The sequence below is a fragment of the Lactuca serriola genome, chromosome 4 (assembly GCF_051521515.1).
Source record: "Lactuca serriola cultivar US96UC23 chromosome 4, Lser_US96UC23_V15, whole genome shotgun sequence".
In the NCBI taxonomy this organism is placed as follows: domain Eukaryota; kingdom Viridiplantae; phylum Streptophyta; class Magnoliopsida; order Asterales; family Asteraceae; genus Lactuca; species Lactuca serriola.
In genome coordinates this window covers 159,613,525-159,685,613 of record NC_136411.1, presented here as the reverse complement: position 1 = coordinate 159,685,613, position 72,089 = coordinate 159,613,525, and positions in this window count along the sequence as shown.

Genomic DNA, 72,089 nt, shown 5'->3' with positions numbered 1-72,089 from the left:
CTTTGTGATCCTCGGCATCCCAGTCACAAACTAAAGGGGCATATCGAGATTTAAACATGCCATTGAAAATTTCAATGAATCTCAAAGAAATCTAGGAATTCTCAATACATTTAAAACTTTATGTTTTTCATGGTGAAGAATTAGTGAATCGTCATTCACTTACCTCCAAATTATTTGTATGTTGGATTACGGCATCCCTTTTCTAATGTGTGAATAATGTTGTTGGGGCCTAGCCCTAATTTTTCATTTTAGGTGTTTAATTAGGGATTTAATTCTAATCAAACTTTGTTCGATCCTTTCTATTTGTAGATGTTTAACGCGAACAACGTTGCTGCTAGCTCATTCAAACTAATGGCCTTTGTCAAAAAGTGACTTTTGACGGATCAAACTTTAGCGAATGGATAAGATACATTCGCACGATTGCGCGCTATGAGGACAAAGAGTATGTCCTCGACAAGAAGCTCGAAAAGATCAATCCAGAAATCGCTACTCCCGAAGAAATGGTTGTCTTTGAGACCCATGAGCATGATGCAACGAAAGTCCATTGCATTATGCTAGCCACAATGAACCCCGAATTCCAAAAGTCTTATGAGGACATGTATCCGTACGAAATGCATCAAGAATTAATGGAGAGATACCACCAAAGCGCGAGGCAAGAGCTCTATGAGATCATCACGAACATGATCAGTTCTAAGATCGAAAGTGGAGAGTCTCTAACCGTGCACTTGCAAAAGATGCAATGATATGTTGATCGTCTTCACAAGTTGAATGTTAACTTTGGGGAAGATTTGGCTATCGACATCGTTCTTCACTCCTTGCCCTCGCGCTACAACCAATTTAGGATGACCTACCACATGAACAAGGAAGAGGTCACCCTAATCAAACTCCAAGGGCTCCTAAGGACTGCTAAGAGCAACCTCAAGGACAAGTCTGTTGCATTAACTCCCAATCCACCCGCTGCTCCTGTTTTGGCTATTGGGCAAGGAAGGGGCAAGAAGAGGAAGGCTCCTTCAAAGAGCCACCACAAGGGAAAGTCCCAAGATGGTTCCTCTTCTAGTGGGACCAAGGTTGGCCCTGCTAAGCCCAACCCAAACCCAAAGGAGGCAGAGTGTCACCATTGCCACAAAATAAGGCATTGGAAGAGAAGTTGCCCAAAATATCTGCAATCCATCAAGGATGGGAAGATCAAGCCATCTTTCGCAGGTATTTACACAATTAAATCTAGTGATTCATCTCATGCTATTTGTTGGGTTCTTGATACATGATGTGGTTATCACATTTGTTCTGATTTGCAGGGACTAAGAAGAAATAGGGATGCGGAGCGTGGAAGAATAAATCTAATCATGGGGAACATAAGATCGTCGCCTGTCACCAAGATTGGAGTGTATTCTCTAGTGCTTAGTAATGGATTAGGTTTAGATTTAAATAATTGTTGTTACTCGCCAGATATGGCAAGAAACATCATTTCATTTCATGGTTTATTTAGACAAGGATTTAGATATTCGTTTAATAATGAGAATGGTTCGATTTATGCTTATCTAAATGGTGTTTTATATTTTGAAGCAATGCCTTGTAATGGAATTTATGAAACTGTTATGGTTGTGGATAACCTAGGAAATGATGTGTTGTGTATAGATTCTTCCAATAGTATGGATAAAGCATGCTTGTGGCATTGTCGTCTTGGACATGTCAACAAGAAGCGCATAGCCCAACTCCAAAAGGATGGAGTGTTGGAGTCATTCGACCTTAGGGAAGATGACACGTGCGAATCTTCTTTACTTGGAAAGATGAACAAGTCACCCTTCACTGACACTTGTAAGAGGGGTGAGGGTTTATTGTATCTCATACACACCGAAATGTGTAGGCCCTTTAGATCCACCACAAAGGATGTGAACAGCTTCTACGTGACTTTCACCGATGATTATAGTAGATATGGGTATATTTACTTAATCAAGAACAAGTCTGAAACGTTTGAAAAGTTCAAAGAATTCAAACATGAAGTGGAGAATCAATTGGGTAGGAAAATCAAGATGCTTTGATCCGATCGAGGAAGAGAGTATCTAAGTCTTGAATTCCACGACTATCTCAAGGAATGCGGAATAGTTTCGCAATTGACGCCACCTAGGACACTGCAGCTGAATAGTGTGGCAGAAAGGCGTAATCGAACCCTGTTAGACATGGTTTGTTCTATGATGAGTCGTGCTTCACTACCTATCTCATTCTGGGGGTATGCCTTAGAGACTGCAACCCATATCCTTAACCGAGTCCCTAAAAAGAAGGTGGCCAAAACACCTCACGAGATGTGTACAGGGAAAGCTCCCTCGTTGGCACATATCAAGGTTTGGGGCTGTGAGGTTTTCTTAAGACGAGAAACTCACGACAAGCTCGAACCTCGTAGTGAGCGGTGTATTTTCATCGGCTACGCGCAGAAATCATTTGGATATCTCTTCTATAGACCGAGTGACAATGTTGTCTTCGTTGCGAGGAGAGGGGTTTTCCGAGAGCGAGAACTCATGAGCCAAAGGGACAGTGGGAGGAAAATCGATCTTGAAGAGATTCAAGAGTCGAGCGATGAAGGAACCTCTATCGCTGGCGCTCAACCCGAGGAGGAAACTCCGGTTCAACCGATTGACGAGTCCTTTCCTCTTAGATGTTCCGAAAGAGTTAGAGTTCAACCCCAGTTTTATGGATTTCATATTACTATTGAAGGGGACACGTATATTAGTGATGGTACACTAATAAATCTAGATGAACCTAATAACTATAAGGAAGCCATGGCGGGCCTAGAGTCTGCAAAATGGAAAGAGGCGATGGACAGCGAGATCCAGTCCATGTATGGGAACCAAGTTTGGAATTTGGTTGACAATGTGCTCGGACGTAAGACGGTTGGGTGCAAATGGATATTCAAGAAGAAGACCAACGTGGATGGGAATGTGCACACGTATAAGGCGCGATTGGTTGTGAAGGGCTTTACTCAAACTCCTAGAGTTGACTATGATGAGACCTTCTCGCCAGTTGCTAAAATAAAGTCTATTAGGGTGATGCTAGCCATTGCTGCATTTCATGATTATGAGATCTGGCAGATGGATGTCAAGACCGCTTTCCTTAATGGGAAGTTGGCTGAGGATGTTTACATGGCTCACCAGAGGGTTTTATCGATGCAAAGCATCCCAATAGAGTGTGCAAGCTTGAGAAGTCAATTTATGGACTTAAGCAAGCATCTCGCAGATGGAATCTTTGCTTTGATGAGAAAGTCAAAGAGTTTGGATTTGTACGAAATGAAGATGAATCATGTGTATATGTCAAATCTAGTGGGAGTATAGTTAGGTTCCTCGTTTTGTATGTCAATGACATACTACTCATAGGAAACGATATCTCGACTCTACAGGAGGTTAAGTCCTGGCTCGGGAAGTGCTTCGCTATGAAGGACCTCGGAGAGGCTTCCTATATTTTGGGAATAAGGATAGTGAGAGAACGAAGTAAGAGACTAATAGGACTTAGTCAGAATACTTACTTGGATAAGGTACTAAAACGTTTTAGTATGGAAAACTCAAAGAAGGGAGAACTACTGATACAAAGTAATGCCAAATTGAGTAAGACTCAAAGTCCGAGTACAGAAGCCTAGATAGCTGAGATGAACCGAGTACCTTACGCTTCCGCAGTTGACTCAATCATGTATGCTATGAATTGTGCTCGCCCTGATGTGGCCTTTGCTTTGAGCATGGTCAGTAGATATCAAGGGAACCCTGGCAGAGCTCATTAGATCGCATTCAAGAATATCCTTAAGTACCTTCGGAGGACCAAGGAATGGTTTTTGGTCCTCAGAGGGAGTGATGACTTAAAGGTGCGAGGGTATACCGTTCGCAGTCGGGCTGAGTTTTTACCCTTAATGGAGGAGCAGTGACTTGGAAAAGTTCCAAGCAAGAAACCGTAGCTGGTTCAACGTGCGGATCCGAGTATATTGCAGCGAGCGAAGCGTCAAAGGAGGCGATATGGTTGAAGAACTTCATTGGTGACCTTGAAGTTGTGCCTGCCATAAAGGAGCCTATGGAAATTTTCTGTGATAATGAAGGAGCGGTTGCCTTGACCAAGGAACCGAGGGATCATGATAGATCTCGTCATATTGACAGAAAATATCACTTTATTCGACATTGGGTAGAAGAAGGACACCTCGTAGTAAAGAGGGTATCGTCAGAGGATAACCCAGCAGATCCGCTTACGAAGGGACTGAGTAGGGTTAAGCACTTACAGCACGCTAGGAGCATTGGGCTGAAAGATGATATTAGTTTAGATTAGATAGTTTAGAAACATGTAATAGATAAATGTAATTGACATTTGATGATTAAATAAAGGAGTATTATTTATAAGTAAAGCTACTGTCTTATGTTAATTGTTTAACTATTGTTTCACTTTCCATGTTTTGACTTCCTGAATAATTGAGTTATTAAGAATAATCGAATTATTCGAATGGTCCACAATCGTTCATATGTTGGAAGTAGGTATGAATAAAGATTGTCATGAATTGGTGTGTAGATTGTCTAAAAGGTATTAGACATAGCAAAGGTTTGCTGCAACGTTCATGAGTGCTTATGAACAAGTTTTGAGCATTGGAATAAACCCACGCTTGCTAGAATCACTTTATGGAATGTACCGCAAGTGATCGCAAGACGATAATATCATATGGTCTTACAACCAAGATATATGGTTTATTGTTTACTAATTGGTTGTGATGGGTATTCGAAGCTTCTCGGGTTTGTCGAATATTCATTTGCAGATTTGAAGACCGGTGTTACTTCGAGGGGGAGTTTGGTCTTGATCGCGCTAGCTCGTTGGAGATTAAAGCCGGACATCCAATCCTAACTTTGAGGGGGAGAATGTTAGGGTGCAAAGTCATGCTTGGATGTAATGTTTAGGCTTTCCTCTTTGTATGTGTAAATGGGTTGAGTCTTTTCCTATAAATAGGAAGTGAGTGACTCCCATTATGTAAGAGTCCATTTGGAGTGTTAGACTAGAGAGAGAAACTTATACAAACCCATTTGTATAATCTTTCTAGATCTAATATGAGCTTACAAAGAATTATTTACTCCTTGTGTTCTTGAATTTGTATGATGAATCACTAGATCTTTTCTAATTCCGCACATGCCATCAGAATCAACACCACTACAATTTGTGTTCTTGAATTGTTTATGTCTTCGCATCTACAAACTATCTATTGTCGACCCTTCAAATCCAAAATCATCAACCTCTTTAACAACCCATTCCAAACAATCGAAACCATCAATTCATCACAAATCGTCGATTATCTAAACCATCGAAATCAAAATTGATCTTTAACTTGATTCACCAAATGCGAATCCAATGAAGATGCGAACTCAAGATTTTTCATTTCTTCCTCAAATACCCAATCGATCCTCAATCCTCGACTCCGAATCTCAGAAATCGATCAGATCGATGACTTCAAGCATTACACATTGAATCCAAGTCGTTTGACTCCAACTTAGAAGTTAATCGACACCAACAAATTCCAAGAAATTGATTTGGTACCAAAATCAGTCGATATCAAATTACCAACACAAAAATCATTTCGTTTTCCAGTTCTTCCAAAAAAAAAACTTCAATCATAGTGTCGACATTCATCTATTACGATTATCGATTCCAAGTGAGGAGCATTCTAAGTCGAAATCAAAATTAATACCAACTGAACTTTCACATTCAATTTTCAGTAAACAAGCGTTTGATGAAGGGAAATCGGAACTCAAGAACACAAAATTGAAAAACAATCGATGAAAGAACTTGTAACCTAATCAAAATCTGTCAAAGAGTGAAATCGAAAAGTGAAATCATCAATCTACTTCAAACATTTTTCAATAATCGACCTATTGAATCAAGATCATAGGTTCGATTCACAGTGAGAACTCAAAATCGAGACACAAGAACTCGATCTAGAAGAAAGCAACGAAGTTACAAGTCCTTAAAGCGTATGATAAAGTGTACTCAATCAGTGAATTTTAGAAGTTTGATGAAATCACTTCCTGGGCTAAATCACGAAATGAACAGTGAGTGGATCTAATATTTTCTTTGATTTGGGCTCAATCATCGGATCAATGAACAGTAACAAGTTCTTTTGATTTGGGCTCAAACAATCGAATAAGAATAACAATCTGTTGGGCTTAAACATCAATTCAAGAAATCTGTGATGAACAGTACATTTCGGAAAAATTTGAGAATTAGATTTTGAAGTTTTGAAGTTTTGATCAAAAAAAAAAATTAATTGGATCAATCAACGGAGTTTGAAACGAATTTGATCCAACGAAGCAAATCGATCAAAAATTGAAAAACGCAAAGCACGAATCGAAATCATGGATGTTTTGGAATCCATTTGAGAATTTGTGATACATTTTTGACGAATCGAGATCCATTTTCAACGAACGAATCAAATTTGGAAGATCTTGGTTCTTTTGTCGGAATGAGAAAATCTCCAAATCGAACATTGTACCACCCATCATGCGAGATGTACAACTCGTTCTTCGTGTTCTTCGTGTTCTTCAACGATCCAAGAACATCTTCAAAAGAACCACCAACACTTTTGGGTTTTGACTTCAAATTCAATTCAACACTTGGAGATTGTTGCTCTGGAACCCAAATTTGTTTCATGGATTTTGGCTTCACAACATATGACGATTTTTGTGAGTAAACCCGCTTGTTCTTCCGATTCATCTTCTTGTTCTTTTTCTTTCTCATCTTTTTGCATCTTGAAGACTTGACTTCATGAACAAACCCACTTTCAACAACATGAACATTTTGAGTTTGAATCAAATCTTTTGGAGTTTGATACTTGTGATTTTCTTGGATCACCGGCTTCCGATAAGGAATCATTCCTTCAAACGAATCACAAGAACACAAAATATCATCGGTTTGAACTCCAATTGAGCAAAAAAAAATTTCATCATGAAAATCAACTTGAAATCCTTTTTCTTGAACATCAAGAACATGATGATCATCAAGAACATCTTCAACAAACATAAGAGCATGAAGATCACTTGGGTTTTCAACAAGAGAAATGAAATACTCATCAAACAATTCTTTTTCCTTTCTTTCCTTTTTATCTCTCTCATTCTTCAGGTTATGGAAAACTTTAATCAAGCATTCAATCTTTGAAAGTGGTTGAAAAATCAATCCTCCATGATCATCCTTCAAACCTCCATAAGAAATCAAAGTATCCTATGAAATCATTAAGCCTTTCAATATTAATCCAATGAATTGTTCTAAACCGATTTTGTATTTGACATCTTTAATGATCACAATCCAAGAAGCATGCTCCAAGTAAACCGTCATTTTTGATCACTAGAACTTGAAGATTTCTAGAGAGAGAAAGTGATTATGAATGGGTTTTCTAGAGAGATAAAGTGATACAAACAAGTATTCTAGAGAGAGAAAGTCGAATTATGGATCAAATCAAAGAAAAATTCGACTTCTAGAACACAAAACACTCTCTAAACAAGAAGATCAATGAACAAAAAGAATCACCAAATCAAAATAGCCATCAAGGATCAATTCTTGATGAGATTCAAGAACACCCGCTCTGATACCAATTGTAGTGGTGTTGATTATGATGGCATGTGCGGAATTAGAAAGATCTAGTGATTCATCATACAAATTCAAGAACACAAGGAGTAAATAATTCTTCGTAAGCTCTTATTAGATCTAGAAAGATTATACAAATGGGTTTGTACAAGTTTCTCTCTCTAGTCTAACACTCCAAATGGACTCTTACATAATGGGAGTCACTCACTTCCTATTTATAGGAAAAGACTCAACCCATTTACACATACAAAGAGGAAAGCCTAAACATTACATCCAAGCATGACTTTGCACCCTAATAGGTTGTGCATTGATAATGCGAAACCGCATCAGTAAATTGATGTCATAAAACGCATTGTTGTGTATAGTTGATTAGTAAATAGTAAATGCATATAAGTCGAAGTTTATCTGTTACTTTTATCCTAAGAGAGTAAAAGAGATATCAGGGCCCCTCGATGATTTAATTTGACTTATGTGTCGGGCCCGGTCAGGACTGAATTGATGTGTTCAATTAATTTCTACATCAAATGAATCTGAGATCGAGAAACCAATTGCTGGACAATAAGTATGACAATGTTCCATGTAATTTTTCTCACGATATCTAGAACAGAGGATTATACGATCCCTTATCTAAAGGACAGGATACTGATAAGATCAGAGTTTGACAACGTCTTTAACAGCTACGATTGCTAATCGGATTGTGTTTGCATTTATAGTTACTGGACTTATCCAAGTGGGAGACTGTTGGATTAGTGTCTAAGCCTGTAACTATATTTGGTAAGTACTTGACCCGGTTGTGCATGGTCCTTTTGGGTTGCCTTCATCATAGCAACAGGGTGATTTATAAAGAGAGAAAAGATATTATTATTAATATATTATGAGAGTAATATATTAAAGGAATAATAATATTATTTGATTGATGTAAGTCATAAATTAATTAAGAATTAATTTGGTGACTTAAAGAGGTTAATTGAATAAAGGGGCATAAACTGTCAAGTTTTTAGGCTATGTATCTTTATGGACATTAGGGTGGACGATTTTTAGGGATTGGATATCTTAAAAATCGTTCAAGCCTTATATCTAGAAGGATCTTTGGATTTCTTAGGGCATAAGTTATTCAATTAGGGTTAAGGGTGTAACCCTAGTAGCTCATAGTATAAATAGACCCCATGGATGAGGGAAATCGGCCACTCTTACAAGAAAGAAACCCTAGAGCCAATTTCCTCACCTCTCCTCTCTCTCAAAATCATCCTCTTGCTAGTTGGTGTTTGTAAGCCATTAGAGGAGTGACAATTGTGACTCTAAGCTCCAAGAACAAGAAGATTCAAGCAAGTAACTTAAGGTATTCTTCTAGATCTGATTTCATATGTTATGATTCAATTGTTTACATTAGATCTAGAATTGTAAGCCTTGGATACATTGCATGTTCAATTAGAGAAACCTAGATCCAAGCATTAGGGTTTGCATGTGCACATAGGAAAGTTCTTATGGCACAAACCCATCATATAGAAGGATCAAGATTACATTTTTATGGATCTTAAAAGCTCCAAAATGGATAAAGTTTCCAACTTTATCCATTAGAATGGTCCAAACCACCAAGATCTAGCCTTTAAGCATCAAATGGGACCAAAAGTTCATCTTTTTCAACTTAATCCATTAAGTTCAAGTCTCCAACCTTCAGATTTGAATCAAAATGATGTTTAGATGGATAAAGTTTCTAACTTTATCCATAACAAGGTCAAAAACTTTCAAGATCTAAACTTTATGCAATAAATGACCAAAAGCTCATAACATCGAAAACTAGCTAGATCTAACAAATGCATCATCAAGATTTAATCTTTATACCTCTAGAATATAGATCAAGGTGAACAAAGTCCAGATCTACAAGCTCCAATGCAACTAACACTTCTACAAGAAGTTATTCTTCTCCAAGGTGCAACATGCATACTCCAAAGCACTCAAAATCACCTTCTTTTAGCTCACAAGGCTCATCTAAGGTTAGGGTTTCATGAAAGGGGTGTTGGAGGGGTGGAGGCTGAGAATGGAGGGGATTTGGGGGCGTTATGGAGCTTAAATAGGGATTAAAACATTAAAATAGGGTTTGGGAACTGATTGTGTATGCCCAGCATACTTAGGATTCCATTAGTACGCCCAACATACACCTTTTTGTACGCCCATCGTACTCAGCTTGGCCCAAAACCACCCGAACTTCAAACGATCATAACTTCTTCGTTCTAACTCCGTTTTCGACGTTCTTTATATCCACGGAAAGGTATTGAGGAGATCTGACACCCTATATAATTACTTTTGACTTTAAAAACATCGAACTAAAATCCATAATTCATAAAATAAGTCTGAAAGTGCAAACCGAATTATTGGGTCACATATCTACATTACCCACATCCAAATGGGCCTACATCTTACCATTCCAAAGGCCCTAAATCATTATTATGACCGCTCTTTGGGCCACAACCTGGAATTAGGAATTGATTCGGAACAGGGCGTTACATATCTACTTTGAATCTCCGACACGATGTCACCAAATGAATACTAACCTAAAGTTACAATCGAGTCAAAAACATATGAGAATCAAGTCTAAGTTTTTTCGTATAAAAAATTAGGATCTAACATGTATTTGGCATGGAAAATAAAAAGAGGGATGCAATCACCCACAAGGCATTCAAACTCAGCAATGTAGCCTCCTTTAGAATAATTAGTAAAGGAAAATAGTAGTTTAAACGTTTTTTTATTTCATTTTCAATCGTTAATTTCTTTTATATCTTAACAAAAAAGTAAAAGAACCTTTAGTAAAAACCTCATAAACCCATTTATTGACATTTTTTTATCCAAATACCCCTGTTGTCGAAAATGAAGCCATTTAAGAAGAGCAAATTGATGTTAATACCCTTTCTGTTATCAAACTATTTGTAGGACCTGATCTCCTTTTGATGTTATTATTCCTTTGCAGCCAAAAGAAAGCAAGAGATAGTAACCAAACACCTAATTTCAATATAATGTGAAAAGTCAATATCATAAACAAATATATAAAGCAAACATAAATAAAAAAAGGGGGAAAAATGGTCATTTGGTCCAACGACTTCGTATAGTGCAAAGAAGAAACACATATTGCCTTTATAAATTGTCAAAATTTTAACTTTTATGTAACCTTTAACTTAAATCTGATATGATTATGAAAACTTTAAGCTTTAGCAAAAAAAGGAACATATTGGAGGTTTAACTACCTGGATAGCAGTTGCTAGTTACTTCTACGGAAGTAAATGTGTGTATAATATTTCCTCCGAGACCACCTGAAGACATTTGCATTTACTGCAGAAGATCCAAAACAACTGATGTCAACATCAACCACAAAAGTAATGTAGGAAACTATCTATTTGATAGTGAATATGCACTTGAAATTTAGAAAAAGAACCATCTAATTGATAGTAAATTTGTTATCATGTCATCTACAACCTTTAGGCCAGGAATGGATCTTCTAGGAAGCTATATTCTCCTCTTTAAACAGAACTCCTCGATAGATAAGTTACTCCTTGGACTTGGTTATTTTCTGTATTTGTAGTCACAAGAAGATCCGAAAATGACAATGATGGGGCAAAATCTACAACAAAGGTAGAAAAATATATACCTATAGAAAATATATAAAAAATGTAATTTCTATGAAATCAGATAAGCTTCAAATACAAACTTAAGTTTTACTAGAAATTTACTGCTTGTTACCTCTAAAGATGTGGCTGCAGCTTTAGCTGCACTAACTCCTATGATGAAATCGAAACCAACAGTAGCAGTGACAGACACTACAAATCAAAATCACTTGGGAGAATCAGATAAATAGAAAATCGAAATCAGACTTACAACAAATGGAAACAAAATAAATCAAAATCAAAGCCAGATTTTCTCATAAATTGAAATTATTGTACAGTGCAAATGATGAACTTACTTGGGATTTGCTAACTTCCGAAATGAAACCCACGAAATAAGAGAATCAGATTTTAGGGGTCGAATAGCTAAGGCGAAGAAATGGAAGGGCCTTGAGGGAAGATACAGAGGATATGAGAGCGGTTTCAGAGATGGATGTGTTTACGGCGGATTGAGCATAGGGTTCTCGATGAGAAAAACTGTTTCCATGATTGACAAATGGATTTAAGTTGCTCGTAAGGAGAGAATAGAAGAAAATCAAGAATCAAGGCTGCTAAATCGTCTGAGAGTCCTGGAATTAGGGTTAAGGTTGGATTTTCTGTATGAAATTCTGCAACGCTAGTGAATGAAGTGTTGGATTAGGTATCTAAGCCCATAACTATAATTGGTATGTACTTGACTCGAGTGTAGCATGGTCCATTTGGGTTGCCTTCACCAGAACAATCTGACAAGATGGATATAGGAGAAAAAGGCTATTTATGATTTACTAATATATTATAAGTATAATATATTAATAGAGAAATCATAATATTTAATTAGTATTGATCAAGAATTAATTTGAAATTGATTTAGTGATCAAAAGAGAATAATTAAATTAGTGACATATATATATATATATATATATATATATATATATATATATATATATATATATTGTTTGGGCTATTGATCCATGATGGGCTAAGTTTGTGTAAGTATCCATAAGAGTTAGCCCACATGAGATATGGATCATAACCCAAGTGTATGGATTAGGGTTTACCTATGACAATTGGAATCCAACACTATATAAATGTTACCCCTTAGCCAAAATCAACACCTATGCATTCTAAGAGAATCATAACCGATTTGAGTGTGTCTAGCCTCTCTCTCAAAGTCTTCCTTTGTTCATGGTGTTTGTGAACCATTTGAGGTATCAAACTTGAGGTTCTAAGATCTTGAAAGGCCATATAAGCTACAATAAAGATGTATTATTCTAACTAGTTTTATGATTCATGTACCAAAATTATATGCTAGTTGTAGGCTTCATGCTTTGGAAATTTTATTGCATGTATAGCTAGAGAAAACTTAGATCCAAAGCTATTAGGGTTGTATGTGCACCATAGGAGTGTTATTGTACTCAAAACCCAACATGAAGAAGATGTCAATAGAGGAGGCATCACAAATGATAGAAACAGTCTCTATGAAAATATCCACGATGTACATCGATTATTAACAGTAAAGAATCTAAAAAATAATCGAATGTCTGGTCAAAGGTGTATATACAGGTGAAAGAAATTAACATTCAGATAAGGAATCGAAGCTAGAGATGCAACCTTAAAAAATACGAAAGACAATTTGCATACATGCATAAAGAGGGTCGGCCGAAGGTGGCTGACGGGAGGCGGTGGCGTAAATCTTGGCCAATAATAATATTGCTTCGCACAAAGTTCAACGGCTAGTATTTACCATCTCCCCTCTGTCTTCATTATTGGAACTTCTAGAACCTGAAAGGAGGTTTCTTTGTGATGTTCAATGAAGAAAGAAACTGAAAAAAGAATGGAATGTAGAATATGTTCTGCACCTGTGTTCATGTCTGCAGAGAAAATGGAAGCAATTGGAAGTGGGATAGCTTCATGTTGAAGAGTCACCGGTTTTCGTTAAATTTCAGGTCAAATCATATTGACAAAATGGGTTATTAGGCGGTGGTAATAACCTAGGCATTGGCGGATGGAATCGGCGATGATTTTAACGGTCGTCGCAGTAGACAATCGAAGGACAAGCGAAGGTGGTTGGAACCGGATTGAAAATCAAGAGTGGTGAGAGTGATGATCATTTGACAGAAGACTGTGAAAGGATAGGAAAGTGATTGGATGAGGGAGGCGGTGAGGAACGATCCTATTTTAGTTTCAATCGATGGAAAAAGGAACACGTGTATAGACACTAAGCCTATTTTTATTGGACTATATAGGCGGTGCCCTTTCAGTGCAGAAAATATTAAATATACATTAAAAAATAAATAAAGCTTGTGGACCATAACCCACAAACGAAAAAGAAAAAACAAAAAACCCACCAATCCCAGTGAAGTACTATTCACAAAGGGGGTTCTCTTTTAATATGTTATACTCCTTCCGTCCCAAAATTATAGTCCATCTTTCCTTTTTGGTTTGTCCCAAAATAATAGTCAACTTCTAAAAACAAATAATATTTTTACCAAAATACCCCCCCCCCCCCCTCATTATTACTTAACCAACTAAGCATTTAATTGTACATCAAATGTAAAGTAAAGACAAAATTGTCATTTTATTATATAAAGTTAGTGGTAATTAATGATTTGTTAATCTATGTGTTTTTTGTTTGTGGACAATAATATTGGGACGGAGGGAGTATAATATATGATTATAATAGCAATAAAGCATATTTATACATAACATTTAGAGTTTAAATGTAAAAAACTTGAATTTGTATAAAAATATGTTTTTTAAATATAAAAATGTAATTATATTTTTTCAAATGAAGAAAATAATTGATTATTTATACGGTTTCAAATAGAAATGGTCAACATCAAACGCAATTTGAAAACTGATATTCGATTTGGAACAAAAAAACTGAGTGTTAAAATTTTAAAAAAAATTAATTTCAAAATTGAAAATAAATGAAAACTTAGTGTCTTTTGTGACATTTTTTTTCAATTTTGAACGTCATTATGTCATGTTTGCGCATTGCAGGGGCGGGTCCATTGTAAAGCCGGAGATACCCCTTAATGTTTTTCAGTAGTGTAATTTTATTTAGGAAAATTTCTTTTTATGTAGTGTATATATACATAATATAAATCTATTTAGCGAAATAATAACAAAAGTATTAGTTGGTTTAGGTTGTTATGGCGTTAGGGCATTTTTCTGGAGGTTTAAAGTTCGAATCTTCTTTCTAACATTTCTTTTATTTTCACAGCTATATAAAAGGATTTATATAGCATTATACATATTTTATACCTATTATATTAAGATGTTGTGAAAATTAAACATAAGTATCGAGTTGTCTAAGTGGTAAAGCACTGAACTTTTAACTTGGATGTCCCTATTTAAATCTCGGCCTTGATACATGTGTATTTTATTTTGTTTATCAGTTTCTATCCTATATCCTTTCAACTTGTTTCTTATAATTCTAAAATTATCCTACATCAACAATAAGATGAAACATAGCTCATATATATATATATATATATATATATATATATATATATATATATATATATATATATATATATATATATATATATATATATATGTGTGTGTGTGTGTGTGTGTGTGTGTGTGTGTGTGTGTGTTGTATCAGCAACACAAGCTTCTGAATTCTCGGCAACTTAAACTTTCGAATGGGTTTGGGATTAAACCTAAAACCGAGTTTGAAAAACCGAGAAACCGAACCCATCGATTTTGGATACCCCTTTACTTTGACCTTGGCTCCTCCACTGTGTTAGCACCACATAACCAAATAGTTTCATGTCAGCATGTTACGTCCCCATAGAATAGCATGTTGAAATTTCACGTCAATAGGTAATTAGTATTCGGGTTGTTAGGTTACAGTTAATTTGTACGTGTGGAATTTCACTTAGCTTCTAAGGGTACATGCAACCTAAATTGGACCTATGTCTTTTCTTAATTTATAGCAACACACCTATAAAACAAAAACTATAAACTGTATGAGATCAAATTCCTGAATAGAACCGCATGCCTTATAGATTAAGTCAAATTAAGCTAATAAAAAACTCTTGATAATCTCCTTGAAAAACTAGTTCCAAAAGTATGGTTGGATCTAATGTGTCACGCCTAAAACTGAAATAACTCTAGGATTGAAGGATAGATGGAGAGAGATGATGTAACATCCAAATTCTTGGAGGTACTTAATTATAATGTTTTTAGTATTTTGGGAGTGAGCAAGACCTGGTGAAAGTATCACACAACATGGCAATGCTGGAAATTTCGCGGATCATTTAATGATCCCCATAATGTGGCATTTATTGACCATGACGTGGTAACCCTCTAACGTGAAAACCCTAATTTTTCGAGTATTTAAAGGAAAGTGGGGAATCTAGGGTTGCCTATCTTTAGCCTCCATCACTCTTAAGCCCAAGAAACCTAACCCTAACCCACATTGAAGCTTTTTAGCTCATTTCAATCCTTTTTGGTGATTTTGAAGGAAGTGGAAGAAAATTAAGTGCAAGAAGCAAACAAACAACACTTTCTAATCTCTAGAATCATCTTAATGGATCATTTGTAAGGATCTTTAATCTACCTTTTCATATTTTCTCTATGTATCTAGAGTTATCTTGCATGATTGAACTCTTTGATGGATTTTGAGTTAAGCAAAGAGATAAAGTTTGCAACTTTATGGCTTATAGGAGTCCTATGGACACTATACTTTGTAGATCTGAGAAATGATTGTGGTTTAGAATCCTTGCAAGAGTTTAGATCCTTTTTCTACTCTTTTGACCTAGATTTGATGGAGGACATGCATGTGCCGTGCATGTCCATAAAGTTTACATTTTTAGGGATCAGTAGGACCCTAGATGATTTTTGGAAAGTTTGGGAAAAAGGCTTTTTGGATTAAGGACCTAAGAAAGATTTATGCCTTCAGACGCTTTCCCATGACGTGGCAGTAGGGTGCCACGATGTGGTGATGGGGTTTTTCGCAACTGTGTTGAGGTTGTTTCTGCCACGGTGTGGTGCTTTGGGGCCATGGCATGGCTATGTATTTTGGTATGTATTCTGATCAAGTTGAACTCATTAGCTAAGATGTGGCCAAAAGGATAGCCAACATATAAGTCCCTAATTTGCCTGTGTATCAATCAAATCCGTTTGATGGTGCGGAATCCCAATCAAACGGATGATGTCAGATCAAATAGAAGAGAAGGAGAAGAAGAATAATATGAATCTTGTATGTATGGATATGAATTATGATCCGGATACAAGAGATTCACACACACTAACACACACTCTTCTCTCTAGACCGTGTACTCTCTTCTGTTCATCAATCTCTACTCCTCACCCTAACACCTATATTTATACTTGGAGAACATGGGCCGGATAACATGGGCCGTAAATGGGTTTACGGCCATAAACTCAACCGTAAACTCCAAAAATATTACAGAAAAATACAATTGCCCAGAAAAGTAAAGTATAAACCATATTTTTGACCCAACAATCTCCCCCTTGGTTTATAACTTTCTTTTCTTAATTGACCCAACAAGCTCCCCCTAAAAAGTAGCTGGCTCTTCTTGTCAATCTTCAATGAGAGCTTGGCTTCAGCTTTAACCTTCGATTTCTTCACAGCATCAGGATGAACATATGAACCTTCAATGAATGACTTCATCTTGAGCACTTGAGGTTTTCTTCAGAATTTGGCATTGAACGCACATTGGGAGAGGAGGCTTAATGCACTGATTCTTGAAAGATAGTGCTTTCAGCTTGAGAATCTTCAGAGAGAACATCAGAGAGAACAAATCTTCTGGATCACTTCAGCAGGTTTAAGATAGCAGCAAACTGATTGAGGAGGCTTCAATGCAATCCGTCACATATTCTTCAATTTCAGCTTCACCTTGCTTCTGTGGTTGAAAGATTTAATGTTGAAAGAATAATCTTCATTTCTTGCTCCTTCGAATGAGAATTCTTCGATGCTCACGGACGAAGCCTTTGGCTCAGAAATCTTCAACACAAACTCCATGAGTTTCATCTTCACCTGAACTCACTTTTCAAGACAAAACAAAACTAAAAGAAAACTTAGAACAAAAATAAAACCGAAATAACACTATTTTTTTTATTTTGATTTTTTTTTAATTTTTGTTTGTTTTTTTAATTTTTAATTCTCCCCTTTTATTTAAATTAGAAGAACACTATGAACAAACTTAACAAAAACAAAAATAATAGCTAACTTTAAGAGTGATTTGGGATCAAAGTTGTTGGACAATCTTATTCCACTTTTCGGTACCCTTATCTTCACATCTTCGTCTGATCGATCGCCAGTATTGTGGTCCACTTAAACACGAAAAATTTGTGACAATTTTGGACAATTTACCAATGACATGATACATGCATATATCTAATCGTAACTTTATTATCATGATTGGCTCTAATTCTTAAATAAAATTTTCTTATGACCATTTAACTGACTACAACCAGGGATATTGTTGTCCACCTAAATCGAGCAGCGAGATCTACAGACAATTTGTATGTGTTCAATTTTAAATGTACTAGAACATGTTTCCCGCTTCCTGATATGCCCCAGCCATCAAGAACTTCCAGAGTACTCCTTACACCGGGTGAGCAGACAATCATTCAGAGAGAGGATAGATTCAAAATTCTATTACTTATTGTTTCAGAGGGGTTGAGAAGTAGAAGGTTGCATATGCTGTATACCAGGTCGGATTAGAAGTCACGCAAAGGAGACAATATATGGCTAACAGATGAGAGGAATTTCATATATATAGCTTGTAGAGAAATAGAGTTGCATATGTTGTGTACTAGGTCGGATTGGAAGTCACGCAAAGGAGACAACATATGACTAACAGACGGAAAGAAAGAAAATGATATTCTACAGTCCTAATTTATCGGAATTTACCAGTCGCCCCATCCAACCGGAATTAAGGACAGAATCCGCACATCGAGGAAAAGTGAATGTACAGTTCTAGATACGGGTTATTTAATGTGACCGGTAGATTCCCATGTATATCTTCCATGCTCAACCTATCCGAGCGTCGTGACATCAGGTTAAACGGATCTAACTAGGTCAAAGTTTGTCAAGTCCTTAAATTCATTAGGTTCAACTTTCCCTAGTCAAGTCCATTTAAAATCTTTCGTGCCTACCAGCGCATCGAGCACAGAGCGTAGACGATTCAACTTAGGTACGTTATGCCGATTCAGATTGCCCGTTATCACTTGCTAATTTCATTTCCCAAAACATCTCCTGCAAGCACATTCCATTAACATTATATTTTTGATTTTTTGATTCTCTAATGTTTTTGGATTTTTTTTTTAAAATTTTTGTTTTGTTTTTATTTCTTCCCCTAAATTTGTGCATAGGAGAGAAACAAAAGTAAATGCGCAAATTTAGACAATCCTAAAACAAAAATTAGTCTTTAAAGCGAATCAGCTTAAGAAAAACTGAGGAGAATAGAGAAGAAAATGCAAACCATAATTCACCGATTGAATATGCATTCAGAAGGTCTGAGAACAGCACGCGTAATCTCAGAACAGATCCGAAAATTCTTCATATTATTAAGCACTAACCCCATGAGTGATCTCTTCCTTTCTTCCCTTCCCGCAAAGGACACATACTCTCAAATAATGTTCTGAGTGTTGTACAGTTGAGAGATGTCCCCAATCATATGCTAGGAGCAGCCACTACCAACAAACTGAAGTCTGATGATATGCCTCCATAGCTGCTCCGACACAGAGCGGGATCAGTTGGTCTTTGGAACCCAGTCCATTTTGAAACTGGGTCGACCTTTGTCATCAACGCACGATACTCTCTCCCATGACATATCCTGCTTATCACAAACAGAAGATGTAGAAATATTATAATCATTAATTGATTTGGGAGTTTTCACCTTTGGTACCCATCTATATTCGGGTTTAACCCATTTCTTGTTCGATCCGATGGGTGCCTCAACACTAGATTTGCAACTTGAAGCCGGCTGCCTAGATGACTTTGACCTAACCGGTCTTGGCTTCACAGGAGCATCTCTTGAACTAGACTTCTGGGCCATCATTTCCTTCTTGTTCTTGGGAGTTGGATGCTTGACCTTGGGAGTTGGATGCTTGGCCTTGGGAGTTGAATTATTGGCCTTCATGGCATTCCATTCGGCATTGTCTGAACGTGACTTTGAGGGGTTTCTTTTGAAAAATCTCCCTCTTGGCGCGTTCTGCCAGCCTTGTGCATAGTAGGGAACATATGCGCGATTAGGACAATTTCTGACAATGTGTCCAGGTGTTCCACAGTGAAAACAAGTCTTTTTCTTCACTGTGAAGTTATCTCTTCCTGCCCCTGGTGGCGTATCCTTGCCTTGTCTCTTGCTTTTCCCACACACAGTTGCAATAGGCACTTTGTTTAGCTTGAAACGGTGGCCTGTATTTACCAACGGCAGGTTGATTAGAAGCAACAGATTTAGAGTTCAAGGGGTCGTTTGTTTGTTCAGAAGAACTCTCCTTGTTCTCATCCTCTGTTACTTTGCCTGCACAAGAAGTAGCATCATTAGTATCTTCAATATTAATAACTCCTCCTGACATAAATCCAGCTCGTTTGCCATATCGAAGATGTGCCTCCCTGTCAATTTCTTCCTGTGTCATTGGGATGGATGTGTAGTTATGATTGAAAGGTGGAGGAACACTATCATACCCTAGACCCTTGTTTTGATTATCTTTGAATTTTAATTGGGTTTCATATAAGGACTCGACTGTCTGACTTGACGTAGTATAATTTTGGAAACTGACATCGGTTTTTCCACACTTAATTTTTAAAGCGTCAAGATCTTCAATTACAACATCAAGTTATCTCTTAATATAATCATAATTTTCACACTTGTTGCTATACTCTTCCTGAAGTTTCCTAAAGTCCTTGGTTTTTGCTTCTAATTCAGCCTTTAGGGGTTTCTGTCCTTTCTTGAGTTGATATCCTTTATATCTCAGGTCCTCAACTTCCCTTTTTAATAAACGAATTTGTTCCCGAAGAAATTTAATCGTATCTTCACATGATTGAGAACATGAAACTTCACATGAATGAGAACACGCCACTTCATTGACCGGAAGGTTTGTTGAACTCATTGTTTTTCGACAATTCAAAGCGTTAAGTTCTTCAATTATATCAGCCAGACTAAGACGATTGAGATCTTTTGTCTTCTTGATGTCAGCCACGTCCATATCCTACGATTTCGGAAGTGCATTCAGCAGCTTTTTGTTTATCTCAGATTTGGTCAAAAAGATCTCAGCTATATTCATCTCAGTAGTGAGTGTGGTAAATCGCTGCAACTGAGCCTCCAGGGTTTCTCCAGGGACATAATCGAACATGTTGAAATTTTGTCTTAACATCTCCTGACGACTCTCTTTCATGTTTTTAATTCCCTCGTAAACTTCAAAAACTATTAAAAGCACAACTAGAACTTAAAAGTCAAACTTAAATTTAAAAATGCCCTTTGATTATAAACCTCAAAAATCAACCTTAAAAGTCAAATTTAAAAAGTAAAACTCAAAAGTAAAACTTAAAAAGTCAAACCTAAAAACTAAATTTGAAAATTTAAAAGTTAAACGAAAAAGTCAAAGTTTAAAATCAAAGATCAAACTTGGAAGTCAAAGTCAAAATAAAAAATCAAAAATAAAAGTCAAAAATTTTTTTATTGTATTATTATTAATTTTAATTTTGGATGAAAAAGGATTTTAAAAATAAAAGAAATTGAGTTTTTGGGTTAAACGTGTCAAAATTCGAAATTTGGTGCGAAAAGTAGTCTTTATGAATTAAATTCGGAAGGGAAGTCACAAGGGATCATCTAGCCGAGTTGGATAAGGCGCGAGGTTCTTGATCTGGATGTCGCGAGTTCGAACCTTGGCACCTGCACCTTCGCTTCCTTTTTATTTGACGCTGCAATGCTGCGAGCTGCTGAGTGCGAGGCTGCTGAGCAGTAAACTCCGAGCCGCAAGCTCGGGCCGTAAACGTGCGAGGCCTCGGACCGTAACCTCTGACCGCGAATCCTCGGACTGCAAACACCGGCCGCAAACACTTGGGAAACCCTAGCTGATGGCCGCCACCCCCTCGCTGATTACGACCAAAAACACCGATTTTTCGACTTTGAATCTCCAAAACTCTAAACCCCCCTTATTTTTGCGAGATCTATCCAAAAGCGCAAAAATCTCTTAAAAATATGATCAAATAAGCTCCAGATCTGAAAAAATTGATTGATACAACCAAGCTCTGATACCAATTGTAAGTCCCTAATTTGCTTGTGTATCAATCAAATCGGTTTGATGGTGCGGAATCCCAATCAAACGGATGATGTCAGATCAAATAGAAGAGAAGGAGAAGAAGAATAATATGAATCTTGTATGTATTGATATGAATTATGATCCGGATACAAGAGATTCACACACTAACACACACTCTTCTCTCTAGATCGTGTACTCTCTTCTGTTCATCAATCTCTACTCCTCACCCTAACACCTATATTTATACTTGGAGAACATGGGCTGGATAACATGGGCCGTAAATGGGTTTACGGCCGTAAGGTGTTTACGGCCGTAAACTCAACCGTAAACTCCAAAAATATTACAGAAAAATACAATTGCCTAGAAAAGTAAAGTATAAACCATATTTTTGACCTAACACAACACATGGAGGTCAACTGAGGTTTAGTTTGAGTTTAGATGTAGACTTTGACTTGTCTTGACTTTTAGTTAAAACCCTAGTTTTTTGAGTGTAATCTAAGAGTGTACTTTGTATAGCCGTATAGGTGGTGTATAGCATATGTACTCTCAGTAGTAGGAGCGGTAGGAGTTGATCGTTGTCTGATAGGTGAGTCCCTTCACTATACACATGGTTCGAAGGCACCAATGCCAGCCCACTAGATTATGTTGATTGATGCTAGTTGTCTGTATGATACTTGCATGTTTTGTATGTTAGGCGAGGCCTATTATGCGAGTTAGGGTGAGGCCCGTTTTACTCATTGGGTGGGGCAGGTTGCTTGTATGATATGTGGTATTTTGGGGAAACTCTCTAAGCTTTTTGCTTATGGTTTAAGTTCATGTTTCAGGTACTTTCAGTTCGAAAGGAAAGGGCCCAGCCTAATCGTAGTGCATCCACCCGTGTCTAGTATTTAATGATTTTAGGATTGTACTCTGATAACTATTTACACATTGACACTGATATGGAAATTTGATGATTTTCGCTGACTTTAAAGCAAAATGTTTACCTATGATTTTTGGGTTGTTACAAGTTGGTATTAGAGTCTTGGTTTGAGGGTTTCAGACACACTCTTGGGTATGTTTGAACTCAAAAAGAGGATTTGGTAACATTTTCATAAAAGAAATGATTTCTAAAAAGATTTCTACTTGAAAGATTGGGTGTGATGCATGCAATTGGCTAAGCTCCAGTTAGTATTCCTAATATACCCATACATGTTTGTTTGATTCAATATGAGAATATGTGAATAGCATGCTAGATTAGGGCTAAGGATATGCTCAGGATTGTATGACAAGAGAGATGCCTTATAAGCTTACTGTGTGAGCCTCTAGGACTGCATGCTCCATTGGATTACAAATGATATTTTTGGATGGCATGTTAATCAATGCTCTGGTTAGAACTTGATGCTTGAATTCTGCTTGCTTTTTGCTTTTAGGAACCACTGCTAATACTAGTTAATTATCAAGCGGATATGCTAGGTTACATGTTGCAGCAATTAGATAATTTTAGAAGGTTAGATTTAACTCTATTGCACAACTCTTGTTTGAGTCCAACCGTTATAGTGCGAGACCATGCAGTCAAAGAATTATCTACTGTCTGGCGCATGTAGTTATATTCGTAAGGTAGTTAGCATGTATTAGTGGGGTTTTTACTGCAGCTGATGGCGGGAGAGTGACGGAAGGGAATCCTAGGAGAACCTAGGAAACATGTTAGCATTAGCAGATGTGTTGTTTAATGGGTCACTTAGGGGAATCGAGACGAATATTGAGGAAAGTAAGGGTATGTGTGGAAGGTAGTATTGGGCCTGTACTACTGGAAGCACATGATTCATACTTGAGTCAAGGGAGTCATGAGGATACTAAGGAACCCACTCGGTGTGAGATTCCTCCACTACTAGAAAACAACCCTTTAATGACATGCAAACAATGACACATGTTGATTTACGATATGCATTTCTTGTGTGCCCTAAAAATAATGTCAACTTTCCAAAATTTGAAGGATAGAGGACACGTATTTATGCATGCCCTAAAATAGTGTCCAACAAAAAAAAATTACAAACACGGAGGGCGATTATCTTAAACACATGTCCTCTACAAATGTCGCTTTATATTTTTACTCAAACGCACGTCTCATATCATAAAATCGCAGGGACTATTAATTCTATGGCTTTTTGAAGAACACTCAAAACACTCACTCACTTGGTATGTACTCTATACAATCGATCTGTTCGGGGACCTCGCTTCGCCTTGCCGACAACCTTAGGCTCTCGTCTCCTTTTCAACGACCTTGGGCTCACCTGACCTTGTTGGAAGGAAGCACACTGGACAAGGTTCAACAATTCTTACAATGAACCATACAACTGCACAAACTCTAGATACCCCTAACACTCAAAAAATGAATGATGCGATAACCCCTAATACTTAAAAAATGAACTCCAACGATTCTACTCCGAAGCTTTCTTCTAAATACGAAAAAATGAAGAGAGCAAAGAACGATGTAGTAACCCCTATAAAACCCGTAATCGTTGTGTTTCCCCTTTTCCCTCTTTCGTCCCCTCTCGTCGATCCTCTAGGTTTACTTCCTTTTCTATAATTTTATTACTTATATTTTTGGCTAATTTGCATTTTTAAGTGAAAATTTTGTTTTTGATTTGTTTGTAGGGTTTATGAGTTTTTTGTTCGATCTTTGATTCATGGATTTGGTTTTATCAAAATCTTGCCTTCTAGGTGTTCGATAAAATGCCATCTTCCATTCAGAGTATAAGGTATGATTCATATTCTTGTTGTTATGTAGTCTTGATGTCTACTAATTACAATTGGTTTTTCAATATCTTTTCCATGTTTCCATGAAACAGAAACAAGATGATGAAAGTGACAGCTTGATTGCTGATGATCCATCTGTTTCAGAACCAAGGAATGATGGGAGTGAAGCCTCAAGTAGTGGTAGTGGCTCCCCATGTCATCTTTCAGGCTCTGAAAATTGTTTTGGAAAAGGACTTTGGTTCATGATGCCACCAGAGAGAATTCAGGTAGTGAGTTTTGCAGGCCTTGTTGGCGATGGAGCTGCATTGACAAGTCAAACTGGAAGTTCTTTTATTCTTTTCTCTCTCTGACCAACTTTATTATTACATTTTTTTTGTTTGTTTGTTACCAATACCAATGCCATTTGTTGCTTTTATTTTGTTTGGTTACATTAGTACATGATGGTTCTTGTACATTGAAGGATTCACATGGGTTCTTATTGGGAATGTTTATTTGAGAGTCTATAATGATCAGCCTAATTTTGAAATCAGTGAACCGGGATCTTTTAGTATTGCTCGAGTTGAATTTATATCAAGAATTATACACAATGAGATTGCCAATGTGCCCGAGTCAACCAATGAGCTTGAAGCCAACAGCTTGGGCTCACTTCTCTCCAGTTTTTTATTAGATAAAACTTAAATGTTTTTGTTTTATTAAATTAGAAAGGGTAGGGTACTTACCTTTTTATTTCATCTTTTTGTTTTTTGTTTATTAACACATAATTTGTTAACAAGCGACCCTAATTTGGCGTCTGTATTTTCATCCAAAGAGAAGCTATTGCGTAGTTTCGCAAGTTATTCTTTTTGGAACATAATATTAATAAATGGTCTATTTTTTATTTTATTTTATTGCATAACTTAATGTTTTTAAAAAATTATTCAAGGCATTGCGTGAAGTTTGGCCAAACTCTCTTGAAAGAGTTAATATAGTTGAGCCATCAGAGTCTATGCAACAAGTAGGTTTAAGCCTTATAAAAGGTATATATTCTAATAATCTTCATTCTCTTTACACACTAAATTATCAATGACTTAAACTCTCATTTCCTTTAAAAATAAAAATAGTTTCTTATGCACTTCAGATTTGAAGAATTTGACACTCATACAAAGCTATGGTAGTATACAATCACTAAGTCAAAAGATAAGCAAGTCTGAAAAAAAGCATGACATGTCATTGTTGTAAGCACATGTTAGTTCTATGTATCTTATTTTTATAAAATATGTTTAAACCATATGTTAAATGTTTTTCCTTTTGTTATATTTCATATAGTCTTATGTACTTGGGGCAATACTGTAATTAAAGGATAGAATTACCATTGTACGCCAACTTTGGGACCTTACAGAAGATGTTCTGGTAAATTTTATCCACTTGAATAACTTCTCACTTCTAACAATCTAACTAATTTTCTTCGATGTTTTGTAACATTCTTTACTTGTTTATATAACATGCTACATAGTAAAGTAAAAAACAATAACTTTGTTACATTTAATGGTTGAATATTACAAAGTTATTTGCAACCGATACACACTTATGCAAATATTTTCAAAGCAGAGCAGATTTTAATGGAACCCAAATCACCACATGGATCAAGTATCATATCTCAAGTGCGATCCCACATTCTTTGGATGGAGAAAATGATAATTTAGTCTTTTAGAAAAGTTATATAAACTCATAGACTAAACCATTCATTAACCTTTCATAAAACCCGAAAATTAGCAAAGGCATCTAATCAAGAATCTAAAAGCTGATGACACACAAATGTGGTGCTCACATAGTAGCTCCAGTAAGTCAAAAAAACACAAAAATTTTATAATTTTTTTCTTATTAAATGATTAAACTTTCATTATTTTTTTATTTAAGTGTCGTCCTTGTTCTTTACGTGGTAACTCTTCTTCCTGTTCTGTTACTTTAGGGGTTTTTAAAAAGTTTTTATTTATTTATTCATTTATTTGAAGAAGAGGTGCCATTACCTCAGAGGGCTGCAACTGCTTCTTTATTGGGGTTTATCGTTTATAAAAGAATGGAATTGTAAGTCGCTTCTCATTCGGTTGCTCTTTAATAACATTGCACTTAAAAATGTTTTCTATTTAGTTTATTAAGTTGGTGATATGATGGTGTTTGTTGACAGGAGGTAGCTGTGATGAAGTTTATGAACTAGGATATGTTAGGCGATGAACTAACACAATTTAAAAGAGAAGTAAGTTCTACAAGTTTTAAATTTAAAAAAAAAGATGTAAGAAACGTTGTGGTTTGATTTGATACCCCACTCTTTTTGAAATCTATAATTCTTTTAAAATATGAAAAAAAAATCTTTCCATTTAGTCCAAAGGCGATAAAACAAACTCGCTACAATTAGAAACCTTCATTTGAGTTGTTACATTCAAGAGGTAACCTTGACCTCCTGAATAACCGCATGCCCTTCTTCTTTTTTCACATCATGGATGGTAAAAATTGTATACATCCAACAGTTCCATTCATCTTTTTCAAATCTCTGGAGTTTATAGGGTCCCTTATGTATGTATCAAATATTCGAATGTATTGACCTGGTTTTTTTTGTTTTGCACTTGTGCTTATATGTATATGTGCTTGTGTGTAGGATGTTGTCAAAAAGTTTGCAGATGTTCACTTTTCCCTCATTTGACCACTTACATTTAGCACAAGTATTTAAAACTAACATTCCTTGTTTGATTCTTCTATTAATTATATTAGCATATTAATTTTTTGACTTTTATTTGATCAGTTCACAAAAATTATCGGAGCAGGGGTTCATTAGTCTTAAAGAATTATGGAAGGCAAGATGCAACTCTACTTAATTGGAATTTGATGTTTATCATATTTGTGCATGTGTTTTTAGTTTGTATAGCATTACATTGCAGAAACAGGTCTAGATGGGAATCAGAAACATCAACAATTCAGAGTTCATTATTAAGTATCTGAGAAGGAGCGGGATACCCTTATCAAGAAACACATGGTTTGTTATCCCCTCCGTCGATTGCTTAGATATCACATAATACATCTAATTTTTTTCCATGGAGGATTTTTTTGACACCCTTATCAAGAAACACATGGTACACTAGGGGGCAAACCAATGATGTGGAAGATTTTTTTGGCATGATATCTGAAACAAGAAGGTGTCCATTAATAACAATGTTATATTAGGTTATATAGTTAGGGAAAACCTCTTAATAACAATGGACAATCAGATCCCCTTAATATCAATGTATTACAATTTTTTGACATGATGTTATTAGATGAAATTGATTATTTTGGTATATATTTGTTTCCATATTTTTGTATTATGCGTAAATTAATATTGTAAAGGCACATCATAAATGTATATTGTAAATGGTTGCTGAAGTTTATGACAAGCAAATTTGTGTCATCTTCATTTAAGATAGGGGCCCTAATGATAAGCAATGCGTGTCCTAAACGCACGTCGCAAGGTTACGACACGCAAATGTGTGTCATCTTCCTTTATGAAAGGGCCTTCCTTGATATGCAACGCGTGTCGTAAATGCACATCGTAAGCTTACGACACGCAAAAGCGTGTCGTCTTCCTTTATGATAGGGCCTTCCTTCACACACATTTGCATGTCATCTGTGGCTTTTATGACACACAATGCATGTCAGTAGAGGGTATTTTTGTAGTATTGCTCTAGTGTTTTCTGGTGGTTTGTGTTGTTATTTTTCAGTATTGTGGTCACTCGAGGTGGTTTAGGTCTTGGTGAGGGATCGGGTTCGGGCTCTAGAGTCAGACCCTTGGATGATTAGATATGATAGTTCATTTCGTCTGAGATTACCTGCAACATTCTAGAGCAGACTCATGTGATCTTTTGTATAATCAAGGAGGGTATCATGGAGATTTTCGATGAGCGTTTACCTGCAACACTCTCTGACTTTCTGAAGTTTCCTGCATGTGGGGCTCCTGAGTTCTTCGGATTGAAGGACCCCATTGCTAGCAGGCAATGGTTGGTGGACATCAGGAATGTCTTCCGGACTAGGTTCTGACCCGAGGTATCGAAGGTCAGATTTGTATCCTGCCTTTTGAAAGACAGAGCATATGATTGGTGGGAGGAGCTGGATTATTCCTTGGGAGGCAAGGCTATCGAGACAATGTCTTGGAATGACTTTGTTACAAGATTCACGGCTGAGTTTTCGCTAGACAACCGAGACTGTGGCGGAGATCACCGCCATGTTCTGTGAGAGGGCCCTATTGGTTGCGTACTATGTGGCGAACGAGGAGATGAAGAAGGCTTGGTACCATGGTATGTTGAAGGATGAGATTTGAGAGTTTGTGAGTATGTCTAGCTGCAAGACATTGGATGACATGATAGCTCGAGCTCACGAGCGTGAGATAGATCTGGAGGCAGTGAGGAAGAGGAAGTTGGTTCAGGCTTAGGTATCTGAGGGATTATGGAAGAATCCCAAGGTCGTAGAGTCGAGATCAATGGGATATTAGGGTCGGGGTCAATGTGGCTTGATGCATGAGGGAGCTTATAAGGGGGGGTGGTTCTGGCTGCTACAAGTGTGGAAAGACTGGTCATTTCAACAGAGATTGTACTGTCACTACCATTACACAAGGATCGGGTCTGATTTGCTTCCATTGCAGTCAGAGAGGCAAAAAAAGGCCAATTGTCTGATTTTGGAAGCATGGGGATCGGTCACATCACTCGATCTAGCGACATTATGGATTATCAATGGCCGCTAGAGCAAGGCGGAGGCGCTAGTGGTGTGGAGCCGAGCTTTTCAGCTGACAACCGAGGAGGCTCGCGCAGTGCTAGATGTCATTATGGGTATGTATTTTCTCCCTATCTCATTTATTGCTTTGATATTTATGCATATATATAGAGATGCACATGAAAAATGGATTCGGGTATAGGATCCGATCTGATCCGAAAACCGGATTTGGTCAAAACCGGTTTTGACCGAACTGGATCGGATTAAACCGGCGACTGGATTCAAACCGGTTTGGCACTTCGGACATAGCTTCGGATTGGACCCTGGATCAGAAACCGGATTCGACTCAAACTGGATTTTTTTTACCGTTAAAAAACGGGAATTTTCAAAAAAAAAAATTTAGCCGTTGGAACGCTCAAAAAACGACTTGTTTGACTTTTCTTGACTTTTTGGCCCTTCTAAACACATTAAATACATGCCATTTGCTACATTTCCATTTTACACAAATTTATACTACTTTATACTTCTATTTTCATAATCCTCCAAAAAATGAGCTCGAGAAATTCTACTGTAGGTCAAGATTAGGATGCAACGGTGGTTAAAATCTTACCAACCACTCAGAGTAAAGATGTGGGAACATTATGATTTGTGTTTGTTGTCGAACGGGAAGGAAAAAGCAAGGTGCAAGCAATGCGGGATATTTTTGGGAAAAGATGGCAATAGTTGAGGAGTCATACAACAAAAACGTGTTCGGTTGTAAAAGGTCAAAGCGATCCGGATCAACCAAATATTACTCCCGACGGGTCGATCTTTATTTACAACAATGATGACATTCGTGAAAGCTTTTTCAAGTTTGTGATTCAAGAGGGCTTGCCTTTCAACCACTTTGACAACCCACGATTAACACGGATTTTGCGGGAAAAAATGCAACCACAATACCGGCAAGTAAGTCACACTTCTATTAGACGTGATGGTTTAAAGTATTGGGATATAGCCAAAAAAGATATGCAATTGAGATTTTTAAATATAAAAACCGATGTTTCTTTAACTTGTGATGTTTGGTCCTCCACCGGAAGTTGTCCCAAAAGCTATCTTGCCGTCACGGCATATTGGATAGATCCCTCTACTTGGGTAATGAACAAACCAGTTATTTCTTTTGAACTTTTTGCGCATCCTCACATGGGGGCATGATTATTTGCAATTTTAGTAAGCGTTATAGAGATTTATAATTTACACGACAAAATCTTCTCTATTTCGTTTGACAATGCAAGTAACAATACCGTCACCGCAAAAATATTAATTGCAAAATATAAACCTATTTTTTTAGATGGCTCGTTTTTTCATACTAGATGTGTTTGTCACATTATTAATCTTGCGGTACAAGATGGTTTAAAAATGATAGATTCAACGATTGAAAAATTCAAAACTGTGTTAACTAAAGTTTTTGGAAAAAATAAAGCTACAATGGAAAAATATCGAAAGTTTGTCATTTCCATTAACGTAACTCCATATAGTCCTCATTGGGATGTTGACAATAGATGAAGTTTGACGTGCATGATGTTTGAAAGTTTAACATGTCAAAGAGTCTCTTTGCAATTATTTTACGACACAATTTCAAAAGGAAAAAACTCGTTTTCGGATTTGGATTGGGATTTGATGGAATAGTTTGTGGAAATGTTAAAAGTTTTTAAACAATCAACCATTTTTTATCAGGCGTGTATTACCTACAAGTCCGTTGTTACTAAATGAATTATAGTTGATGTCCGCACAATTGAAGCGTTTTGAACAAAGAAGTGAAATATTTGTTTTGGTTACGAGACCAATGAGACAAAAACTAGTAAAATATTTCAAAGAAATGCCACCACTTTTTACTTGTGCCGCGACATTAAACCCATGTATCAATGTTACGGGTGTAGAGACTTTGATTACCAAAATTTCTATGTCTTTAAATTTGCACAAAGATGACTCAAACTACATTCATAACCAAATACACACTTTTAATAATACTTTTACTAATTTGTTTGACATTTACGCTACAAAATATGACAATATGTCAAACACTTTTGCAAGTGTAACCGACTCTACTAGTGGTGCATCGGGTAGTGGTGGGGGTCGATCGGATTTTCATATCGACCTCTATAACTACCTTTTGGAGGAACAAAACAAAAGAGAACGCACATTAACCCCTAGTAGCTTTATATGGGGTCAAACTTTTTAAAATTCATGAGTGCACCACAATTTAAAATTTTGGATCTTTTGGCTTGGTGGAGAGAAAAGAAAGCACAATTTCCTATTCTCTCCGTCATGGCCTGTGATTTACTGACCGTCCAAGCTTCTACGGTAGCTTCAGAATCCACTCTTTCTTTTAGTGGTAGAGTTTTATCAAAGTTGAGGATGAATCTTACCCCAGTTGTGGTAGAGGTTTGCGTTTGCTTGAAGGATTACTTGGATTCGGTGGAACGTATACAACACTTGGCATCACTAGAAGGCCCACTAGCACAAAATGTTGAACCGGAGATCATTGATGAAGAATATGCACAAGGCTTATCAACACCTCCAGAAGACGAAGACGATGACAATGAAGACGAAGACGAAGATGAAGAATATGGTATTGATGAGACCCCTAATTATTTGCGTGGTGGTTGAAGAATATTTTAGTGAAGGCGACACGAAGTGGAAGACCAGAAAAACTATTTCTATTCAGCTAAATGTTATAACGCCACTTTATTATTATTATTATTATTATTATTATTATTATTATTATTATTATTATTATTATTAGTTAACTAGTTTGAAAACTATTTCTAATTCAATGTTTGATGTATGTTTTAACTATTTTAATGAACCTATGTTGCAGTTTGTGTTATATATGAGGTCCAAAAAATGTTTTTTTTAAAAGGGAAAAATCGGATCAGATTTCGGATCGGATCCTAACCGGATCGGATAAAACTGATTTGGATTCGGGGAAGGAAATACCGGTCAAAACCGGTATCAAACCGAATCAGATTTTGGCTTAATTGGGATCGCCTTTCACATCATCAAACTGGATTGGATTCGGATCCGGATTGATCGGATCGGATCGGATCCGGGGTTGTGCATATCTCTCTCTCTCTCTCTCTCTCTTATATATATATATATATATATATATATATATATATATATATATGATTGATGTACTATAGGGATGTTCCTAGTGAATAATGTTCCAACTTTAGTTCTGTTTGATTTGGGCGCCACCCAATCATTTGTATCACTTGCGCTTAGCAAAATAGTCGGTGATACTCCAGGGGAGCTCGGTTATCTATTAGAGGTAGAGATTGCCGATGATCGTCCAGTTCGGGTATCAAGGGTAGTGTTGTGTTTTGGAGTTATTTCGCAAGTGGTGTCCGATTGATTTGGTTCATATTCATTTGCACGAGAGCAAGGTGATCGTGGGGATGGATTGGTTAAGCCCTAATGGGGCAATGATTGATTGCGGGGACTAGTTAGTTCGGGTTAGAACCCCAAGTGGGGGAGAACTAGTTATTTAGGGTAAAGGTGCTTAGCATGGACCGTCTCTTTATTTAGCTATGAGCGCTAAGATATAACTGCAGCAGGGTTGTTTTGGCTTTGTGCCTTGTGTATTGCATACAAGGGAGGAGAAAAAGAGGATGTTTGAAGATGTTCTTGTTATTCAAGAGTATGTAGACGTGTTCCCATAGAATTTTCCTGAATTACCTCCAGAGAGGTAGGTGGAGTTCCGTATAGATCTGGTCCCAGGTGCGGCTCCAATTGCCAAGACACCTTATCGGTTGCCACCGTCGGAGATGCAGGAGTTGTCTACATGGCTGCAGAAGCTATTAGACTAGGGGTTCATTAGACCAAATAATTCACCATGGGGAATGCCAATTCTATTTGTGAAGAACAAGGATGGCTCCCCAAGTATGTGCACTGATTTTTAGGAGTTGAACAAGTTGATGGTGAAGAACCATTATCCGCTTCCGAGGATCAATGATTTGTTCGACCAGTTGCAGGGTGCATCTTGGTTCTCCAAAATTGATTTACGATCTGGCTATCATCAGATGAGGGTTCAAGATGAGGATGTTGGGAAGATGTCCTTCAGGACGTTATGGTCATTATAAGTTTGTGGTGATGCCTTTTGGGCTCACCAATGCACCAACAGTATTTATGGATCTCATTAAACAGGTTTGCAGACTGATGCTGGATTGGTCAGTCATTATGTTTATTGATGACATCTTGATCTATTCTAAAACAAAGGAGCAACATGATGATCATCTCTGAGAGGTTTTGGAGACTCTAAGGAGGGAGAGGCAATGTCAAGTTCTTTAAGTGCGAGTATTGGTTGCGCGAGGTGCAGTTTCTGGGGCACGTTTTCAATCAAAAAGATATATTGGTTGACCTAGCCAAGATCGAGGTAGTGGTGTAGTGGGAGGTTCCGAGGTTTCCATTCAAGATTCAAATATTCTGTAGTTTAGCTAGGTATTATCAAAGGTTTATCGAGAATTTCTCTAGGATTGTAGTTCCGTTGACTAAATTGATGAAGAAGTCTGCTACTTTCCGTTGGGGGCATGAGTAACAGGCGGCCTTCGAGACTTTAAGGGATAATTTTTACGAGGCTTCGATGTTGACCCTTCCAGAGGGGGTGGATGATTGTGCGGTACACCGTGATGCATCAACTTCGGGTTTAAGTGCAGTTTTGATGTAGAGCGTTTGTGTGATAGCTTATGCTTCGAGGTCGTTGAAGCCTCATGAGGCAAATTATCCCACTCATGATTTGGAGCTAGGCGCGGTGGTGTTCTTCCTCAATATTTGGTGACATTACTTGTATGAGGTTCGTTGTATAATTTACATGGACCACAAAAGTTTGAGGTATATGATGAATAAGCCAAATCTGAACATGAGGCAACACAGGTGGCTCGATGTGGTGAAAGATTATGATTGTGAGATCCTTTATCAACCTGGAAAGGCTAACATGGTGACCGATGCTCTTAGCCACAAGGCGGTTGATACTCTAATTCGAGATGTATGTTTGAGGATGACAGTGATTACCCAACTCTTGTAGCAGATTCGCGAGGCTCAGGTTGAAGCTATGAAAGATGTGCACCAGAAGAGTGTGCATATTATGGGCCAGGTGTCTTCTTTTGATTATGATAGAAGAGGGTTATTGAACCTTCATCAAATATTTTCAATTCCTTATTTTGGGGGTACATAGAAGATTCTGATGGAGGAAGCACATACGTCAGCGTTTTCTATTCATCCAGGTGTAACAAACATGTATGGAGATCTCCGACTTGATTATTGGTGGTCCTGCATGAAGTGAGATGTGGCATGGTATGTGGAGAGGTGCTTGACTTACATGAAATTCAATGCCAAGCATCAGCGACCTCACAAAAAAATGGAGTCGTTTGGTATTCCCGTTTGGAAATGGGAAGAGATTACGATGGATGTTATTATGAAGCTACCGTGGACCATGAAAGGGGTAGATTCTCATTTCCTTTCAGATTAGAGAAAACTTTTATTTTTCTGCCTAATTGATTCTTCTTATTCGTTCTCCTATACTTTGAAACTTTTCAGAGTATTAGAATTACACTTAATCTTGTAAGTATAACCATATTTACTAAACTTTTAGTAAATTATGACGAATAGTCTTTATCATTCTTTGTGGTGGATCTGACCGGTTCACATCAATGTGTACTAGATCCTTTAGTCCTTTACTTGACTCACATACATATGCGAACAAGGAATTAGTCTCAATTTTCTCAAGTACCAAGTTTTTCATACTTCATATAATTCAAATCACATGATTCCAAGTTTCTGTTCAATTGAAACTTGGGCGATGAGAATCTTTCCTTACTTAGAAAATATGACACTACCACAATCGATATAACTAAGAATCAAACCATTTTCAACATTGTTATTAATAGAAACGTATAAACAACAATTTTCACAAATGTCGTTGCAAGGAAACATAAAATAAGATAAAATCAAATTTTCCTTTATTTATAAAATGTCGAAACGTTGTCCTTACAATGCAAATACATATGAAAACTATGTTTCTAAATATTCCTAGCAATCTATCATAACTCCTAAGCAGCCGCTCAAACATCTAACCATAGAACCATGCGATAGGAATCCACTTCTTCATGATCAAACTCAACATGATATTTCCTTTAAGCTTCCTTCTTTCTCTTTGATTCTGCAAAACATCAAAATGGAACTTTACATCATGTAATAAGAATTACTAAATGGAACTTAAGAGAGTTAGATAATGGACTACATGGAGTAGAGTAATACATTTTGACTTTACCATCCTTGTGATCCTTCAGGTAGATACGGTAGCTTCGCATCCAATGCCCCTTCTCTTGGAAATAGAAACAAACAAAATCTTTTGGAATGGCACACGTGACAATCTTAGACTTAGCCTTTCTCTTTACGATTTGGTCAAATGGTTTGACCTTGGCCAATCCCTTTCCATTGGGAAGAGAATTATTTTATGGACTTCCAATGTTGCCATTATCAATTTCCATGGAAGTTCGGGAGATTGATCTTCTAATCAAATTTGCTTGACAGTGCCAAATCATTGTTGATTCAGCAGCAATTAGCAAATATGTGAGATCAATAAGGGTTACGTCGTGATCTTTCATATAGTAGTCTTTAACAAACTGACCATACAACTCGGGAAGTGATTAAAGAACCAAGTCAACAGCCAACTTCCTCGGGAAAACAACACCCAACATTCCCTGCCTGTCAATATGCGACTTCATCTCCAAGATGTGAGCACATACAGACTTTCCATCTTCGTCTTTGCTTGCCAATGGGCTTGAGCGACCTTGAACTTTTCAAGTCGACGAACACGTGGGTCAAGGAGAAGTATTGGAGGAGGAGGAGGAGGAAGTGAAGTATCATCTTCATGAGGAAAACTTTTTCCAAAAGATTTGGGAAGACCATAGTTGTCAGAACTAGACATCTACAAGGGACAAATTCAAGTTAGTTGATTTAAGTCCTTAATATAACACTCGAATGAAATATTAAGGCGGACCCAACACAATAATTCACAATTCGGAAGAGGGATGCATTAATCCAATTTTAAATTATTTGTCAGTAAGTAAACGACGATTTACCAATTCCACCACAAAAATGAAATTTTAAACGAATTAGGTTTTTTAAATGAAACTCCTAGATCTTTTTGAGATTCATTGAACTTTTCAATGACATGTTTAATCTCGATTATGCCCCTCAAGTTTGTGATTGGGATACCGAGGATCACAAACAAGGTGTGAATAACCATGCAAATTAGCTTGGTACTCTTGAAGTCATTTATCACATAATAAATGTGCCGGTTAACCACACACGCTCCATTGATCTATGACAAACTACGAGCTACCCATTACGATCCTTCATTAGTCCCATATTAGTGTGCCGGTTAACCACACACGCTCCACTAACGACCAATAAGGTACCATGTACAATTTCATGGATTAGCACCAAATTCACATTTTTCCTAAGTTAATAAGATTAGGAATTTATAAAACATTTAGTTACTTGGTGTTTCATTATACTTATATTGGAAGTTTATGTCCTATCTTATCCGTTCGGCTAATGACCCTCCACTAGTCAAGGGTGCGGTGGGTAAGAGTGGATACCCAATGATGGTCATTTTACAGGTCGCTTCCTTAAACACCCCTTATAGACCAGCTTCGTGAATGAGACCAACTAACGGTAAGACTGACTTTTAACTTATACATATATAATATATTAGACTTTTAATTTTATATAGTATAAGGGTGTATTTTACACATTTAAAATATTAAGTGGTTTAATTAATAAATTAGACTTTTAATTTAATAAAACTTAAACTATATCATTATGGATTTATTAATTCTCTATTTTAATTAACCACTTAATTAATTTAATAAAACCAAAAGAGTGTAAATTGAACTATTCAAAAAACAAGGTTCTAAATATGAAAATTCAAAATTAAAACTTTTTAATTAATTTTTAAGTTAAGAAACCAAGATTTGCACCTTTTGAAACCTTTTCAATTACTAGGGTTCCATAATTTAATGGTTCATAAATGATACTTTTCAAATTCCAAAACTTGAGGTTAAGTTTTGAAACTCTTCAAAACCTTTACAATTCCAAAACTTGAGGGCAACTTTTGAAACTCTTTAAAACCATTTAGATCAAATTTTAAACTGATAAAATAATCATATAATTTTATCTTTTACCAGTCTGACCTAATTCAATTCATATAGCAAGATAATTTCAAATCAAATAATACAAATAATTAGTCTATCATATAAACTAGTAATTATCTTAAAATTTGACAATTTATCTTTTAATCGGATGAGGATAGTCACTACCATATCAGAAAAAACAGATTTTATGATAAAAAATAGTTTATGGCAATGATCCTAATCCAATTCTGGTCAAAGACCCAAAAATATGCCAACAGACTGTCAGATGGCAGATTGCAATTTGCTCCAGCTTTGAACAATTAGCCAATGCATCTATATAACAGAAAACAACTAACCTCTGATACCAATGACGGGTTTTCAGCACTATAACATCCCTATGGTGCACATACAAACCTAATGCTTTAGATCTAAGTTTTCTCAAGTTATACTTGTAAGAAAATTATCCAAAGCATGAAACCTACAACTAGCATACAACTTTGCAAATTTGAAACATAAAAACTAGTTAGATGAATACCTCTTTGTTGTAGCTTGTAATCCTTGACCTTTCAAGAGCTTAGTACCACAAGTGTGATACCTCTAATGTGTCACAAAACACCAAAAGCAAGAGGAGGCTTATTAGAGAGAGGTTAGGAGGCACTAAAATCAGCTAGGGTTTCTTCTTGGAACACTTACGGTCGATTTTAGGAAGCTAGGGATTCAATTTAGAGTGTGGAATCCTTAGGGTTTCATACAAAAAACCCTAAAACCTTTGGTATTCTAATGATCCATATGATAGGCCATTTGAACTAAATCTTCATGGAATTTCACATAGATTTAGCCCATCCCTAATCAACATGGATCATTATCCCAAACAATCAACATTACTGATTTACCTAATTAGTCCCTGTAAATTTAATCAGTATCTTTTGATCGCTAAATTAATTCTTGACCAATAATAATTAAATAATATGATTTCTCAATTAATATATTATTCCAATAATATATTAATAAATCACAAATAACCTCTTTCTCCAATGTCCATGCTATCAAATTGCTCTGATGAATGCAACCCAAAAGAACCATGCTACTATCGGGTCAAATACATACCAATTATAGTTATGGGCTTAGACACCTAATCCAACAAAAACATGGTCACACACAACCATAGAATGAGATAGGCGGCTGCACTCATTTACCAATTTAAGGGCTACAAACCAATTAAGATCCATGCCAATAAATCGAGCCAAGTGTTCTCATTCTATCTGATTTAACCTACATATATCCCCATGAGAAAACACATAACCAGCCCTAGATCTTTTGCACTCCTTCTTCCTCATGGCCCTTACACATCGGTTGTGGCACAGGAAGATCTAACCGAACGAAGAGCCTCAAACACTAATCGAAACATCCTCATAAATGGCCAATGACTAAGATCTCGTACCTTGATTAAAATCGAACAAATCCTACCAATATGCAAATAGCTCGGTAAAACTTCCAAAGCCAAAAGAAATGTTGCAACACTCTAGTCGGATCAATTCAAAATACCAACCCTTTCGTCTCGACATATGAAAATTGAACTTTGTGCAAATTCAAAACCATACATGAAATCTAAACAACCCTTCATCAACATCTAAACTTCCAATAACCAAAGACCTCTGCCAAACCCGAGCCTACTATGAACAATACTTCCATAACCAACAATTTAGGGTACTCAAACATAGAAATCAAAATGTACAATGTACAAATGTTAATGATAGATTGACGTATCAATTGAAATTCAACTAATAAAACTCAAAACTTTCAAAGAACCTCAAGTATTGATGATGGACGAAATGACCAATGATCGAGATGCATTCATAACTAATCTGTGATCCAATTCACTACTAAAAAAACATGTGGAACTAAACATACCAAACTCTGAAGATGATTTACCGATCAACAACTACCTAACCTAAACTATGGATGCCAATCTATAAACGAGCTGACAAATCCCACAACAAACGATTCTCAACCTAAGCGACCTAAACACCTCTTGATCTATACATTGGCATTCTTAAAAGGATCCATTGGCTACAACGAGCTCCTTGACCAATTACTTCCTAACGTGAAGACAACTCATGTATTCCTGAGCACATACATCTGATGGTAACTTACTATGCACCCCCGAATTGACCAAATCTTGAACCAAAGTCTCGCATACCTGAATTGCAGATTCTTGTGACCCTTTATTCTAAGACCAGTTCTTTGAAAAGATCAAAGCTCATTCAAACTGAATACCCAATTCTCCCTCGCTTAGGGTTTGAACTACCACCAATTGACATTGCAAACCGACCATAAGTTAAATTGGCTCAACCAGATACATAGCATTCCCAACCCTTAGAATGTATAATACAACACAACATGATCTTCCAGATAAAGACCAGTCAACTCAAAGAGATTTTGAATCTTAGATGGAGACCTCAGAAACCTCCCAATCATAACTGCCTCTAACATCACGAATGCCATGCAAATACATAAACAATAATTTTGACAGTCCATTCATAACTCTGACGTCCTATCTAGAAACAATTGGATTACCACACACCCTGCCTACAAATCCGAATCCAACAATTCATCGCGAGGAGCATTCATAAATACAAGGGGAAACGTCTTCAGAGTCGGGATACATCAGGGACTAAAAAAGTTGTCGCTCCCAATTCACCTTCCTTGATTACTTGGAATAGTCAACTAGCACCGAACCTAACTAATATGAAAGGAAACATACCCTAGATCTCATATTAAGGCAACCATACCTCAAGAATCCTCTTGTGCATTCCTACAGCCATACTTGCTGCTAACGAACCGTAACCATCTAGCCCCATGCTGAGTCTACATCCCAATTCTGGAAATCTCATGTCTACACTCTTTTTCATACGAATATGGAAGGATGGATGAACATAATTCCCATCAAAGATAGAGGCATCACAATCCGTCTACCAATCACTTATCCTCTGGCTATACTCGAGTCGATGTTCATAATCCCTTCATTTTTGAGTCCTATGTCTTAATTGGAACTACCTCGAGCAAGGACCTTGAGACCTCGAAATCAAATAAATCGCCTAGGTATGCACCATTCAATACCCATATGGCAATTCCACAAAGGCCCAAACGCTCAGTAGGCCAATCTCTAGCCTGAACAAACCGAATAAGATGGAAACACTTGTAATGAACCATGGTTCCAAACCATACAATCTACCATGAATCATATCCTTAGAGTCCCTAGAATTTTCATTGGTTCGAGGTCAGATCCTAGGCTTCCAGTAGTACCCTCCCAATACTACCTTCCACACCTATTCATATTTTTCTCAAGAATCACCCTGAATCCTCTAAGTTACATCCTCCTAATGTTACTACTAAAATACGCTAAATAGCATAGCTCCCACACTAAGGCACTTTCTAGGCTCTCCTAGGACCCCACCTCACCGTGCCATCGGCTGCTGTAGAACCCGTATTAATATAAACTAACTACTTCATGAATAAAATTACGTGCAATAAACCTTAAATAATCTAGGGCCAAATCAATCATTTTGTGTTCTTGTAAAATGAATTAGGTCACGAGGACAATTAATCAGTGTCACCGAAGTTAGTTTAAGAGTATATTTGGAACTAATTCATGAAGTTCTAAAAGTACTTTGGTAATTTAAACATTGATAATGTGTTTTTGAACATATTTTGAGAATATTAACTTTAAGCTTTTGATCATCATATTGGCCTTGTAAATTATGAATTGAGGATAGAATAGCATAATATTTGATATTAAGATATTAGAATTAATGTTTAGACTTAATTTATAAAATTAAAATTTGATTAAGGGTATATCTGTCAACCATATGTAACTATTAGGTGTTCACTCAACTCTATTAGTGAGGGAAAGGTCTTGTGAAGATCAATGCGAGTAATAACAAGAGTACATATCTGGAAATCTATTGTCATTCTTATAACTTGTTGATTTCATATGATATACCTATTATGTGCAATATGGATACTAAATGTATGTGTACATACTATGAAATCTATCTTGAAAACAATATATTTCACATAGGATCTATTGACTTGTGTATCAACTTGAGCTTGGGATCCTTATGCTTACTTTTCCCAACCTAAAGGGTGTTTATGCGTAGCATTTGTAACATTCAATTTCAGGATGTTTCGTATTTCATGGTAGCAGACCGTAATTTGATTGAATAAAGTTCTTGGGCTTTAGGGGAATGGAATTTAGACCCTATTGGATGTTGGTAATGTTGGTTAAGTGATTTAAGCCCTTGAATTATGCTTTGGAGAGAAAGGGCAAAATGTGAAAGTGATTTAAGCCCTTGACTTATGCTTTGGAGCGGAATGTTTTAAATAAAAAGTATTTATATAGAATAGTGGGGCATGTCAATACCTTCACATGTATAGAAATATCAATGAAAATGGAGTTGAAATAAAGAAGTGATGAATTTTTGAAGCTAAAATGAATTTGGGAAAATCACATCACCATGGCGTGGTGAGCAGTTCACCATGAAGTGGTGAGTCGTGCAGCCCAAGCCCGTTAAATTAGGGTTTGGTTCATATTTAAAGGCTTCATACCCTTGTTTTAGGTTATTTTGCAGCCTACAATGTATCAATAACCCCTCTTTCTAGCAAACCCTAGCCTCACTTCATAAATCAATCTATTTTTCTCTCCTCTCATCCATATTCTTGAGTTTTTACGGCTTTTAGGTGTTGTGTTCTTCAAAGACTTGGTTTTTAAGCTTTGCATTTGGATATCAGCCTTCGTTTACCTTCTAGACCCTTGTGAGTTGCAAACATCCGTGCTTTATTAGGTTTCATCGTTAGATCTATGAATATTTGGTTTTTTGGTCCATTTTTGTGAGTTGTGGTCCCTTTATGAATTATTCCATTCAGTTTGAAGAACTCCATGAGCTTTGGTTCATGTTTAAACTTTAGTTATAGTGATTTGGTGGAATAATGAGTGTATGCAAGAACTCTTCTTACTCCATGAAAGAAGAAAGTGGGTTTTTTGCACATTTCTTAACTTAGGGTTTTAGATCTTGGAAGTTTGTGGCAGTATTATGGACAAAGTTGGAAACTTTATCCATCAAAACATCATGTTGATTCAGATCTGAAAGTTAGAGGCTTGGAATTATTCGACTAAGTCGAGAAACATACATTCTTGGACTCTTTAAGACATAAAGTCTAGATCTTGGTTAGTTGAACCATGGGAATAGATAAAGTTGGAAACTTTATCATTAAGTAACTTAGAAGAGTTAGATACGAGATTTGTGGCTTTTGACTTAAAGTATTAAGTCCTTAATAACAAAGGTTGTTAAGCCAAGTGTTGGGGTGCAAAGTTCTTCATTCATGACTTGTAAATGTTTGACTTTTGTAAAGCCCACTTGCATGTGGTGCTTTAGCCTTTTGACCCATTTATTTGTTAGAGGGAGAGAGAGACATGTAAACACCTCTATAAATAGTGGGTTCATACCACTTGTAGAGGTGTGCTTGAGAGATGTAGAAGTGAGTGTGTAAGTGTGTGTTAATTATATAGTCTAGATCTAGTCCTTTTTTGTAACACCATATACATTCAATATATCTCTTAAACACCCAAATCACCATGTTCAATTGTGCAAGCTTTAATTCCGCATGCCAAACCATGTTCTTTGTCACTACAATTGGTATCAGAGCGGGTCTTCAAGATCAAGGTGATATTTGAAGAACGATTCTCGGTTTTGAAACTCTTATCGCAATTTGGAACAATTTTGGTGAGTCTCTCTCTATGATCTCTCGTAATATTTGAATCGTGCGTTGCGTTCTTGATTTGTGATCGTTTGATTCGTTGGATCAAAATTTTCTTTGAAAACCCCATTTGGTTGATCCAATTAATTTTTGATTGATCAAAATTCCAAATTAATTCCATTTTTTTCTTTCACTGTTCATCGGTATTTGAAGTTCGAAGCTCAATCAAAATAAATTCATGTTACTATTCACATTCGATTTATTTTGAGCCCAAATATGTTGATTCGATTCTAATACATTTAGCAATCCATAAACTCAAGCCCAATATGAAATCAAAAATTGTCCGGAATTTTTTTTTTATCTCAAGCCCATTCAAAATGTATTGATCCAATATCTTAAAATACAAAGCCCGTTTGTCAATAATTAGATATACGATTCGATCATTCTTAGATCATCAGTTCTTGTCATACGCAGAAACGAGTTTGTACATTTTTTGACTTTTGTTTTGATCTGCGAGTCCTTATGTTCCGATTTTGTTTCAAAGTTTTTTTTTTTAATAATCGGATTGAAGTCTTGAGTCATCTCAACTTGTGAATCGATTAGATTATTTGTGTTCAATCAAAATAATCGATTATGATCAAGTAAGAGTCAAGAAATCGAAAATTAGATATTTGATTGAGATAATAGAATTGATGTTGATTCAAAACGATTTTGGTTGATCTGATCGATGAATAGATTATTCTTGGTTTGGAGATTTTGATTGAACTCAGAAATCACTGTTTTGGATTGATATTGATAAACTTTTGAAGAACACTCAATAACAATTGAAGATCGTATGAAGAACAGTTGAAGAACTTTATTTTTCTCAGATGGTCTAAGACGAAATTCAACATTTTGTTTTGATTCAGAATTAATATTGAAAAGATAATTGACTGTGTTTGTGGAAATCGGAAATTTGGTTATGATAATGGATGGAATAAGTGATTTGGGGACGAATGATAATCAAGATCTGGAAATCGATTTTGAATATACGAAGGATTTTGATCGTTGATTTACGAAGGGTTCCTGTGTTTGTGATTTTGATACGAAGAACTGGGTTTACACCAAAAAGCGAAGAATTGGTTTGGATTACTAATTCTCGAAGACTATTTTGGGTTATTAAACGGTTTGGGATCTAATGGTTGAACAGGAAAAGCGAACGCATGATGTTAATTGGGTTGATGTTTTCGTTTTTGAAAGCGATGATTCAAATTCGATTTTGGTTGCTTAAAAACGAAGCCTTGGTTTTTTGATCGATGATTTGGGAAGATCAGTAAGAAACGAAGACTATAAGAACGAGAATTTGATTTTGGTGATCTTGAGGTCAAGAAACGAAGGGTCTATGAATGGATTGCGAAAAGCGAAGGGTAATAGATGAATGAAAAAACGAAGAAATGGAACTGGGTTAACATACGAAGGGTATCACTGTTCATTACTGTTCACAGTCAACTCTTTCGTATGCTTCGTATGTTTTTCCAAAGTCTTCGTATGTTTGATCACAAAAAGCTTCGTATGAATTGAAAGAAAGTGCAATGTTTTGAATTTGACCCCTTAACCTTCGAATTTCCGTCACTTCGAAAATTAAGCATGTTTCGTATGTTTGACACTTTTCACCCAACTTCGAAAATTGTTTGAGGCTACACATATTTGGTACAAGTCTTCGTATGTTTGAGCAAAAAGGGCAGACTTTACGAAGACGGTCCCCGAGACTTAAAATTTTTGGTAGTTTTCACCCAAATTCGAAAAAGGACTATTTTTTGCTGAAAATTGAAGATTGTGCATTTCAGGCCCCTGCAGTTTGTGCAAATTGATGCTTTCTACCCAGCTTTGGAAAAGGGGGAGAGTTTTGCATATTTTGTTGTTTTGGGCGCAACGGGTCACTGCAGAATTTTGAAATTGACAATTTCTACCCATTTTTGAGAAATTTTGTCAAAGGCGATCCGTGAACGACAATAAAAGTTGAATATTTTTTGGGTTTTTCGGATTGAAGCACAAAGTTTATGCCACATGTTAAGGGGGAGTTTTGACACGAAAAATTCCGAATAGAGCACGTTCTTTTTTCCTTTGGAGTTTTATAATCAAATTTCTATTATAAAAATGGGGAGAAGTTTTATATGGAAATTCGAACTTGAATTTTTCATATTACGCGGATTTGAAGACCGAAGTGATCTTGAAGTTTTGAAGCCTATGAGATGATGCAATTGGATGTTCGGAAGTGATATATTTGAAATGGGTTTGGTTTTTTGGGGTGTGTTTTTATGCGCAACTTTTGGGTGATTATTTGGAGTTTGGAATACTCTTAATCATTCGTTGCTGCTCGGATTGTATGGTCTCACATCCTAGAGCCCAAATTGAAGAGTCATGGAAGAATTGAAGATTGAAGTTCGTTTCGACATGTGTCACCTTTGAGGCTCGAACCGCGTAGTGCTTGATTTTGGAAGATTTGAAGTAGGTCATTCATTCCTAACTTTGAGGGGAAGAATGTTGGGGGTGCAAAGTTCTTCATTCATGACTTTGTAAATGTTTGACTTTTGTAAAACCCACTTGCATGTGGCGCTTTAGCCTTTTGACCCATTTATTTGTTAGAGTGAGAGAGAGACATGTAAACACCTCTATAAATAGTGGGTTCATACCACTTGTAGAGGTGTGCTTGAGAGATGTAGAAATGAGTGTGTAAGTGTGTGTTAATTATGTAGTCTATATCTAGTCCTTTTTGTAACACCATATACATTCAATATATCTCTTAAACACCCAAATCACCATGTTCAATTATGCAAGCTTTAATTCCGCATGCCAAACCATGTTCTTTGTCACTACACCGAGAAACTGTTGCATGGTGGGTCGTTAGCCACGACACGGTAGACGAGAGATCCCACATTTGTTTTGTCTTATCCTGGCCACGATGCAACCAAAGGTTTGCCATTACGTGATGAGCCTTTGACCATTTACCCCTGACTTTTTGATCAGTTTAACTTTTGGTTAAACTTTGGTAGAATTGAGTATTTTACTAAGGGCTAGTCTTGGTTTTGCATTAGGTAGCACGTGTTAATTGTTCTGTTGCTGTTGAGCTTTTATGGTTTAGATTAGATGAGTTTTCTCAATGTTTTACCTATATCTATATGTATATGAGTTACTGATAGCTCGGGGTTGTTGATAACCCAATTTGTTGTTTGTGAGCTGCTAATAGCTTGGGTTTTTGATAACCCAAGTTATTGTATTTGAGATACTGATAATTCGGGGTTGATGATAACCCAAATTGTTGTACTTGAGTTGCTAATAACTCAAGGTTGTTGATAGTCCATAGGGTTGCTAATAAACCATAATTGTTATATACGTTTTGCTGTGATGTGATGTATATGATACTTTGGGGAACTCATAAGAACTTTGTTTATAGTTGTGGATAAAATTTTTTCCAGGTATTTTATCGATTTGTAGGGATGCGAAGGTATAATTGTACACACACAACAACAGTTTTATGATTGGATATTCCATGATACTTTCGTTATAACTCTGATTTATGCATTTTAGTTTACGAACTAGTTGTTTTGTTTTGAATGTACCTTTATGAAAATGAGTGTTTATACCAGTTTAAAAATGAAAATTTTATTTTGAAAAATTGGGACGTTACAACATTCTAAACGGTTGTCACGTGCATGTGTAGACTTCTTGATCTATATGTGGTCTAGTATGATGGACACTAGTATCTAGTGTATATATGGGCAAAATTTGTGTAGTTGTATTTTATGCAATATACTCATAATCTTGGAGTCCATGTCATTGTTTGGGATCATGGCTATGATATTCAATTAGGAAGTCTAAAATTATGTCAGTTTTAATAGCATACGATAAAGTATCGATGAATAACAAAACAAGATTTACAAGTGTTCTTCTACAAAAGTTGTCTTTTAAAAGTCCATGATCTTTTTTTTCCTCCATGCAATATAATCTAAGTGCATATCAAAATACAAGTGTTAGGGGTGGATAATCACAGTGAGAATACTCAAGGTGAACTCTTTAAGAATAATGGATGGTTATGATAATCAAATTTCAAAGAAAAACCCCTAAAAATAAATTTTAATACTAAAAATAATTTTATATACTTTAAAATTTTAATATAAATCAATATCACAAGTACAAAGATATTTTAACAAGAAAGAAGTATGAAATGCATATACAACTACACCCAAATTGGAACCAAATGATTTTTTCAAGTAGTACATCTAGTTTGAGCTGGAACTGAAATTGGATTTTTTAAGCATCTTTAAAATCACCCACACAAATGATATTTCAAATTGTATCAAGTTTAGTATCTGGACTTAAACTATTGTGCTTTAAGAAGTACTACGATTCTATATGCTTAACATTAAATGTAATTTTTTGTATTGAGAATTAACATGTAAAAAATGTATAAATGGTGAGAAAAAAAAAGGAGAGTTCCAATTGTTGTATAGAATGTGGTGGATGAAAAAAAAATTGAAGTGCAATTTGAACCAAATGTTTTAAATTATATTTAAGTTATGCTGATTGATATGATAACTCGACAAGAAGAGAAATGGTAAGGAAGACTCTAAGAGATGCTTTAGGAAAAAGATACTAGAATCATGAGTGATCGCTGAGAATCCCACCAACATGGTGAATGAAGTAAGCAAAGTAAATTTTTATGTCTTATAGGAGCATGAAGAACGAGCTACCATTAGAAAGTTTTCGAAGAGATGAAGGGGTTGTGAAAAGAGGGTGTAATGTAACTACAAAGATTACAACTTATGTCAACCACCAAGTTGTGATGGAACTCTAAATCCAGTTGTTGTACACATTTGGATTATAGATATAGAGATATCATGTTATGCATGTCAACACAAATATTAACAAAGAACTAACTTATTTATTTGTTTTTGAAAATATAAAATATATACATTGTTTTTAGGGATGGAAATGGGGCGGGTTTGGGGCGGGGTTGACCATCCCTGTCACCATCCCCAAGTGTCTTACCTCGTCTCCATCCCCATCTCCGACCCATCCCCAACCCATCCCCGATCTATCAACATAATAAACTCAAATTACACAAAAAAAACCAAGTTTAATAAGTGATCAAAACCATATGTCATAAACAGATTTTGTTTACATCAATCATGAAGTTTAACAAGCATCAAAACAAAAAGTGTCAATTTGGTATACAGATCGACGAACAAAGTGCCGATTGATGAACTTTTGGAATTGGGAACATAATTTGGTATATGGCGCTATCTCTAATGGTCTAATATAGATCAATTCATTTTAGTGGACTTAATTCAAATTCAATAAATGATATATATATATATATATATATATATATATATATATATATATATATATATATATATATATATATATATATATATATATATATATAGTCATCAAAGCGAGGGCGGGGCGGGTTGGGGATTATTATACTCGGCCCCATCCCTGGTTTTAGCATAATGGGGATCCCCGGCCCTGTACCCGGTATGCGTTTTGGCGGGGAATACCCGTCCTCGATTAGGGCGGGTCAACCAGGTTCCTCACAGGGTCGGGTGGAATTTCCATCCCTAATAGTTTTTCCATATCTATAGAAGAAAATGCCGACCATATGTACAAAAAATATTGTTTGTTTTTAAAAGTATTTAGGTTGCATAAATAATACTAATCTTCTCATAGATGACACTAAACAAACAAAACAAATATACATTCACTCATTAACCATACTAATTTTTGGATAATATTAAAAGAGATGATAATGGTGGTAGTATTAGTGGTGCCAATGGCATCATTGATAGAGTTAATGGAGGTGGTGGTAGTAGGAGAAAAAGTGGTGTTGTAGGTGGTAATGGTGGTAGCGGAGGTGGTGATGGTGGTGTCGGTTGTGATAGCGGTGACTGCAGGGATGGAGGTGTTGGTGGATGTGGTAATGGTTGTGGATGTGGAATAAGAAAAACAATATTAGAGTTAGAACTTATAAGATGTCTTTCAAAATCAAAAGCTACTTTTTTGTATTCTAGAAAAAAAGATGTCAAAAATATTAATGTATTCTAAATTGGCGTGATACAGTCTCTTATGTCTCTATATATGTTAGAGTCTTCCACTCTCCACAAGGTTGTCAAGTTTTCCTTCTTCTCAAATCTTCTCCTATATCTTCACCTAAAGAAAACCCTAGCTACTTCTGGCGTGGACTTTCTCGGAGCATCAGTTCTTCCATGCTACCGTTGCATCTAATTCTAACCACTAAAGTGATTGCACCGCCACTTCCTCAAGATCTAGTCATTGCCACTGCTGCCGCTACCGCCGGTTCGTCCAATTCTTGATCTCCACCGACCTCCCTCTTATGCCCATAAGATCCAATGTAGCCAAAATTGTCTGAACCTTACTAGTTTCCGACACTGACTTCATCGGGGCTCTAGTTCCTGCTTTTTATTTTTAACTATGTTTTATGTTCTATGTATTTGTTTTCCAGTTTAATCATATCCTCCCGATCAAACTATGGAAGTGTTAACGTGTAGGCTTCGGGTTTAGGTCCAAAGCGCTTAGGATTTAGGTATTCTTTGTATATTCCTATGTAATTGTCATTTGCATAATCAAGCAAGTTGTATCTTTAAAAAAAAGAAATTTTTATATCTTTTGCATTCTGAAAAATAAGCAGCGTTTTCCTCAAATGTCTTCCAAAAAAATTTTAGCAAAAAAAATTTTAAAAAAATACCACCTTAATTAATCAGTTTGACAGTCATGTTTCTCTTTAAATACGCTTTTAACATTTTAGTTTGAAGATAACCGATGCTTCATCCGGTTCTCTCTATATTTTTCATTGATGATCTTTTGCACAAGTCTTAAATTATTTTCGTTATGAATCTGGCATGTTTCGGGAAGCCATTTGTTTGATTTTGTAAAAGTTTGTATTTCTTTTTTGTATGTATAACTAGACGAATTTCCGCGCGTTGCGTGACGCATGTTAAAAATATTAGAATATAATTTTCAGGCACCTTTTAGTTAATCCGATTCATCAATTTAGGTTCTTTTATTATTATTATATTTAATGTTTTCCTTTTAATTATGTTAAAAATAATTGATTGATTTTTTTTAAACATTATTTGATGTTTTACTTTAGGTTTTAAATTTTGACACTAAATTTTTAAGCTTATTTGATATATTAATGTAGATTATTTATTTAACTATATATTGAAGTTAACAAATTAAGTATATCATATTGATAAGTCACAAATTCTTCCATTTATGATAATGTTTACAACTAAAAGCATATTTAAGTTAATAAATTAAGTATATTGTATGGAAATATGAAAAGTTGGGAGTTTCAAATGATTGTGGTGAAAGAAAAAATGTTTCCTTTATAATATAGTATGATATGATGATTATAGTTTTAATTTTTAAGTCATTGTGATATATATAATTATTTGATAATTTTATAAACCATTTAAAATTGTGTAAATTATATATCAAACGTATGATAATCTATATATAACGAGTAACAAAATATATAAACAAAATATGAACTATAACTTTTAGTAACATAAAAATATAAAAACATCTATTATAACATTTGTATTATATATATATATATATATATATATATATATATATATATATATATATATATATATATATATAACGAATAATAAAAAATATGAAAAATATACACTATAACTTTTAATAACATAAAAACACTAAAACACTTATTATAACATTTATATTAACTTTTCATATTTAAATCACAAATCTCTTCAAATACATTAATGCTTTTAATGAGCAAAACTTTACAACCTTATAAAAGAAAGAAAAATAAAAAGTTTATATATATATATATATATATATATATATATATATATATATATATATATATGTGTGTGTGTGTGTCTGTGTGTGTGTGTATATATATATATATATATATATATATATAACGAATAATAAAAAATATGAAAAATAAACACTACAACTTTTAATAACATAAAAACACTAAAACATTTATTATAGCATTTATATTAACTTTTCATATTTAAATCACAAATCTCTTCAAATACATTAATGTTTTTAATGAGCAAAACTTTACAACCTTATAAAAGAAAGAAAAATAAAAAGTTATTAGTGATTACTAATTAATAATCATAAGTTAAAAACTCTTGAGTTGTAACTAATAAATATACATAAATTAGAAAACTCTTGAGTTGTAGTGTAAGTTTCAAATGAATAATAAAAAATATGAACTACAACTTTTAGTAACATAAAAATACAAAAACATCTATTATAACATTTGTATTAAAAAATATATATACAACGAATAATAAAAAAAATATGAAAAATAAACACTACAACTTTTAATAACATAAAAACACCAAAACATTTATTATAACATTTATATTAACTTTTCATATTTAAATCACAAATCTCTTCAAATACATTAATGTTTTTAATGAGCAAAAGTTTACAACCTTATAAAAGAAATGAAAATAAAGAGTTATTAGTGATTACTACTTAATAATCATAAGTTAAAAACTCTTTAATTGTAACTTGTAAATATACATAAATTAGAAAACTCTTGAGTTGTAGTGTGAGTTTCAAATGAATACAATACTTGGAAATGTGTATTTATTATTATTATTGTTACTATTATTATTATTATTATTATTATTATTATTATTATTATTATTACTATTATTATTATTATTATTATTATATTCGTCTAAATAATTAGTTTTGATGCATCATTTTAATCCCTTTAGTTATTAAACATAAAGATATTTAATTATAAATTTATAACATACATAGGTGCATATATATGTTAAACAAATCACATATAATATATATTTTTGTAAATGTCATATGTAATTTTTGTCGTAGTAATATGAATAAATTAATTTCATATGAAGAACATATCATGATAAGTCATCATAATTACATATCAAATGTTAAAATTATGTTATCTTTTAAATATTGTCTTGTAGATATGTTGTGTAGGATAACCCAACAAAAAAATAATAGAAAATAAACATAAGCAAAATAGAAAAACTACAATCAAATAAATAAAAACATCGGGTGGTTGAATATGTAAATAAAAATGTTACATAAATATACATTTAAATCAAAAGAAAAAAACTAACATTCGTCTACTTTGCTCAAACAAAAAAAAACTTATATCCGTTTTCTGAATCTTCTTTCTTTATTGAACACCATTCAACCATAGAAACTTGATGACAATTCTTCATTAACCTGCAATCAAAATGTTTTTCATGGAAAAGAAAAATGAGAAAAAATCAAAAGAAAAAACTAACATTCATATACTTTGCTCAAACAAAAAAAACCTATATCCGTTTTATGAATCTTCTTTCTTTATTGAACACCATTCAACCATAGAAACTTGATGGCCATTCTTCACTAACCTGCAATCAAAATGTTTTTCTTGAAAAAGAAGAATGAGAAAGATATTCCAAGCAAAACATTGATGTTTGGAGAGACATTCAAGATTTAGTAATACATACAAATCACATATAAAGGTCAAATGAGAAATTGAATATAAAGAAAGAATAGAAAAGCTTCATTTGTTTTGGTTGAAAAAAAAATCTTATTACAATTACCATCGATGCGACATAACTCATTTCTTCAAATCATCATATTTGGATCGTGAATGCTTCAACTATATGAAAACTTTTGAATCATAATATCTTCAACCAAATGACGACTTTTTGTAAGAAGAATGTGCTAATATAACTACATATATAACGAAGGTAAAAGGGTGTAGGGGTTTGAAATGCATAAGATGTTAAACTTATAGAGTGTGTGATTTTTTTGGAATGAGATTATGTGTGATTAATTACTTTGAAGGTGAAAGGGTGTAGGGGTTTCAAATGCATGAGGTGTTGGCAAATTTTTATGGGGGTTTCAAATGCATGAGATTCAAGAAAAAATGCTAGCTTTATAAGTATGTATGATTTGTGGGTATCATTTTTAATGGTATTATCTCAAACATGATGGACAGACAATTCCAATATATATATATATATATATATATATATATATATATATATATATATATATATATATATATATATATATATATATGGTTAGGTTATTATGTTCTAACTATCTATTGTGTGCATGTAAGATTGATTCTGGACCAATTATTTTAGTTATTTTAAAAAAGTAATTAATGCATACTACATATTAAAGATATAATGAGTATTAATTAAATATTCAGCCTTTAATATGTATTAATTATTTTCTTAAAATAACTAAAATGATTGGTCCAAAATCAATCTTACATGCACACAATAGATAGTAGACACATTTGAACCCAACTCTCTCTTTCTCTCTGTATATACATACATACATATATATATATATATATATATATACATATATATATATATATATATATATATATATATATATATATATATATGTGTGTGTGTGTGTGTGTGTGTGTGAAGGTTCAAGTAAGAACCAAAAAAGATTAGTAACCTAAGAACCATTTATATTTAGGTTATCACTAATGTATTTTCGTATTTATTTTGATTTTTTTTTTCATTTTTGATAAGTTGTCAAAAAAGAAAAGGTACATCGTTAGATCAGATGTTTCATTTCACCATACTTGAAAAACACTTTTCATATTTCCCTTCTTCCTTCCTTCTACTTTCTCCGGTGACACCAACAACCGCCGCCCCTACCACCGACAAACAACATTACTCCAACGACTTTCCACCACCTCCTTTGTTCACTTTGGCTACCGTCTCCTTCGTTCACTTCCGCTACCCTCATCTCCGATCTCCGATGAACCAGCAGATCTGCATCAAATCTGACTTGATTTACATCAGATCTACAAGAAATCTCACCGGATCTACATCAGATCGTGATCTTGAAACCGCCACCACAAATCAGATCTAGATCTAGAAATCACCACCACTAAAAACGACGACTAATGCTTCCGGGGAACTGAAACTAACCACCATTGGCCCACAGTCACCACTTCTCTCCTCTGTTGCCTTCTCTGGCGACATCACTTTTTTCAATGAAGCACCTGGACAGTGTTCCTTCCGCTACCTCATGTTCCTAAACCTTAGGCAAAACCGTAGACATTCAACTCCATCAACGAGAATATTAGATCTGAAGTGGTATGGTCCAGATTTATGATCTCCGGTGACCAATAATGATTTTCGACTTTAGATCTTTGATTTACAGCTCCAGATTTACGAGCTCTGGCGATTTTTCCAGACCAGATCATAGAGTGCCGCTAAATGTCACCGGCGCTGCTGCCTTGTGCTCTGGTGAAACACCAGCAACTCGTCTACATCTCTCTTTATCTCTCTCTCTCTCTCTCTCTCTCTCTCTCTCTCTCTCTTTCTCTCTCTGATCTCCAGTAAAACACCAACATATATGCATCAGGTATATTGACTTTTGCTTTGATTGTTTTCTCTTCTATTAAGTTGTGAATTTAATGTTTAAATCTCTCATTTATTTGTTTACTTTTCTTAATAAGGTTGTGAATTCATACTTTAACAAAATATAAGACGAGATTTGTAAAAATGAAAAACAAATAAAAAAACATCTGAGACATTTTTTCACATCTCTGAAACCACTTTGCTTCTTAGTCTGTACAAAAAAACTCACTCTAGAAAAATGAAATATAGAATATCAATTCAATTTTTCCTTAATAAGGTCGTAAAGTGTAAAGAAAAAGAAGTAAAATGTAAAGAAAAAGAAGAGAAACCCTCTTCACAATACATTAATACTTGTTTTTTTTACTTTATGTTCAATTAAAATTTCTTCAATAAGAAATTTTAATTTTAAGCTGTTAATGCATAAGTATTTGTCTTCTACTTTTTTTTTCTACTTGCATCTGTTGTAGATCTCTATGATATAATTTTTTTTGTTTGATTCTTTTTCTGTTAAAGTGTGAATTTGATTTTTTAATCTCTCATTAGTCCTATAATTTTGTTATTCTTAGTTTTATCTTCTATTAAGTTGTGAATGTATAATTTTTTTATAATTAAACTTTGAACTTATTATAGTAGTTTATGAGTTTTCTATATTAAATTGTGTATTAATTGTAATAAGTGTTTTAAGTTAATAATATGGATGTGAATACTACTTTTTGTGTATTAAAATGTGAATTTAGTGTACTAAGCTGTGATCTTTGTGTTTTAAACTGTGTATTGATTGCATTAAGCTTTAGATTTTCTTTTTAAACTACGAATTGACTGCATTAAGTTGTGAGTTTTCTGTTTGAATTGTAAATTGACTAGATTAAGCTGTGAATTATGTGTATGGAACTATGAAGTTACTTGTATTAAACTATGAATTTTGTGTATAAACTTTGAATTGACAATATAAAGAGTGTTAAGTTGAAATAATGGTTGCGGATGTATACTTTTTGTATATTAAACTTTGAATTTTGTATACTAAACCGTGATTTTTGTGTTTTACAATGTGAATTGACTACATTAAACTGTGAATTTTCTTCTTAGACTATGAATTGACTATATTAAGCTGTGAATTTTGTGTATTAAATTATGAATTGATTGTATTAAGTTGTGAATAAATTGACATTAAGCTATTATTATTTTATAAAATTTTTGTTTGCTTTGAAAATAATATAAATTTTATTCACAGCTTAATATATTAAATTCACAATTTAAAATATGAATGATTTATGTTTAATTTATTTTGTTAATTTTCTTCTGAACATATTTATTTTTTGTGTTCTATAAGTATGTAAGAATACATTAGTTTTAATAATAGTTTTGCATTAAATTCAAAATGAGTGAAATAAATCGTTTTATTAGACTGTGAATGTGGTATTTAAGTTATTAATGCATGAGTTTATTTACATATTTGTATTAAGCTGTGAATGAATTGACATAAAGTTGTGATTATTTTATAATTTTTTGTTTGCTTTTGAAATAATATAAATTTTATTCACGGCTTAATATATTAAATTCACAATTTAAAATACGAATGATTTATGTATAAATTTTTTTGTTAAATTTTCTTCTGAATATATTTATTTTTTTGTGTTGTATAATTATGTAAGAATACATTAGTTTAATAATAGTTTTGCATTAAATTCAAAACGAACGAAATAAATGGTTTTATTAGACTATGAATGTAGTATTTAAGTTATTAATGCATGACTTATTTACAGATCTGATTTAGAAGAAAATGATGGTTGCGATGCTGATACAGTTGGTTGGTGGCAGCGTGTGGTGGTGGTGGTAGTAGAGTTTGAATTTTTGATTTCTTTCGGTTTGTGAATTATTGTGAAATTGTTGGTATTAAGTTGTGAATTTTGTAAACTAAACTATAAATAGACTGTAGAAACTTGTAATTTATATAAGTTTTGTGTTCAAATATGAAAGCATATAGAATGAAAATATTATAATGCAAAAATTACAATTTTTCCCATTTTGTATAAAAAAGAGAGAAAAAAGTAGGATTTTTAAATGTTTAATAATAATATCATGTAAATATATACTAACTAATAGGAGTTCTTAGGGTTCGTAATTTTTTGTGGTTCTCATTTGAACCTCTCTCTCTCTCTCTCTCTCTCTATATATATATATATATATATATATATATATATATATATATATATATATATAAACGGTTAGGTTCATGTGAGACGGCCTGATTTTATGAGACCGTGAAACGCAATCATAGCCACTCATTTTGTAGATAAAAAAACATTTTTAAAATGCAAAATAATTGCAAATTTTCGAAAAAAAAGTCCAAATATTTTTTTCGTCTTTTATATTTTCCAAAAAAAAATTAAAATAATACCAAAAAAAATACATTTTTTTACATATTCTAGTAGAATATTAGAATATTTTACATATCTGACAAATCTAGTAGAATATTCTAAAATTTTAAAAATCACATTAGATTATTTACAATGTAATTTCTATTAGAATATTTCACGTATTTAAAAAAAAACGGTAATTTCTTTTAGGTAATGAAAGTAACGAAAATAATAATAAATAAATAAAATTTTGGATTTTTCCTTTTATTTTTTATTTTAAAATTGTTTTTAGATTTGGTCTCACAGTCTCACAAAATTAGCATGGTCTCAAATGAATATATATATATATATATATATATATATATATATATATATATATATATATATATATATATATATATATATATATATAAGCGCATGGGGTGTTTCAACAATAAAATTTAGGACTTCAGGTTTCTGCCACCACTCTTTAGTTGATTTCATAGTTTTCAACAATCTCTACGCACACAACTATGTTCAATTATCAATTTGGTCACTTTATTTTCCAACATTGTTCTATTTTAATAATTTTTCCAACATTGTTCTATTTCGATATTTTTTTCAATTCGCACATTTTTTTTGCATAATATTTTGTGGTTATTAAACATTTGGTCCTTCCTTCGTGAATGGTTAGTCAACCCTACTGTATATTCTTGGATTTCATGGTTACATGTTTTTGGAAACTGTCATTTTTGTGCCAATTATTTTTAGAAAACTCTAAATTATTTCCAACTTTTTTTTAGAAAACTCTAAATTATTTCAAACCAATTTTTTTTAAGAAAACTTTAAATTAGTTCCAACCTATACGAAACATGGACTTTTTTCCTAATTGATGATTAAATTTTGTTTTACTTGTTGTAACACATAAGCAGAAGCATGTGGTATGATAATTGTATCCGAGTTTTTATTATTTATATAATATTTATTGCATTAACAAAGAGCAAATAATGGTGTACGTGCACGAAGGATTTTAAGATAATGTGTGCAAGGGCAGCAGGCAGCTAATACTCCAAAGGTATATCACGTTATAAAATAATTAGTTTTTATTCATGAGTGAAAAGATCGAGTGTCAAGTATGTCGGCATGATTGGGTCTCCATAAGAACGAAAGCAAACACAATATATACACGTATGTTTTAAAAATAGATTATTTATTGTAGAATAATTATAAGGCTATATAAAAAGATGATTCTTTGTATAAATATGATATATTTCTTTTGTCAGATACGAACGGGATTTAAATTTTGTTATACAACCTAAAATAACATTTTAAGGCAGAACATGATTTGCGGGTATTTTGATTTTACATGATTGCATTTTAAACGAAATAATACAAATTTTTGAAAGTTTTAAAAAGTTTCAAAACTTTGAACTCTGAGTTCTAAATGAAGAATTTTTGTTCTAATAGACCAAATCATTTCTTTTGTCAAATACGAGCGGGATTTAAATTTTGTTATATAACCTGAAATTGAATTTTAAGGTTGAACATGATTTGCGGGTATTTTGATTTCACATGACTTTGTAACAAAATAATATGAAATTTCGAATATTTTCAAAGTTTGAGAACTTTGAACTTGAACTTAGACTTTGAATTCTGAATTCTAAATGAAGGGTTTTTGTTCAAATAGACCAAATCATCGAAAATGTTTACCATAATATTTGACCGGTTGAAATCTTTATGCGAGCTCCTCACAATAATTTCCTTATATTTACACTCTCTTTAATGTTTCAATCTCTCACAACAACCCAATCCTATGCTAACTTTTACATGGCCATTGTTGGAATTCATTGTCGACTACACCATATATATTTGTTCTTGTCGTTATAGAGTGGGATTAACTCTACGTACAATTTTATTTCTTGGGATCTTGATGGGCAAAATGTGGCTAGGGTTGAGGCTTGGGGAGATGTTGTTGAGTGTTTTAATGATAAGCTCTCGATGTGGAAAGCAAATACCTTTTCTATTGGGGCCTGCTTACTTTACTTAAGTCGGTTTTTGATAGTTTGAAGAGTTATTTTATGTTGATTTTTACGGTTCTAATTGCAGTCCTGAGGAGTCTGGAGTCCTTACAAGCTCGGTTTTTTTTATAGGGTGCGTACCTTGGGGATAGGAAGATGCATTGGGTTAAGTGGGATAAAGTTTTGGTGAGTCTTGGTGAAAGTGGCTTTTAGTGTTGGTAGCCTTTTTGCTGTTAACAGGGTTATATTGTCTAAATGGAGGGGCAAATATTTTATCATACTCCAGATACATTATGGGTTAGGGTGTTGAAGGCTACGTATAGGTCGGATGGGAGATGCGGGTCACTTATTCCTTTGGGTTCTTGTAATTGTCTTGGAATGATATTCTTCATATCGAGTCCTGCTACGATTACACAGGGTACACAAATTCTATATAGCTTAGATCCGATAGGCCTTCGAATATGTGATACTACTCTAGGACCACATCCCAACGAGGAAAAGGAAACAGAGCGAAACCACACATTCTTAGCCTATGGGATCCTTATTATATAAAATCTTGGAAGTATACCCTCTGTAGTTGTAGGTATATCAACAAGGATCTTTTTAGTTATTCACGCTAGGTTGTTTATAGATTCTAAAATACCCCCATGGTATTTTAATTCTTGATTGAGTCTTATCTTCTGATTATGATTCTGGGATTTGTGTAGATCTTTTAGCGTTCTAAAATACTCCCATAGTATTTTAACTTTATGTTTGGCTCTAGCATTCCTAGTTGGTAAGTTTCAGACCTGTTGCACACCCCTATCACTCCCGAGCACACGTTCATCGCATCTCGGATAAATGTAGTTGATCAGGTTACATTTATCCCAACTTACGATTTCATAACTGCCCAGGTTTGACTGTAGTGCTCAACATCCGAAGACTTTTATTATTGTTCTTCTTGTGATACTTTTGTTCGAGTGTTTAGATTCTGGATGTTATTATACTTTGGTAAAATATGGTTATATTTTAAAGTATAATTCTTGGTCAGAGTGTTTTATCCCATTGTATTTATAGGCTGTATATCTTTTATGAATTGATATACTTAGCTCACTATAAACAATGCTCTGATACCAATCTGTCACACCCCAAAACCGGAACGGCGGAAACGTTCTGGGGTGGATGACGTCATGTCAAGTATCACAACACATGCATTATAGTAATCAAAGTACAACAAAACATTGCATTAATAGAATAATTTTACATGGTTACATTACATAGTATCAAAGTAATACAAGCAACATATATAAAGTGCAGCAAGGTACTTAAGCCATATTCATCAGCAGCTCCGGGGATGTACCTGTCTAATTGCTGACCTGAGATTACAAGTTATTTGAAAAGCGAGTTTCAGCATTTTTACAAATGCTGGTGAGTTCATAAGTAATTAGTGTCATTTAGTCAAATAACATTAATAAGTAGTAGTTTAAGCGGTTTCAGTGCATCAGTGTTCTTTCCAGAAAATCCTATATTTTCTTTAAATAAAGCAGCCTTCTACCAAGACTGTTCAGTGTAATGCGGTCAAAGGTAGTTTTCCCTCAATTGCTATTATTATTAAAATACTAAATTTGATTATTAAAGAAAGCAAGAGATATCAGGGAATAACATATGCCTCAGCAGTGGGGACTGCTGACTAAGGCAAAGAATCATAGACTCCAGGAAGGTATCGAACTAACGACACGCCTGGTTCAATCTAACAAAGGGGGAACACAGACCCCAGAAGGTACTAGGTGAAAGGTACAGGTAGTAAGGTCTAAAACAGTGAATATAGACCGAAGACGATACCAAACATAGACTATAGACCCCAGACAGTATCAAATGAAAGATACAGCTAGCAAGGTCAAAACAGAGACTATAGACCCCAGACAGTATCAAATGAAGGATACAACTAGCAAGGTCAAAACAGAGACTATAGACCCCAGACAGTATCAAATGAAAGATACAGCTAGCAAGGTCCAAACAGAGACTATAGACCCCAGACAGTATCAATGAAAGATACAGCTAGCAAGGTCGAAACAGAGACTATAGACCCCAGACAGTATCAAATGAAAGATACAGCTAGCAAGGTCAAAACAGAGACTATAGACCCCAGACAGTATCAAATGAAGGATACAACTAGCAAGGTCAAAACAGTACGACTCTAAAAAGTGACGTCAGCATACAGTGCAAATTGCTGACGAAATACCGTTACCTTAAAGCCATGAATTATAAGGTAACCCAGACGCCCTACAAGCATCTATATAATGTGACATTTGTCACCCCTTGGCTTGGTGGGCCTTGGACTGTAGCTAGCAGTCAGGGTGCGGGGTTGTCAATCCCGTATAGATCTATACACACAATGTCCGCTCTCCCTACAGGAGACTCTGGTTACCAACTAGACGACGGAGAAGGCCGTGTCCTGAAGATGCATCCCAAATAGTGGGTTTCAAATGAAAGTGCTGAACTAGTGGTAGAGACTTCCCAATAGTGGGTTTCTAATGAAAGTGTAAAATAGAGGTAGAGACTCTTAACTGAATTGACTGAAGTGACCCATATGTCTAAGCTTGTATACATAGTATATAACTAATGAATCAAACGACCTTCGGATGGACATCCGATCCCACTAGACCACATCTCAACGAAGAAAAGGAAATAGGGTGGACAAACCTTCCTAAGTCCTTCAACCATTATTTATATGTGTCTACACAAGCACAGACATACATCTAACTATGCTGGAGTGGGTGTCGAGTAAAAGTGATCCTCATGAAGTGAGAGTGTCTAACAAGTGAAGTAAGAGCGGTCGCAAGTGAAGTATAAGTGTCGAATAAGTATAAGCGCATTGCGAAGTGGAGATGACCACAAGTGAAGTAAGAGCGTATCAAGTATAAGTGAAGTAAAGTCGATCTCAAGTATAAGCGAAGTAGACTCGTATCACTAAGTGAGAGGGTAAATAAGTATAAGCGTCAACAGGCATAAGTGACTTCAGGTATAAGAGAAAGCCTTACAGAGTAGGAGTATAAAATAAGTATAAGCTAAGCAGCAGTATCTAACAATTAAAAGTATTCATGAAAACCTTTGAAGACTTTATTACTCAGAAAAATCGCATTTGTATTCTTTGATAAAATAGGTGTGAAAGCCTTTAGAAATCTTTGGGAATCTTTTATAAATCAGTTTGAAAATGAATCTTTGATAAGCTATGAAAGTAAGAACTTGAACAATTTAAAAACCCTTTTTGAAAGTCATTTACAGTGTCCTACTCGGTAAAACAGTGTACAGTGGTAAAATCTTGTGCATGCGGGTTATCAATCACATGTGATTGATATGATAATTGGCATGTTTAACTTGTAATCCCCCCCTATAAAACATTTAAAAGTCTTTAAAAGGTTAATTCAGGGGTATGAACTCACCTGGTGTAAGTAGGTCCGACGAAAGTGTCGTTTGGGCGTTCGGGGTCACGCAAGGACTTGAACACACACAAGGACCTATTTTAACATATGATAACATATGTTCACATACAATTAGCATATAATATACTAATTAAACAATTATACACACTCATAGGAGTGGAAAACACTTTTGGTTGAGTGTTTGGGGTCCCGGGTAGCATTTAAGGGTGCTAAGGGTCTCCTATTAGTTGTGGGACTTTGCTACACTCACATATCAAGTGTGTAAATGGATTTAAAACAACAACATGGACCAAACAAGGAGTTTACGGCCCAACCTAAGGGAGTTTACGGCCGTAAACTCCCAAGGTCCTATTCTTGGGTGTTTGATGCTTCTAGCTTGTTCATTGAATTATTCTAAGCATTTTTCCTAAAGGGCATGAGTGGATTTGAGGTTCCTAAGGGCCTTATAATGGAGTTTACGGCCTAAGAACAACTCCTAAAGGAGTTTACGGCCGTAAACTCTAAATCATTGAGTTTGGTGATGTTTCAAGCCCCTAATGCCTTTCTAGTGATTTCTAATGAAGTGTGATGCTATTTTGGAGGATCAAATCTATCATTTGAGTGAGTTTTGGGGAGTTTACGGCCTAGATAATGCTTGGGCCGTAAACTCCTTTTAATCCTTCCATTTCTTGTGTTTAAGCCCTTAAATCCTTCCTAGTAAATTATGGTAAATGTCTAAGGCCATTTGGGGGGCAAAAATCACACTTTTGGGCATGTTTAAGGGTGTTTACGGCCTTGACCCTTGTCTGGGCCATAAACTCCCTTTAATAAATCATTTTGGAGTGTTCAAGTGTTCTAAACTCAAAGGAATAAGTCCCTAAATTATGTAATAAGCCCTAGGATGAGTTTGGTGCACATTTGGGACATTTTGACATGATTTTGAGGAGTTTACGGCCTAAGCTTGTGCTTGGGCCGTAAACTCTTGTTTGAGTCCTAAAATCATGCCTTTTAATGTTTAAACACTCCTAGGCTATATCCCCTAATTATTCCCAAGCTTATGGACAAGTTTAGAGGCATGTTTGGCACCATTTTAGGGGTTTACGGCCGTAGAATGTTCCTGGGCCGTAAACTCCTTATACCATGCCTTCATGGATGATTTTTGGGCTATAAACATGAATCACTATGTTTAGAATAAGCTAGGGTAGGCGGACTTACAATTTGGAAGCGTTTGGTTGCGAATTCGGGGCAAAAACGGGTCTAGAGAGAGAGTGTAAAAAGTCTCAAATGGAATCCACTCACCCATATATGGGTTTCACAGTCGGGGCTCAGTGGAATTTTACCCGATACTGCCGTTAAACGGGGCTTTTGGTCGCACCCGATTTAGTGGTCGTAATGATAAAACTTGACATTTTCTCAATAAATGGAAATGTGTGTCTTGAGTTTTTATTCCCTTTTATCACGACTTAACGGCATGCTAAAGGTAATCAAATGGAATGTTTATTAAATCGATGCCCTCTAATTAACGGAACTTTTATACAGTGGAATATTCCGTTAACGGTAACGGGGAAGTGTAACGGGACAACTTGGGTTGTCACAGTGTGTGTGTGTAGGGGGGGGGGGGGGGGGTTCCTATCCTTTATACTCTTCAATCCCTAGGAAAATTCCATTTATTTGATGGGTAATTTCCATTTAGTTAATAGTAACAGTTGACAGGAGGTCAATGGAAAACTTTTGATGTAGTGGTAACGACTTCTTTTTGTAGTTTGTGTAGTTTTTGAAATTCTTTATTTTTTTTGGTACATATACTCCTAGAAAATATGATTTGTTTGATAATATTGTTGATATGGTGTATTTCTATATTTTTAATAGGAGGAAAAAAGTTAAAATTTACTCAATTTATGTCGTCGTCGTTTAAAAGAAGACTTTTGAGATGAAGGTCCTTAAGTTTGTCAAGTTTTGTCTGTTTTCTCTCTGTGATAATTTTTTGTTCGTTTATGTCTAATATTTGAACATTGGTTTTATCCATGCAATAAAATTTGGTTGTTTATGCCTAATATTTACACACTTTTAGTCAATTTTACCTTTCATAACCGATTACCTTAAGCTATGTGACATTGGCGTATTGATGTGGAGTTGACTCAGGTCATTCTTCGGTCACTAAAAATACTAGAGAATATTAACAAAAGGAAGTCCATTGATTTTGAACTCATAGCCTTCCCCATGAAAGAGTAACTCCTTACCACTAAACTATTTCTAGTGTCATTTTCTATAATATATGTATTATGTAAGAATTCTTTAAATACATTATTATTATTATTATTAACATATATTTTTATGAATATATGCATATATATTTTGAAATACAATTTTAAATGTATAATTATAATTTTAAAGGTGAAAAATATTCTAAAGGTATAAATATAATTTTAAAAGGTTTTTAAATATATTTTAAAGATATAAATATAAATTCAATAGACTTTTAAATGTATTTATACCTCAAAAAAATATTTATACATTTAAAAAAGACATTTATAATGAAACTTTTATGCATATAAAACATGTAGTTATACCTATTTAAACGTAGAAAAATTTTATATGTGAAAAAATACCTATTTATATCATAAAATACGTATAAAACACATATCTATATGTATTTATACGTTAAATATTACTTTTGATATTCTTAGATATTAATAAATACAGTTTTTTATACGTTTAAGTATTAATAAATATGCTTTTTATACGTTTAAATATTTATAAATGCGTTTTCTATATGTTCAAATGTTAATATATATATATATATATATATATATATATATATATATATATATATATAGAGAGAGAGAGAGAGAGAGAAAGAGAGAGAGAGAGAGAGGTAGGTTCAAATGTTTTTCACATCTATTGTGTGCTAGAATGCACCAATAGGAATTTAGTATTAATTATATGTATATTAAATGCTATCCATACTTATAAGTCATTTTTATGGAAACTAATTAAATTCGTCATTAATGTAATAAGAATATTCTTTCAGAATAAATTCATATATAGAATAATGAGAGTGTATTGCAGCAGAATGAGAGTGTATTCTAGTAGAATACACTCTCGTTCTTCATATTCCATACAACTTTATTGTATTTTAAGTGATTGAGTCTTGAAACAACGTTCGAACTCATATATAAAAACCTAGATGCAAATTCATTCTGAGAGAATGTTATTGTTGGCATCAACGACGGATTTAATTAGTTTCCATAAAAAGAGAATTATAATTATGGATATCATTTAATATACATATAATTATTTAATTAAATAATTATTTAATTTACTAAATTTCTATTGGTGCATTCTAGCACACAATAAATGTAAAAAACAAAATAACCTAGCCCTATATATATATATATATATATATATATATATATATATATATATATATATATATATATATATATATATATATATAGAGAGAGAGAGAGAGAGAGAGAGAGAGAGGATGGTTCAATTGAGAAAAAGAAAAAGTTGAGTATGGGGGAACTATTCTCAGTCAATCATTTAATGAGCTTAAAAAATGCACGGTATAAACTTGTAAATAATCCAAATACATTAATGAGCGGTGGCAAATTTGTAAATAATCAAAAAACATTAAACCGTCAGGGCACTTGAGTAATTTGATATCACGTCAAATCTCGACAGAAAAGCACCATTTCCCTCTTCAATACACCATAACACGAAAACCATTTGAAGAAGAATCGACAAGAAAAAAACCATTTGCAGAAGCATCAAATAACATAAACGAAGAAAAATGTATTCCGAAGAAAACATGAACGAGACCATTTCCTCACTCTTCACAATGAAAGGTAACCATCGACGTTTTTTCTCGAGTTTTTAACGATTTCGAATCATTTCTAAAATTATCACTTGATTACTTGAAATTTCTTGTAATGTTAGAAAATTATTAGTTGATTCAGAACTAAAAACATTGTTTTCACACTGTTCATTCTTCAAAAAAGGTTGTTTACTTCAATTTTACTTGAAATTTATGATACTCGTTCATTCTCATAACCCTCATTCCTTATTACTTTATTTACATGAAATTTTTGTAAGAATCATCCATTATTATTTGATATATAAATGTTTTTACATCATCTCTTCATTTTTCATCTTTATTAAAAACTATTCTGTCAAAATACAAAGGTTACTTCACATTTCGCTTATGTTTTCCTAATATTAACCACTTACCCTTACAGAAACAACACCAACAGTGAAGAATACATATAAACGAAAACCAAGAACAAATCAAAAAGGTAAATAAAATATGTTTTGTTTACTTCTGAACACAAGCTAAACTAATATTCATTCATGAATATGTATGTTATATTCACATATGAATAAAAGATAGCTTCCTGCCGTACATACATTATTCAAATGTGAATACAGCAATAGTGACTTTTATATATGTTCTATTCACATATGAATATAACAAAACATATTCATATGTGAATAAAAAAATATGAATACATATGTTTTATTCCAATATTCATTTGTGAATATGTATGTTATATTCACATATGAATAGAAGATAGCTTGCTGCCATACATCCATTATTCAAATGTGAATACAACAAGAATGCCTTTTATATATGTTCTATTCACATATGAATATAACAAAACATATTCATTTGTGAATAAAAAATATGAATACATATGTTTTATTCAAATATTCATTCTTGAATATGTATGTTATATTCACATATGAATAGAAGATAACTTGCTGCCATACATACATTATTCAAATGTGAATACTACAAGAATAACTTTTATATATGTTCTATTCACATATGAATGTAACAAAACATATTCATATGTTAATAAAAAAATATGAATACATATGTTTTATTCAAATATTCATTCGTGAATATGTATGTTATATTCACATATGAATAGAAGATAGCTTGCTGCCATACATACATTATTCAAATGTGAATACAACAAGAATGAGTTTTATATATGTTCTATTCACATTTGAATATAACAAAACATATTCATATGTGAATAAAAAAAATATGAATACATATGTTTTATTCAAATATTCATTCGTGAATATGTATGTTATATTCACATATGAATAGAAGATAGCTTCCTGCCGTACATACATTATTCAAATGTGAATCAGCAATAGTGACTTTTATATATGTTCTATTCACATATGAATATAACAAAACATATTCATATGTGAATAAAAAAATATGAATACATATGTTTTATTCAAATATTCATTCGTCAATATGTATGTTATATTCACATATGAATAGAAGATAGCTTGCTGCCATACATACATTATTCAAATGTGAATACAACAAGAATGCTTTTTATATATGTTCTATTCACATATGAATATAACAAAACATATTCATATGTGAATAAAAAATATGAATACATATGTTTTATTCAAATATTCATTCTTGAATATGTATGTTATATTCACATATGAATAGAAGATATCTTGTTGCCATACATACATTATTCAAATGTGAATACAACAATAATGACTTTTAGATATGTTTTATTCACATATGAATATAACATAACATATTCATATGTGAATAAAAAAATATGAATACATATATTTTATTCAAATATTCATTCTTGAATATGTATATTATATTCACATATGAATAGAAGATAGCTTGTTGCCATACATACATTATTCAAATGTGACTACAACAATAATGACTTTTATATATGTTATATTCACATATGAATATAACAAAACATATTCATATGTGAATAAAAAAATATGAATACATATGTTTTATTCAAATATTCATTCTTGAATATGTATGTTATATTCACATATGAATAGAAGATAGCTTCCTGCCATACATACATTATTCAAATGTGAATACAACAATATTGACTTTTATATATGTTCTATTCACATATGAATATAATAAAACATATTTATATGTTTTATTCAAATATTCATTCTTGAATATCAAACTCATTTACCTTCTACTTACTATTGAATGAAGGTAAGAACACTAACATTTCCGATAAAGATTCACCAACAATCAGAGAAACAAGATCAATGCAAAAGAGGAAAAATGTGAAAGTTACAAAATTCCTATCATATCTAATATATTCATATATGAATAAAATTGTATATATTATTTATTTATATATGAATAAAATTGTATATATGAATAAAATTGTATATATTTTTGTGATAAATGAATAAACGAGCATATATCATATTCATATATCATTAACTTATTCAAATATTATATGTTTTCATTTACCAGATAAAAAAGAAACAAAAGTACCAAAGAAAATAAAGCATCAAAGCAGAAAAAGTCCATCAAAAAGGAAAACTCCTGAAAAACAACAACTACAAGATTTAGATTCTGATTTTGAAAGTAGTCATCTATCGAAGAAGGCAAAAAAAAAAGGAGTCACCAATAAAAAAAGACAAAAAAAACCAATGGTAAAAGAATTTTACTCAATAAAAAACAGATGTTCACCAGAGACATTACTATCTATTATCCTTGGGATGAGCAAAGATTAAAAAGAATCTGTAAGATCTATGGGTTTTGGAGCTTTGTTAAAAATGAAAATCACAGATATACCACTGAAGCTTTGATTTTATGTTCTTCAAAAATTTGATTCTGAGAGAATGGTGATAGATATTGAAGGAAAGGAACTGAAAGTAACAGCAGAGTCTGTTCATGACATGTTGGGCATACTAATTGGTGGAACCAAACTTACACAACTGGATCAATGACCTAAGGATGATACAAGTTATGATGAATGGAAGCAACAATTTAAAAAAGATTCAATCATCCGACTGAGCGCAATCAAAAATGTTATTGTTTCTACCACACAAGTTGATTTCAATTTCAAATTGAACTTCTTAGTTCTTTTTGTCAACACGTTTTGCGAGTCAGCATCAATGGGAAGATGCAACATGTTTCCCTTGAGTTATATTTCAAGAAGAACATATATCAGCAACATAGACTGGTGCAGCTATGTTTTGGATTGTCTTGTTAGAACAAAAAACTCATACATACCATACTCAGATACCAGCTTCTTTGTTGGACCTTCAGATTTCTTGGTGGTAAGTTATTGTAATGTTTATACTCAATTTTTAATAATATTGATTATTCATAAACTAATAACAAATATTCATATATGAATAAGAAAAATATATTTGTTAACAGATAATGTTTTACATTACTTATTCATATATGAATAAGTCATTACTTATTCATATATGAATAAGTAAAAAATAATATTACTTCATCATATATGAATATTAATTAGTTATCATTCATGAGCAGTTGTTCTATACTGATAACATCCACTCAGAAGCTTTGACAGTAACACGTAAACGTCCAACAATTTGTTATTGGAGTTCAGAGAAGATTAGATATCGAGAGGTATTTGAATAAGAAAAAGGCAAATTTGGACTTGGAGAAATAAATGAAGAATTTGTTGATGAACAAGATGATGGAGATACAGATCTCGAAGACAATGATTATGATAAAGATGAAGATCATTATGTTGAGGTAATTAGTTTGAATATGTTAATAATATATGATTACATTAAATTATTATATTAAATTCTAATCATATACTTCTTTTTTTTACATAGGAATATGAATCAAAAATATCAAAAATGATTAATAGTTTTGAAAGGATGAAGGAAAAGCTGAATTCAAAGCTTAATGATGCGATGACAAAGTTCCCTGAAAAGAAAAGTTTTAGAATTTTCAAAGAAAAGATGACAAATATGATTGTTGAAGAAAAAACTGAAAGCACAACACTTTTTAATTTTCCAATTAATGAAACTAGAGTTGAAGGAATCAATTTGACACCAATAATGGGTCAAAAAACAAATGATCAAACAGAAAATGAAGATAAAGAGGGAGATGGTGAAGAAGACAGTGATAATGGTGCAAGTCAACCAGAAGTAGATTATTTGCTTGATTCAAATGAAGCAGATAATGAAGAAATAAAGAATGATGCAGATAATAATCAAAAAGAAGGTGAAATTGGAGTAAAAGAGAACTATGGAAAGAGGAATGAAAATGAGAATGATGAAGAGGAAAAAGATGATCATGTTGAGGAAACAAATAATCATGAGGAGACTATTCAACAAACTGAAAATGAAAATTTGTTGGATAAAGTTGTTGACAACATTGTGGACAATGTCCTTGGAATTGGAATTTCAAGTTAGTCAAGAAGATGAAATCTGGAATCACCCTGAAATGAAAACTATTTTCGATAATATTGATATAGGTAAATTTTGTCTTACTTTTATTTTAAAAAAATATATAAAAATATTAATACACAATAATAATTTTGTTTGTTAAATTTTCACCAGGGTCACCAATGACTACAGGTAAAACTAATACTCTTGCAGAAAAGGAAAAATCAGAAGGTGTACATGATCAAGGAACAAAAGTTGAAAAAACAAAGGGAGATGATACAGGTAAATGAATGACTTAAAATATATTACAATATTTATATTGATTTTTTTTAATAACATTGTTTATTCATAAGTGAATAATACACTATATAAATGAATAAAAAATAAAAAATATTCATATATGATGTATATGTTTCAGGCAAGGAAAACTCTGAAGATAGAAATGAAGGAGGAACATAAGCTAAGAACACGAAAGATGGAGGTGAAGAAAAACATACAGAAACTGAGAAAAGAAATGCAGAAGATAACGGTAAATAGTTGAATCACTAATAAATCAATATAAAAAGTTTTATTATTCACAAATAAATAACGCAATATAAAAAAATATTTCTTATTCATAAATAATGATATGCATTACTTATTCATAAATGAATACATTACTTATTCACATATGAATTACTTAATCACAGTTCTTTATCTTTCAGGAAAGAAAAGGTCAGAAAATGAAAACAAGAAAGGAGAAAAAGCTGACACGACAAAAGGAAATAAAGGAGGTAACAATTTGGATAAAAATCTCAAAATATAAACTCAAATATTATAATTAACTTACAACTATTTATATGATAAATCTCCTGGCATGCAGATACTCATCCAAGCTTTAGTCTAGGTCTCAGTCAAGATTCAGATCAAACTTCAAGTAAAAAATCTAATGAATCTTCACCAAAAAAAGCACTTACAAAGAAACAAATCAAAGACGACCATTAGAAGGTTGTTATCAGATTAGCAAAGAAAAATGTTCTTAATCCAAATCCAATCTCTGTATCAATTCCTACTGAGGTAGGACCATCAAAGCATGATCTGGATCAACCAAGAGAGAAGAAGCTTGCTGATGCTTTCAAATCACCTTTCAAATGCATAATAACACACACAAAACCCAAACTGACACATCAGGAGAGTATTGTCTGTGAATGGTTGTTCAACTTACAAGGCAATACATCGTAAGTAACTTTATTTTATATACATTCATATAGGATTATTATATAGATAATAATCTATGACATTTTGATTATATATTTGCAGAGATGTGGTTGTCCAGACAAAATATGGTCAGATAACAGAAAGAGCAATTATGGAAAGTCTATATGCAAACATAGAGATTTTTGGAGAAGTTTTAGACACTTGGTCTGATTTACTTAACCACCAAGAACTGGAAAGCGATTTTGGAAATTCACCATATAGACTCTTCTTGAAAGTTGGAGTTTGTGTAAGTTTATGTTCTAAACTTAATTCCTTCCTTATTCATAAATGAATACACCAATATGATGTATTCATTTATGAATATTATATTTTTTTTACAACTGAAATTCACATATGATTATACAAATATGATGTATTCTTTAACATAATTATATATATTCAACTGAAATTCACATATGATTATATTCGTTACAGACTGCTTATCTAACTTCAACATTGTCTGATGAAAGAAAGTATGAAAAATTCAAGGAGAACTTTCATGAGAGTACCAATGGGTACAAAAAAAATCTTGAACATAAAAGATATTGACATGGTATGTTAATTAAAGTTGTTTTTTTATATATATTTTATCAACAAAATACTTACCATTATATACATAA